The sequence below is a fragment of the Heterodontus francisci genome, chromosome 15 (assembly GCF_036365525.1).
Source record: "Heterodontus francisci isolate sHetFra1 chromosome 15, sHetFra1.hap1, whole genome shotgun sequence".
Lineage (NCBI taxonomy): Eukaryota > Metazoa > Chordata > Chondrichthyes > Heterodontiformes > Heterodontidae > Heterodontus > Heterodontus francisci.
In genome coordinates, this window is record NC_090385.1 from 95,531,347 (window position 1) to 95,603,435 (window position 72,089).

Below are 72,089 nucleotides of genomic sequence, written 5' to 3' on the forward strand. Positions count from 1 at the left end.
CTATTACGTTGCTGAATGTGACAGCTGATTTATATGCAGCAAGGTCCCACAATGTACAATGAGATGAATGACCAGTTAAATTGTGTTTGCGTGAAGGTAACCTCCCTTCCTTTAACTGATGGATCCTTTAGATCTGGGTCCTGAACTATCACAGCTGAGGAGGGGTATCTCCTCTCCCCCTGGAAAGCAGTACTGCCCCTCATCTACCTCCCCAAGTTTCTCCTCACCACTTGTCCTCAGTGCATCATCATGTAGTTTCCCCTGAGTTGACTAAGCTCTACCGAACAGGTGTCTCTCAATGCTCGTATGCACTGATGGTCTTGCTAAAGTGAGGGTTGAAAGAAGCGGAAACAGAGGCCCGGGTTCTTGAGGCTGCTGCTCCTCTGCTGAAGGTCTGAAGAGAATGAGACATTAACAGAGGTACATGAGCTGCAGAATTCCCAGTACACTCTGATTACAAGTGATGAAATTGAGCCATGTTAATATTTTGCAATGACAGGTTGGACTGTCGCAGATGGACCTGAACAGGAGTTTCTTGACCAACCTGGAGATGGCACCTTCCATCCTACTGCTCTGTCTCTCACTGCTTGCTCCGTGTGACTGCCCAGCGATTCCAAAACTTTGTCCTCAGAAAGGGAGAGAGATCAGAGGCTTGTGACTCCTCCCCCGATGACACTTCTTTATCGTTGTTGTGTTATTTTTTCTCCTTTCAGGGGAAAGTAGAGAGTGTGAGTGGAGGCACTTTATTTACTATCAGATAACATACAAGACTGGTATGAGTAATCATCCTTAATCAGAGTGAGAACAGATGCAGGAAGCTGGAAAATACCTAGTGGAGTTTTTTCACATCTTCACTGAGTCAGACTGTGAGGGAAGCAATGGGATGTGAAGACTCTCGTGTTTCCTCCTCAATATTTCAGGGAAGTAGCACCTGATGTGGACACAGAGAGGGCAAGCTGAGTGGAAATGGAAAACATGGAGCCAGATTTTATTGTAAAATTAATGGTGACTGAACAACATACGATGTTATTAATGTACAAATCAGCCAGCAACTTGTAGCGAGATGGAGATACCCCATGAATTGCGAATCATCACAAATTGCTGCTGGTTATCATCACTCCATCATTAGCTTCATGAAAATGGCATCTCGTGCTTCACTTCCCTGTGAGTTTCACAAAGTTGCTGCAATTTGTACATTCATTGTTCATTAATGACATTATAATTGAAAATCAGGAAATGACTGACTTACTAAATATTAACGTTTTACAGATCTTCATGATACAGGATAAAGTACCAAAATTGTCAGGAAAGCAAAAATAAATCAAGGGGAAGAACTTACTCTGTTTAATGTAGAAAAAAAAGATAATGGAGAAAATAATGAGATTTGAAATAGACAAGGCTCCACGACCTAGTGCTTTCCAACTCAGAGGAGTAACTGAAGTCGATGAGGAAATTACAGATGATCTTCCCATCATCTTCCAAATCTCTTTTGATTAAGGAATTCTTCCAATGACTGTAAAATTGCAAATGACACTCCATTATATAAGGAGGATAAAAGAGATAATTATAGGCCCATTAATCCAATATCTGTTGTGGAGAAGTTACTGGAATAATCTGTTATTCGGGACAGAGTGACTTGGATAAACATGAACTGATCAGAGAAAGTCAGTTTGGATTTGTCAAGGATAAGTCAAGTATAATGAATCATTTGATATTTTTGAGGAGGTAACTAATGTGGTAGATAAGGGATAGTCTATGAATATTATTTATATGGACTTCCTGAAGGCAGTTGATAAGGTTCTATAAAAAAGACGACTATCAAAATTGAGAGCACATGGAATTGGAGGCAACCGATTGACATTGATAGGGAATTGGCTAGGAAGTAGGAGACAGAGAGTAGGGATAACGGGTATGAGCTTAATTTGGCAGGATGTTACTAGTGATGTCATAGGAACAGAGTGTTATGACCAGGTGAGAAAGATGTCGAGGGTTCGGTCTCAGCCTTCACCTTGTCTTACCATAATAGGGTTTAATTTTAAAAACACCGTGTTTTTAGCTCCCCCTTGGTGAATCCTCGTTCACTGTTATATAAGGCAAAGAAACCAGTACAAACAGGTTATCTTAAGTTTAAAGAAGAAAGGTTGAAATTTATTAAACTTAAACTTGAACTCTAATTCGGTTAACATCCACGCTCGCACGCATACGCGATACACACATGCAAATAGAAACAGTAAAGAGCAGAAGAAATATAGTGGAAAAGTTTGAGGCAATATCTGAAGAGTTGTTGTTATGGTTCTTTGAGCTCACTGTAGAGTCCTTGATTGTAGGTATATCTTGCAATTCGTTGGGGCCTAGTATTCTTCTTAAACCTTGTTCGATATAGGGGACTTTACTCTCTTGAGGCTCAAGTCTCTTCAGTGGATTTCAAGTGCCATGAGAAAGAGATGGGAGCAGACAGACAAGAGAGGTCTTTTCAGTCCAGGAGCAAACAGACACTCTGAGTTCAAACTGTTTGGCAACCTGTTTTTTCTGAATTGTACAAACAGGCTAGTCATGTGACCAGCTGGTCTGACCGCATCTGTTTGTAGATTTGGCCATCCCAGCAGAATTGCATCCTGAAATTTGAGCTCCCTCACCTTCAATGTCTGGTGCTCAAAGTCCATTGTTGATTAAATTGATTAATAGCCAAGGGCCTGTTGATTTTTTTAAACAAATCCTTTCTTCACTTCAGCAACAGTTTTCAAATCAATGTTCACATGACAAAATCAATATGCCTCATTCTTGGCCGGTGAGGAGGTCTGTTTGACAATAGGAACAGAAGTAGGCCATTCAGTCCATCAAGCCTGCTCTGCTATTCAATACAAACATGGCTGATCATCCACTTCATGGCCTTTTCCCCACACTAGCCCCATATCTCTTTATGTTATTGGTGTTTAGAAATCTGTCAATCTCTGCTTCAAACATACTGAATGACTGAGCTTCCACAGCCCTCTAGGGTAGAGAATTCCAAAGATTCACAACACAGTGGCACAGTGGTTAGCACCGCAGCCTCACAGCTCCAGCGACCCGGGTTCAATTCTGGGTACTGCCTGTGCGGAGTTTGCAAGTTCTCCCTGTGACTGCGTGGGTTTTCGCTGGGTGCTCCGGTTTCCTCCCACAGCCAAAGACTTGCAGGTTGATAGGTAAATTGGCCATTGTAAGTTGCCCCGAGTATAGGTAGGGGAATTGAGGGAAGGCGGGGATGTGGTAGGAATATGGGATTAATGTAGGATTAGTATAAATGGGTGGTTAATGGTCGGCACAGACTTGGTGGGCCGAAGGGCCTGTTTCAGTGCTGTATCAAAAAATAAATAAAAAAATAAATATGTTCAACACTCTGAGTAAAGAAATTTCTCCTCATGTCGGTTCTAAATGGCTTCCCCCTTATTTTGAAATTGTGTCCCCTGGTTCTACACTCCCCAAGCAGAGGACACATCTTACCTGCATCTATCCTCTCTATCCCTTTAAGTATTTTGTAGGTTTCAATGAGATCACCTCTCATTCTTCGAAACTCCAGAGAATACAGGCCTAATTTCCTCAATCTCTCTTCATAGGACAGTCCCGCCACCCCAGGAACAAGTCTGGTGAACCTTCATTGCACACCGTTTATGGAAATAATATTCTTCCCAAGGTAAGGGCACCAAAACTGCACACAGTACTCCAAGTGCGGTCTAACTAAGGTTCTAGACAACTGAAGCAAGACTTCACTACTCCTGTGCTCAAATCTTCTTGCATTAAAGGCTAACATACTGTGACGGAAATCATGCCTGCCAAATGGAAATATATTATTATTGTCCTATGGAACACTCGTGAAACATTTTTTTTTACTGGACAGTGAACATAACTTATTTCAAAAGACCACAAAGTTGAACAGTTGAAAGCATGTTTGCACAGGAGGGCAGAGAAACCATGATGGTTATGCCTCACCTAGTCAAAGAGCTGCAGGGGAGTACAGTAGAATCCGGACAAATACTTGCAAGCAGGAATGTAGAGAACAGGGTGAAGATTAGCAAAGAATTCACCCCCACAGTCAGGAGAAAAGGGAACCAACATTTCTCTGAAGTGAACAGCACTTGCATGAGCACTGAAAGTGAGGTCAGAGTGGATCCAGCCACTGCCCACTCCCATGATCAGAACTCCAAACCTGAGCTAATTAGATCTAACCATTCCCCTGCAGACCCCAACAGGAATAAAGGCACCCGAGACAATCATGGAAATGTGCAAACCCCAAACCTCCCCAGAAATCACATATTTATTGTGATTCCCATTCCTAACCTATTACATACTGATAGTGAAGAAACTTTAAACCCCTTGGGCAACACATAGCTATCTCAGACTCACCTCAATGAAAAAGGGGCAGGTCCAAGCATCACTGCTGCAAAGGAAGGACAGGCTGAAACAATTTTAAGATTTATGAATGAATGAAAATGAATGAGAAATGCATGCGTGCTTTCCTGTATTTTATCTTCCTTCTAATTTATAATGAAATGCTCCCCTAATGTCACATATAATTGACCAAGCGGTGGAGATGTTACAAAAACCACACTTGCCAAATCGAAACATATTAATTTCATCATATGGGACACTACTGAAACATTTTTTTTTAATGGACATTGCACATAACTTGTTTAAAAGAGACCACAGAGTTGAAAAGTTGAAAGCATGTTTGCACATTTGCATTCTGACAGACAGTTGAATAGAGATACAATGGGAGTGCTCACGGATTCAATTAACAAGATTGATCTGGGCAATCATGATAATCAACATTCTTTGTCACTGTAAGAGCCAGAACCCCACACCCCAACGAGTGTCACTGGAGAACTTTGACAATCAGCAACCCTCCCAGAAAATGCTGTTTCAAACAAAGAGATGGTCACATGACTGCCTGCTGGCCAGACTGGGGACTGTTTGAATTGTGACTCACAGAAAGGTTTTTGAGACTGCAACTGAACTCAAAGGAGATCCCAGCAAAATCCCAGGAAAACCATGGTGACAGCACCAGCCTCTAGACAGAGTACCCTTTCGGCCTTCCGGTACCAGACAAGCAAGTCAGAAATTGTGCATTGGGCCCCAATGAGAACTGCAAGACCTGAACTTCAACCAAGGACTTTACAGCAAAAACAAAAGACAGTAACTGAATTCCATTTATTGCCAACCCTACTTCAACACCCACCCCCCTGCAATTCTTTCTCCCCCTCTGTGTCTATTTGTATGTGTGTTTATCTCATAAGCATGCTAGCGTGGTTGCATTGCGTATTTTAGCTATTTTAGCCGTGTTAGAGTGATGAGGCGAATAAACTTACTTCCTTCTTATTTAAACTTAAGAAAACCAATCCGATTGGACCATTTGCAATTACAATTAGAGAGCAGTGGGCAAAGACTCACTGAGGTGGTAAGATAAAAACACAGTGTTTTAAAAAAATAAACCCTGTTACGGCCAAACCAGGATAGGGGCAAGAGGGGAGCCTGCTATCCCTACCTCACCCAGTCGTAACAATGCCATTAGCCTTCCTAATTGCTTGCTGCACCTACATCTTAGCTTTCACTGAGTAATTGATGAGACAACCAGGTCCCATTTGTACACCTACACTTTCTAATCTCTCACCGTTTAGAAATACTCTGCACATCTGCTCCCACTACCAAAGTGGATAACCTCACATTTTTCCACATTATATTCATCTGCCATGAACTTTCCCTCTCACTAACTCTGTCAAAATCCCCATGAAGCCGCTTTGCATCTTCCTCACAGCACACATTCCCACCTAGTTTTGTGGCATCCGCGAACTTGGAAATATTACATTTGATCCCCACATCCATCATTGATATATATTGTGAACAGCTGAGGCCCAAGTACTGATCCCTGCGGTATCCCACTAGTCACAGCCTGCCAACCTGTGAATGACCCATTTATTCCTAATTTCTGTTTCCTGCATATTAACCAATCCTTAATCCATGACAGTATGTTACCTCCTATCCCATGTGCTTTAATTTTGCTAACCAACCTCCTGTTGGGGACTTTATCAAAAGCCTTCTGAAAGTCCACGTATACTATGTCCATCGACTCCCCTTTCTATCAATTCTGTTAGTAACATCCTCAAAAAAACTCCGACAGGTTTTTCAAACATGATTTCCCAGTCACAAATCCATGTTGACTATGCCCTATCAGATCATTATTATCCATGTGTCCATTTATCACATTCATTTGAATAGATTCTAGCATTTTCCCGACTACTAATGTAAGTCTTGCAGGTTTGCGAACAGGTCTGTAGTTCCCTGTTTTCTCTCTCCATCCTTCTTAAATAGTGTTCCATAGGGATCTGTCCTGGGATCTCAGTTTTTAATTATATTTATTTATTTTATTTTATTTTTATAATTTTTATTTTATATATTTTATTTATATTAAATATTTGATTTATAAATAACTTAGATGTAGGGATACGGAGCCATATAGCCAAGTTTGTTGACAACACAAAGTTATGTGGCACAGTAAATTGTGTTAATGGGAGCAAGAATTTGGAAAGGGACATCAATAGGCTTAGTAATTGAGCAAAACTGTTGCAGAGTTCAAAGTGGGAAAAAAGGACCTGATCCACTTCAGACCTAAGCAAGAGAGATCAGCGTATTTTCCAAATGTGGAAGTTAGGAAATGTGGAGGAGCAGAAAGACTCATAGGGCTGCATTTTGTGAAAGAGGTGAGGCTCCAAACGCAGGCCGAGAAGGCTGGGGAGCCTTGCATCAGCCTTTTCTTGCACACTGTCCTCCCCCACTGGAGTGATCTTCCAGTGTTTTGAAGGTTAAGTGTCCTGCACCAGGATCCCCGTCCCTTTAAAGACAAGGATCCCGCCTCCAAGAGCTGCCAACCAATCACAGGTCCAGAAACTCAGCAGTATCGGCAGCACCACCAGGAACAATGGCTACTGTCGGTATTGCAGAGGCCTTGGACCCAGGCCCAGCACTGGAACCCCGGACCTCAGGTAAGTGAGGCGGGGTTGCTGGGGCCATTCTGGAGGATGCCAGTAAGGGGGCTGAGGGGTGGTCGTAAAGCCCGGGGGAGTGAGGTCCTGGGAGGGGTATTGTTTCTCAGCCGGGGCCCTCTGTGGGCCACAGATTGGGGAGAGAACCCCCACAAGCCCGCAGAGAGGGTGCCTCATTTTACAAGGCATCCTCGCTGCAGGGCAGAGGCACCCCTCCCCACCGCTGGTTAGATCCCAGCGATGGCAAAAAGAGGCGTTTAAGTGGCCCCTGGCAAGATTGCTTGGTGACAGGATTGAGACGGACCCTTCAATGCCCAGCACCCATTACAATTCTATGGGACATCCAGGGGGTGCCCAGAAAATCCAGCCCATACAGTTACATGGAGTTTACAGTACAGATACAGGTCTTTTGGCCCAACTGAACTATGCTCTTGTTTATGCTCCGCATGAGCCTCCTCCCCCTATCAGCAGATGTAACTCCTTTATTCAAAGTGGGAGGGAGATAGAAAGCAGGAAACAACAGGCCAGTTAGCTTAACATCTATTGGAGAGAAAAAGTTAGAAGCTATTAGAGACATTATAGCAGGGCACTTAGAAAAATTCAAGGTAATCAGGCAGAGTCAACATGGTTTTGTGAAAGGGAAATCATGTTTCACCAATTTATTGGAGTTCATTGAAGAAGTAACGTGTGCTGTGGATAAAGGGGAACTGGTGGATGTACTGTACTTAGATTTCCAGAAGGTATTTCATAAGGTGCCACATCAAAGGTTACTGCGGAAAATAAAAGCTCATGGTGTAGGGGGTAACATTTTGGCATGGATAGAAGATTGGCTAGCTAACAGGAAACAGAGAGTCGGCATAAATGGGTCATCTTCTGGTGCGCCACTGGTATCAGTGCTTTTTACAATTTATATCAATGACCTAGATGAAGGGACCGAAGGCATGATTGCTAAATTTGATGATGACACGATAGGTAGGAAAGTAGGTTGTGAAGAGGACATAAGGAGGTTACAAAGGGATAATAGATAGGTTAAGTGAGTGGGCAAAGATCTGGCAAATGGAGAATAATGCAGGAAAATGTGAAATTGTCCATTTTGGCAGAAAGAATAAAAAAAAAGCATATTATCTAAATAGTGAGAGATTGCAGAGCGGTGAGATGCAGAGGGATCTGGGTGTCCTGGACATAAATCACAAAATGTTAGTATGCAGGTACACTAAGTAATTAGGAAAGCTAATAGAATGTTATCATTTATTGCGAGGGGAATTGAATACAAAAGTATGGAGATTATGCTTCAGTTATACAGGGCATTGGTGAGACCACACCTGGAGTACTGTGTGCAGTATTGCTCAGCTTACTTAAGGAAGGATGTAAATACGTTGGAAGCAGTTCAGAGAAGGTTTACTAGACTAACACCTAGAATGAGCGGGTTCTCTTATGAGGAAAGATTGGACAGGCTAGGCTTGTATCTGCTGAAGTTTAGAACAGTAAGAGGTGACTTGATTGAAACATATAAGATTCTGAGGGGTCTTGACAGGGTGGATGTGGAAAGGATGTTTCCTTTTGTGAAAGAATCTAGAACTAGGGGTCACTGTTTAAAAATAAGGCGGTCACCCATTTAAGACAGAGATGGGAAGAAATGTTTTCTCTCAGAGGGTCGTGAGTCTTTGGAATTCTCTTCCTCAAAAGGCAGTGGAAGCAGAGTCTTTGAATGTATTAAAGACAGAGGTAGATAGATTCTTGATCAGCAAGGGGATGAAAGGTTATTGGGGTAGGCAAGAAAATGGAGTTGAGGTTACAATCAGATCAGCCATGATCTGATTGAATGACGGAGCAGGCTCGAGGGGCCGAGTGGCCTACACCTGCTCTTAATTCATACACTTGTATGTATATCCTTCTACTCCTTTCTCCCTCAAGTGCTTATCAAGTTTCCACTTAGATGTCCTGATCCAGCAAAATCTGGTCCATGCTTTTCAGTTTGATTCAGTTCATATCATGACTGAACTCTTTTACTTTGGCTCTCCTTGTAAAGTTATTAAATTTCTTCCATCATTCAGTTGCTGACCAAGGGTTTCTGAACAGGGCTTACCCTCACTGCCAAAGCCACGTCTTCAGAGACTGGGCCATATTTTTCACGTGATGCCTAAGCTCAATCTCAAAATGTATTTGTGGAATGATACAACACAAAAGGAGGCTATTCGGCCCTTCCTGCCTGTGCCAGCTCGTTGGTCAAAGGTTGAAAACAGGTGCTAAATAGGTGCTGCGCAAATATGAAATGCCTGTTTGAAGGTCTGGATGTAACACGCAATTTGTACTTGCCTGCAGGTGCTAACCAGAAACTGCAGGTTTTGCGCCGAATTGCTGATTAGACACAATTTTTGTGGAGTGTGTATATAGGGGCTCCTCGCACCCACTTCCACAGAAAGTGTGCAGTGCTCTGACTGGCACACAGCTGCATGTTGCAGGATGACTCAGGGACCAAGGAAGAGGCAAGAACAGATTAGCACATGCGGCACTGGAGATCCTGGTGGAGGAGGTGGAGAGGAGGAGGGATGTTCTGTATCCACAGGGGGTAAGGGCCCTGCAGGGGTAAGGAATCCTCCTGTCCACTGTGTTGCTCTGCCTGGCTTCATCTCATTGCTCATCCAGACCAAGGGGGACCTCTAGCAAGATGCTGATGATCAAACACTCCCTTTCTCCTAGTGACTCATGTAGGTTGGAGTAGGAAAACACTGACACTTTTACAGTGTAATCCTCAGAGACTTCTGGGAGTAAAATTTGCTCAGGTGTTAGAGGTGCGCTGATAGAGGGAATCTTCCGGGTGGCGGCCAATTAACAGATTACGTCCGCCATCCAATTAAGGATGACAGGTGAGTTCCTGAGGCAGGAGGTCCAATAGGAGGGCCCACAGCACCATATAGATCGCAGCTCCACCAGCAGAGGGGGGCACAGTGAAGGCTGGTAGAGAAGCACGAGGGCGCCTCAAAATGGAGGCACCCATTGACACCTGATTATATTTGGAGAAAACAAAAGGCCCACAACTCGTCAGGCCATTCGTATGGAGTGAAAACCCTTGCACAGGAAGGGTTATGGCCGAGGCTGCGGCCTTTGCACTTTTGTGGCTCGTTTATGGGTCCAGTGACAGGAGGCTCTGATGGTCCTCCTACCTGCCACAAAGATATGTGAAGCTGGAGCTGGGACTGTTCTCCTTAGAGTCAAGAAGAATGAAATGAGATTTGATTTGATAAGTCATGAGGGGTCTGTCTGGACAGAGTAGATAGGGAGAAACTATTCCCATTGTCGGAAGGGTTGAGGACCGCGATTTAAAGTAATTGGCAAAAGAACCAGAGATGACATGAGGAAAACTTCCTTCTGCAGCAAGTGGTTAGAATCTGGAATGCACTGCCTGAGAGTGTGAGGGAGAGACAGATTGAATCATGACTTCAAGAGGGAATTGGATAATTATCTACAGAGAAAAGATTTGCAGGTCTACAGGGAAAAGGTGGGGAATTGAGATGAGCTGAGTTGCTCTTCCAGAGACCGAGCTCAGATACAATGGGCCGAATAGCCTCCTTCTCTAATGGAAGCATTCTATGGTTCCAGGCACATCAAGCAATTAGGAAGACAAATGGCATGTTGGCCTTCATTGCAAGAGGATTGGAGTACAAGAATAAGGAAGTTTTACTGCAGTCTTACAGCCTCTGGTGAGATCACACCTGGAGTAATGTGTGCACTTTTGGTCTCCATATCTAAGAAAAGATATATTTGCATTGGAGGCAGGACAGCAAAGGTTCACTGGATCGGTTCCTGGGATGAAAGTGTTGTTCTGTGATGAGAGGCTGAGGAAATTGTACCCATACTCAATGTAGTTTAGAAAAATGAGACATGATCTCATTGAAACAGACAAGATTCTGAAGGAATAAAAACAAGAAATGCTGGAACCACTCAGCAGGTCTGGCAGCATCTGTGAAAAGAGAAGCAGAGTTAACGTTTCGGGTCAGTGACCCTTCATCGGAACAGACAAATATTAGAAAAGTCACAGGTTATAAGCAAGTGAAGTGGGGGTGGGGCAAGAGATAACAAAGGAGGTGTAGATTGGACCAGGCCACATAGCTGACCAAAAGGTCACGGAGCAAAGGCAAACAATATGTTAATGGTGTGTTGAAAGACAAAGCATTAGTACAGATTAGGTGTAAATACATTGAATATTGAACAGCAGCAAGTGCAAACCTGAAAAGAAACAGTGGGTAAGCAAACTGAACAAACTAAGATGAAATGAAATAAATGCAAAAAAATGGATTGTAAAAAATGTAAAAAAGAATGTAAAAAAAAAAGGAAGAAAAAATAACTAAAAATGAAAGTAAAATGGGGGGTTGTCATGCTCTGAAATGATTGAACTCAATGTTCAGTCCGGCAGGCTGTAGTGTGCCTAATCGGTAGATGAGATGCTGTTCCTCGAGCTTGCGTTGATGTTCACTGGAACACTGCAGCAATCCCAGGACAGAGATGTGAGCATGAGAGCAGGGGGGAGTGTTGAAATGGCAAGCAACCGGAAGCTCAGGGTCCTGCTTGCGGACTGAGCAGAGATGTTCCGCAAAGCGGTCACCCAGTCTGCGCTTGGTCTCCCCAATGTAGAGGAGACCACACTGTGAGCAGCGAATACAGTATACTACATTGAAAGAAGTACAAGTAAATCATTGCTTCACCTGAAAGGAGTGTTTGGGGCCTGGGGTAGTGAGGAGAGGAGGTAAATGGGCAGGTATTACACCTCCTGCGATTGCAGGGGAAGGTGCCCTGGGATGGGGACGAGGTAGTGGGGGTAATGGAGGAGTGGACCAGGGTGTCACGGAGGGAACGATCCCTTCGGATTCTGAAGGGACTTGATATGTAGACACTGAGAGGATGTTTCCTCCAGTTCAGGAATCTAGAACATGAGGGCACAGCCTCAGAATAAGAGGTAGATTATTTTAGGACTGAGATGAGGAGAAATTTATTCAGTCAGAGGATTGTGAATCTTTGGAATTGTCTACCCCAGAGAGTTGTGAATGCTCCATCAGAGTATATTCAAGACTGAGATTGATAGATTTTTGATCTCTCAGGAAATCAAGGAAACGAGGAGTGGGCAGGAAGGTGGAATTGAGGTAGAAGATCACCCATGATCATACTGAATGGCAGAGCAGGCTCTAGGGGCCACATGGTCTACTCCTGCTCCTATTACTTATGTTCTTAAGAGAGATCCCCTGTACACAGCTGATGACTCCCCTCTGTCACCCGACCACACCAAGACAACAGGCCTAGAATGAGAGCAATGTTGCCACCAGGAATGTCATACAGAAGATCATCAGTGTTCTGAAGCAACAGTTCCACTGCCTGGAGCACTCGGTGGGAGTCTTACAATACTCACCGGAGCATGTATACAAGTTCATGGTACTCTGTTCCTTCCTCCCAAACATCACTATTTTGAGGATGTAGCCAATGCCACCAGGCAGGTGGAGGCCACCTCAGGAGGAGGAGGAAGAGGATTAGGAGAAGGAGGAAGAGGAGGACAAGGAGAAGGAGTAGGAGGAGGAAGTGGAGATGGCTACAGGAAGCATCCGGAATCCCTCGTTCCAGACGTGCTGTCTGTGAGCATCTACTAAGACTCCGGTTCCATTATGATGTTATCCTTTCACCACCATTGCTCCTATATTTCCCACCTTCCCAACTATCTGTGATCACAGAGTCCTCTTGGCCAAAATCCTACAATAAAAGCCACCAGTAAAAACTTCCTACAATATCCAATGACACATTGAATTGTACAAATAAAATGAACTATTCATCATAGTGCATTCCCTTTTGGTGCCTGTCTTGATGGTACCATTGCCTGTCCTCATGTTCTTCCACAGTGTTCCCCCAATGGCTGTAGCACGGCTGGTGGAAAGCTACTGACTTTCACTGAGGAGACTGTGGATGAACTTTGCAAGATTCCCTCAAGCAACTTCAAGCCTCGAAGGCCTGTGTTCTAACTGCACCACGTCAGCATGGCTGGCTGCCTAAGGAACAACAACAGGAGCACTGGCAGAGTGGCTGTGATGGGGGCATGAATGCTATCATCTTGAGAGTGGACAGCAGGTTCAATCACCACGGAGCCACTGCCACTGTCCGAGGGCAGACCTCAGCAATCTGGTAAATTGTTGGGAGGACAGATTGCTGCACTGCTCGGAAAACGTCCAAGCCCTTTGAGCACTGAAATCCACAGCTATGTTGACAGCAGTCTGAGCCTGCATGGCAGCAAGTATGAATCTCATGACTTCAGTCTGAGCTCCCACTGCAGCACTGAGAGTTTGGATGGTTTCTGCTTGTGCTGCAGTGAAAGCTGAGAGCTCAGCCACCAAACACTGCAGCAAGGATGGGTCAGCAAGTGCTGTGATGGAGCTGGCCACCACTTGCACACTGGAAAGAATGGGCTCCAAGATCTGTGTGAAGACCTGTGACAAGTAGGGCCTGGTCTCCTCCATGCTCATTGGCAGCAACAACAAACGGTCTGCAGACTTGCCAATGCACCAAGCATCTGGGCATGCATGCTCATCAGCTTCTCCTGTAGGGCATCCCATCGAAATCCTCATTTGAGTCCCCTGTAGCAGAGCCCATCTGTGATCTCGCCCTCTGGTAAGCTGGCACACACACTGTCCTTTCTCTCAGCCTTGCTGGAGCTCACTTGTGCCTGGTGATTTACCACATACTGATCGTGTATCTATGCTACCCTCTAAGTTATGCACAGTGCCAGTATCTCAGCTGATGGCTGCGAGTGTCAGATCAAGTGGTGCTGCTTTTTCATCAGAGGTCAGGTGCAGCTCTATCCTTCATGATCAGGCTGCACTGGCTGGCCAGGTGGCAGTTCTTGGGTATCTGAAAGCAAAAATGCAGAAGAGGAGGGTTGGGATGAGGGAGTGAGGATGGGGATGGACGTGGAAAACAAGAGGCTCATGGTCACACCATCTGCAGCTTACACTTCATGCCCGTTTGCAGGATGAGGGTGACGTGCTATTTGAGAAGGAACATAAGGCAGGAACATACTGTCGTCCTGAATATTCTCTGCAGCAAGATGGTATGGCCTCAATCATAGCCGGCCCCATGATGGTCGGCACAGTCGCCTCCAGTGGGCTTAAGTCTTGCAAGCGTGCCTGTCTTCCTTCGGTTCTACTCAGCTCTTTGCAGTTGTCGGCCACCTTGTACTGCAAGAGAGAGGGAAGAATGTCATCAGTTGTGTAGCACTGTATTTGGGTGATGTGTCTGCCATAACTGAATAGCTGAAGGTTTGTAGAGGCTGTGAGAGCCGGGTATGAAGCTGTCATCATTGGAAGGTGTGTGAGGGTGAGGTTGATCATCTGAATGTTAGACCTGAGTCTTGACTGCTAGTGATTGCTAATGGTTAAGTGATGGGGGTGTGATGCACTGAGCAGTGTGAGAGGTTGGGGGTGTGGTGGGAAGAGATATGCTTTGAAGTTGCATTCACCAACCTTGACCATCTGCATGAGATCATTGAACTTCTTGTGGAACTGCTGTCATGTCCTCAGCATTCGACTCTGTGAATTGACCTCTCTGGCCACCTTCTCCCATTCCGTTCTGAGGGTGTTCTTTGAGGGCCTCCTGGCTCCCCATGAAAATAAGGTCTTCTTCTCCTGTCGAGTTCCTGGACTAAGGCCTCCGACACATATCAAAGAACCCTGGGAGCCCTCTCCCTGTCCCTACATTGGGATTGCTTCTTTCTACAGACAGTTCCTGCGGAGACAGTCAGCAGCAGCTTCCTTACAATCAGTGCAATTCCCCTTTAAGAGGGGCATTCTGCCTTTAAAAGATACAGGCTAGCTGGAACCTGCAAGCCACACATGCTGCTGGTCCCCTGTTTGAACTTTAAGCCAGTCAGCAGTTGGGGGGGGGGGGGGGGTCACACCTATCTGAATGTTACATCATGGAAATGAGGAAGTGGCCCAAAGTCTGCATGTTGCCTGTCTCAACGGGACACAGTGTGGGCTAAAAGTGAATCATGACCCCTGGAAAGGAGAGCAAACCAATTTTTAATCCTTAAAACCTGAACCACGTCCTCTGCCTCTACAAGAAGATTTCCTTTTTGATTCCTAATTGGCCCCACCCATCCTTTAATTACTCTTTTACAAATTACATGCTTTTAAAAGACTTCAGGGTTCCCTTTTATGCCAACTACTAATCTATTCCCATATTCTCTCTTTGCCCTTCTTGTTCCCATTTTAGACCTGTTCCGTACTTTCGACATTCAATTTGGTTCTCTGCTGTATTATGAAACTTACAATTGTCACCAACCTCCTTTTTCTATCTCATTTTAATCTCTATATTGTTAGTCATCCAGGGAGCTCTAGCATTGAATGCCCTTTCATTCCCTGTTATAAGAATGTATCTACGCTGTACCTGAATTAACTCCTCTTTAAAGGCTTCCCATTGTTTAATTCCTGCATTGCCTTCCAATTTTTGATTCCAATCCACCTGGACCAGATCTCTTTACAATTCAGTGAGGTTAGTCCTCCTCCAGTTAATTATTTGTATGTTTGATTGTGCCTTGTTCTTTTCCATAACTATTCTAAAACTTATAATATTATGATCACTGTTCCCCAAATGCTCTCCCACTGAAACATGATTCACTGACCCCTCTTCATTCCCCAGAATTGGATCCAGCACTGCTTGCTTCCTCATTGGACTGGAAACCTGCGGATCAAAAATTTGTCTTGTGTACATTTCAGGGATTCATCCCCTCTTTGCCCTTTGCACTGTTACTATCCAAGTCGAGATTCGCATAATTGAAATCCCCCATTATAACCATGCTGCACGATGATACATCTTTCTGTATTTTCCCTGCAGATTTGCTCCTCTATCTCCTTCTGACTATATGGTGGCCCACAGTATATACACAGTAGTGTAATAGCTCCTCTATTGTTCCTTAATTCTAACCAAATGGATTCCGCATTTGGCTCATAAATTACATCAGTACTATTATAGTTTTGTCGATTGTTTGCCATCCCTCTCCTTTTTCCCTTCCTTATCCTTCCTGAATATTTTGTAGCCAGGAATATTAAGTTCCCTATCCTCCTCTTCTTTGAGCCAGGTCTCTGTTATTATCACTATATCATAGTTCCAAGTGACGACTTCAGCCCACAGCAGACTTCATTTACCACACTTGGTGTGTTTATGTACATGTACTCCAAAGCAAATTTATAGTCCTTTAGATTAGATTAGATTAGAGATACAGCACTGAAACAGGCCCTTCGGCCCACCGAGTCTGTGCCGACCATCAACCACCCATTTATACTAATCCTACACTAATCCCATATTCCTACCAAACATCCCCACCTGTCCCTATATTTCCCTACCACCTACCTATACTAGTGACAATTTATAATGGCCAATTTACCTATCAACCTGCAAGTCTTTTGGCTTGTGGGAAGAAACCGGAGCACCCGGAGAAAACCCACGCAGACACAGGGAGAACTTGCAAACTCCACACAGGCAGTACCCAGAATCGAACCCGGGTCCCTGCAGCTGTGAGGCTGCAGTGCTAACCACTGCGCCACTGTGCCGCCCACCGCCACTGTGCCGCCCACATTTACCCTTGTCTGATCCCGCCTATATCTGAACTATTCTTTACTCTTGTGCCAATTACCTCTCCCAATCCCCGGTCGTTTATCCTTTTTAATAATTCACCCTGGTGCTCATCCCCTGCCAACTTAGTTTAACTTCCTCTCAGGCTCCTGAAACTCTGACTGTAAGAATACAACTCTTCTGGCTTTTCCCTTCCTCATGTAAAATATTCTACACTCTTTCAAGTGATGTTCTTTACCGTCACATTAGGGGAGCAACACACCATGCAGGATTCATGTCGGCGGTTGTAGACTCTATACCTCTGAATGTCAAATCTCATTCGATCATTGCATTTCTGCACTTTACTGTGCCCCACTCTGCAGTCATTTGCCACACAGTATCATTGATAAGCTCTCAACTGGACTGCCCTGAGGTGTAGTTACCCTCCGTGGTATTCATTACTGAAAACCAGTTTGAGAGTGCCACACTCCCGGAGGATTCCAGAGAAGAAGTTGAAAAAGAAAATGATGCCACAAAGAACCAGCCTCAAACATGATTTGACGTTTCTGGGTTGCCTCTCAAACACATTGGATATTCCGGCCCCTTTAAGCAGCTACAGCAACACTGGAATTTCCCTCCTCTCCAGAGGCAGGGACAGTAAATATCACTGGGAATACACTCTGAATAGTTAATTAATTTCCACACTTGGAACAGGGTCACGGCAGGGTTGCTCAGTGACTCTCAGCCATGATATTAATAATTAGTGGCGGCACAGTGGCGCAGTGGTTAGCACCGCAGCCTCACAGCTCCAGCGACCCGGGTTTGGTTCCGGGAACTACCTGTGTGGAGTTTGCAATTTCTCCCTGTGACCGCGTGGGTTTGCGTACGGTGCTCCGGTTTCCTCTCACAGCCAAAGACTTGCAGGTTGATCGGTAAATTGGCCATTGTAAATTGACCCCATTGTAGGTAGGTGGTAGGAGAATGGTGGGGATTTGGTAGGGAATATGGGATTAATGTAGGATTAGTATAAATGGGTGGTTGTTGGTCAGCCCAGACTCAGTGGGCCGAAGGGCCTGTTTCAGTGCTGTATCTCTTTGAGTCTATGAGAGAAAGGGAGCGACTATTTGTAAACATATTTAAAATAAGTACCTGTGTGAAAATGACAAGACAGGAATATTATGAATGTGCTAAGTGTTTCTGCAGTAATATAAAACTGTAATTTTTCATTTAAGAGGAACTATTTTCTTGGAATAATTAAACAGACAGGGAAGGAGAGACAAAACATGAGGAGAGTTGCCCTTTTTGTTGCTGATTTTTGAGATGTTTCCATTGAGTTTCCTCTCTGTACTGACAGCAAAGCCACCTCTCCTGAGAGCAATCTGCACATCCCGTTTCTTGTGAGGCACCACTTAACTGTTGTGATAAATGAACAGCCCTCAACATTTAATCAAAAGACATTTGTTCCAGTTTGTCTCCCTTGTAACAGTTTCACGTTCACTCACCCGCCTGTAGAACTTGGAATAAAACTCCTTACTTTGAGAAATTTGTGTTTTGAACACCCAAAGCTTGAAGAGAAAAGGAGACGGAGACAATGAGGGAAATCTATACTCAGGTTGTTCTTTCATTTCTTGGTCCTTACCTGCACTGTTCCTTGAAGGAGGAGAGTGTATCAGTGAAGTTCTCAAATGCAGAGTGACTGGTCCTGCTGTTTCAGTCTCTCACTCACTGGTGACAGTGATAAACTGGTCTAATAACAGAACCTTTTATACTCAGTGGAGAATTCCTGTACACTGTCCAATGAGAATCAAGCACAGTGGAAGCTCACTTGTTGCCAGGTAGATTTTTCATATTCAGTTTCTGATTCTCGGAAATTTGTTTTGGAGTTTTATTTTCACGGAATACTGAATCAGTGAATCTTAACCATTCTGTACAGCTGTATGGAGGACTAGACTGAGAAACTGTACCCAAGAGCAGGCACCTGAGTAACACTCCTTTATAGTGTGTGCTGTATTGGATTTCTATTAGAATCATAGGGCTGGATTTTGTTCCCGACACGTCGCCGGGTTCCATGGCGGGGAGGCTGGAGAATCGGAGAGGCAGTGGCCGCCATGGAACCCAACATCGGGTTTGCCGGACCCGATTCTGTCGGGGGCGGGATAGGCTGATGTTGACCTTCCTGTCCAGAGATTGATGGCCAATTAAGGACGTCTTCCCACCACCACTGGGATCTTACGAGCAATGGTGGGGAGCGGGGGGCCTCTGCCATGTGTGGAGGAAGCCTTGGAAAACAAGCCGCCCTCCCTGCTGGCTTCGGGGTGTGTCCCTCCTTCGTGAACAGTTTGTGGATCACGGAGTAATTCCCTGCGAACCACTGTACCCCCGGGACACCCCTCACCCTCCTCTTGCAGCTAACACGCATCCCCCCAGAACTCCCATGCCCCCTGACCGTCAGCCAGGGCCTTCTGGACCAGCCCCGGTGATCCCAAACTCACTTACCTGCATCCCAGACTCACCTCCATCTACACCACAGCAGACCTCCAGCAGTGCGGGCAGTGACCACCCCTGGTGGCACTGCCAATGCTGTTGACCTGCTGGCCCTGTGATTGGCCAATGGCTCTTGGGGCTCGACCACCATCCCGATGAAGTGTTTAAAAGGAAGGGATCCCACTTCCTTCAACTTTGACCCCAAAAGGCCAGAGGATCGCTCCAGAGGTCAGAAAAAATGCAGAGGCGGGGTTCCCCTTGCCTATCCAACCTTGGGCCTGGAGTCCCACTTTCTGCATAAAATCCAGACCATAAAGTGATACAGCAGAGAAGGAGGCCATTCGGCCCTGTGTTTCTGTGCTTGCTCTACCACTTAGACAGCATTCACTCAGCTCCTTATCTCTCCTTTCCCTTCTTTCTCAGCATTTGGGTGTCAAGGGAATTTACCTCAGCAAGGACAATAAAAACAAAATACGGTGGATGTTGGAAATCTGAAATAAAAACAAGAAATGCTGGAAATACTCAGCATGTCTGGCAGCATCTGTGGAAAGAGAAGCAGAGTTAACATTTCAGGTCAGTGACCCTTCTTCAGAACTTGCACAGATTAGAAATGAGCAGGATGGGCCCCCCATTTTACTTTTATTTTTAGTTATTTTATCTTTTTTCTTTTTTATATATTTATTTATTTTTTTGTGTTTATTTTATTTCATCTTAGTTTGTTCAGTTTGCTTACCCACTGTTTTTTTTTCATGTTTGTACTTGAGGCTGTTCAGTTTTCAGTCCATTAACACCCTATCTGTACTAATGCTTTGTCTTTCAACACACCATTAACATATTGTTTTCCTTTGCTCCATGACCATTCTGGTCAGCTATTCTGTGACCTTGTCCTGTCTACACCTTCTCCTTTGTTATCTCTTGCCCCACCCCCGCTTTACTTGCTTAAAACCTTTCACATTTCTAATATTTGCCAGTTCTGGTGAAGGGCACTGACCTGAAACGTTAACTCCGCTTCTGTCTCCACAGATGCTGCCAGACCTGCTGAGTATTTCCAGCATTTCTTGTTTTTATTATAAAGTAACAAGGAGATTTCATTTAAAACACACACAAAATCTTCACTCAAAACCACAATGGCAACTCACTTTGCCAACCAAAGGGTGACAGCTAGTCCTCAAGGACACTTCATTTAAAGGAACAGCGCATATTCTTTGCACAAACATATTTCACAAACATGACACATGTACACATAAAAGGGGAAATATCCATTGCAGCCATATACCCTTAAAATTACCCCTTCCTTCAAAATGAAAGCTGGACTACAACCAGTGACACTGAAATATACCCGGGACCCGGAGAGGAACAGCAGTGTTAAAAACCTGAAATATACATAAAGAGGAGGCAGAGAGTAGAACCTGTGAGATAGGGAGAGGTAGGAGACAACATGGTGGAAAGTCTCAGCTTGTTGTACTTTCCCTAAGTATTGCAATGCCGTTACACAAAGCTGCTTTTTCGTATTACAGAGTATGTACAGCACAGAAAAAGGCCATTCTTTTTTTATTCGTTCAGGGGATGTGGGTGTCGCTGGCTAGGCCAGCATTTATTAGCCAATCCTAATTGTCCTTGAGAAGGTGGTGGTGAGCTGCCTTGAACCACTGCAGTCCTTGGGGTACAGGTACACCCACAGTGCTGTTAAGGAATTTTGACCCAGATACAGTGAAGGAACAGCGATATAGTTCCAAGTCAGGATGGTGTGTGGTTTGGAGGGAACTTGCAGGAGGTGGCATTCTCATGCCTTTGCTGCCCTTGTCTTTCTAGTTGGTAGAGGTCGCATGTTTGGAAGGTTCTGTCGAAGGAGCCTTTGTGAGTTGCTGCAGTGCATCTTATAGATGGTACACACTGCTGCCACTGTGCTTTGGTGGAGGTGGGAGTGAATGTTTGTGGATGGGGTGCCAATCAAGCGGGCTGCTTTGTCCCGGATGGTGTCGAGTTTCTTGAGTGTTTTGGAGCTGCACCCATCCAGACAAGTGGAGAGTATTCCATCACACTCCTGACTTGTGTCTTGTAGATGGTGGACAAGCATTGGGGAGTCAGGAGGTGAGTTACCCACCATAGAATTCCCAACCTCTGACCAGTTCTTGTAGCCACAGCATTTATGTGGATGGTCCAGTTCAGTTTCTGGTCAATGCTGACCCCCAGGATGTTGATAGTGGGGGATTCAGTGGTGGTAATGGCATTAAATGTCAGGGAGATGGTTAGATTCACTCTGTTTGAGATGGTCATTGCCTGGCACTTGTGTGGCACATTTGTTACTTGCCACTTCTCAGCCCAAGCCTGCATGTTGTCCAGGTCTTGCTGCATCTGGACATGGCTGCTTCAGTATGTGGGGATTTGTGAATGATGCTGAACATTGTGCAATCATCAGCGAACATCCCCACATCTGACCTTATGATGAAGGAAGGTAATTGATGAAGCAGTTGATGCTGATTGGGCCTCGGACACTACCCTGAGGAACTCCTGCAGTAATGCCCTGGGACGGAGATGATTGACCTGCAACAACCCACAACCATCTTCCTTTGTGCTAGGTGTGACTTCAACCAGCGGAGAGTTTTCCCCTGATTCCCACTGACTCCAGTTTTGCTAGGGCTGCTTGATGCCACATTCGGTCAAATGCTGCTTTAATGTCAAGGGCAGTCACTCTCACCTCATCTCTGGAGTTCAGCTCTTTCTCGGAACAACAGTGGTCCCAGTTCGGAAAAAGATACAGAAAGTGCTGGAAATACTCAGTAGTTCTGGCAGCATCTGTAGAGAGAGAAAAAGAGTTAATGTTTCAGGTTAACTTTGTTTCTCTCTCCACAGATGCTGCCAGAACTGCTGAATATTTCCAGCTCTTACTGTTTTTATTTCAGATTTCCAACAGCTGCAGTATTTTGCCCTTTCACCCCTTGCTTATCAAGAATCTACATACTTCTGCCATAAAAAATATTCAAAGACTGTTTCCACCGCCTTTTGAGGAAGAGTGTTCCAAAGACTTATGAAGCTCTGAGAGAAAACATTTCTCCTCATCTCTGTCTTAAATGGGCAACCCCTTATTTTTAAACAGTGACCCCTAGTTCTAGATTCTCCCACAAGAGGAAACATCCTTTCCACATCCACCCTCTCAAGACCCCTCAGGATCTTGCTTCAATCAAGTTGCCTCTTAATCTTCTAAACTCCAGTGGATACAAGCCGAGCCTGTCCAACATTTCCTGATAAGAAAACCGGCCCATTCCGGGTATTAGTCTAGTAAACCTTCTCTGAACTGCTCCCACCGCATTTACAGCCTTCCTTAAATAAGGAGACCGGTACTGTACACAGTACTCCAGATGTGGTCTCACCAATGCCCTATATAACTGAAGCATAACCTCCCTACTTTCGGATTCAATTCCCTTGCAATTCTATTGGCTTTCCTAATTACTTGCTGTACCTGTATACGAACCTTTTGCGATTCATGCACTAGGACACCCAGGTCCCTCTGCATCTCAGAGCTATGCAATCTCTCACCATTTAGATAATATGCTTCTTTTTTATTCTTCCTGCCAAAATGGACAATTTCACATTTTCCCACATTATACTCTATTTGCCAGATCTTTGCCCACTCACTTAACCTGTCTTTATCCCTTTGTAGCCTCCTTACGACTTCTTCACAGCTTACTTTCCAACCTATCTTTGTGTCATCATCAAATTTAGCAACCATACCTTCAGTCCCTTTATCTAAGTCATTTATATAGATTGTAAAATGATAAGGCCCAGCACTGATCCCTGTGGCACACCACTTACCAACCAGAAAATGACCTGCTCTTGCCTTCTCTGTTTCCTGTTAGCTAACCAATCTTCTATCCATGCCAAAATGTTATCTCCCATCCCATGAGCTTTTATTTTATGCAATAACCTTTGATGCGGAACCTTATCAAATGCTTTCTGGAAATCTAAGTACAGTACATACGCCACTTCCCCTTTATCCATAGCACAGGTTACTTCTTCAAAGAACTCCAATAAATTGGTTGAACATGATTTCCCTTTCACAGAACCATTTTGATTCTGCCTGATTTTTCTAAGTTCCCTGCCATAATGTTTTTATGAATAGTTGCTACCATTTTTACTATGACAGATGTTAAGTTAACTGACCTGTAGTTTCCTGCTTTCTGTCTCCCTCCCTTTTGAATAAAGGAGTTGCATTGGCTATTTTCAAATGGAACCTTTCCAGAAACTTTACACCAATGCATCAACTATCTCATTGGCCACTTCTTTTAAGACCCTAGGATGAAGTTCATCAGGACTTGTCAGGACTTGAAAGTTGCAGCTATGAGGAAAGATTGAATAGAACAGAGGAGGCTGAGGGGTGACTTAATTGAGGTGTTGAAAATTATGAGTTACCTAGATAGAGTAGACAGAAAGGACTTGTTTCCCCAAGTGGAGAGATCTATTACCAGGGGGCACAGCTTTAAGGTGATTGGTAGAAGGCTTCGAGGAGACATGAGGAAAAACTTTTTCACCCAGAGGGAAGTGGGTGTCTGGAATTCACTGCCCAGATTGGTGTTGGAAGCAGAAACCCTCAACTTATTTAAAAAGTACCTGGACCTGCACCTGAAGTGCTGTAACCTGCAAGGATGGACCAGGTGCTGGAAGGTGGGATTATACTGGGCGGCGAGTTTTTTTAGCGGGCGTAGACACAATGAGCTGAATGGCCTCTTTCTGTGCCATAACATTTCTATGGTTCCATGGACCCGGGTAATTGTCAGCCCTCAGCTCCAACAATTTACCCAGTACCACTTCCCTGGTGATTGTAATTTTCTTGAGTTCCTCCCTCCCTCCCATTTCCTGATTCTGGGATGTTACTTGTATCTTATATATTGAAGACCAATGCAAAATACCTGTTCAATTCATCGCCATCTCATTTTCCATTTTTAATTCCCCACACTCTCTTTCTGTAGGACCGACACTCACTTTGTCAACTCTTCTCTTTATAAAATAACTACAGAAACTCTTACCATCTGTTTTTATATTTCTAGCTAGCTTTCTCTCATACTCTAATTTTTCCCTCCTTCTTAGTCTTTTAGTCATTCTTTGCTGCTTTTTATATTCTGTCCGATCTTCTGACCTGATCTTTGCACAATTATATGCTTTTCCTTTAAGTTTGATACTATCTATAACTTTTTTAATCTACCACGCATGGTGGATTATCCCCTTGGAATTTTTCTTTCTCGTTGGAATGTAACTGTTCTGTGTATTCTGAAATATCCCCTTAAATGTCTGCCATTGCATCTCTATTGAACTATACCTTAACCTGATTTGCCAGTTCACTTTTTCTAGCTCTGCTTTCATGCCCTCATAATTGCCCTTATTTAAATTTAAAATACTAGTCTTAGACCCATTCTTCTCTCCCTCAAACTGAATGTACAATTCAATCAAATTATGATTGCTGCTGCCCAGGGGCACCTTCACTATGAGGTCATTAATTAATCCTATTTCATTGCACAAAACCAGGTGCAGTATAGCCTGCTCTCTGGGTGGCTCCAGATGTGCTGTTTTAAGAACCGGTCCTGAAAACATTCTGTGAACTCATTATCTAGGCTACCTTTGCCCATCTGACTTATCCAGTCTATATGTAGATTAAAATCCCCCATGATTATCGCTGTACCTTTCTGAAAAGCTCACATTATATTTTCCTTTATATCCCATTCTAACATGTGGTTACTGTTAGGGGGCCTGGACACCACTCCCATGAGTGACTTCATGCCTTTATGATTTCTCATCTCGACCCAAACTGCTTCTACATCCTGCTTTCCTGAACTGAGGTCATCCCTCTCTATTGCGCTAATACCATTATTAATTAACAGAGCCACCCCTCTACCTTTTCCTAGCTTCCTGTCCTTCCTAAATGTCATGCACCCTTCAATATACAGGACCCAGTCTACATCATCATATCTCTGTAATGGCTATCAGACATACGTCATAAGTTCATCTGTTTTGTTTTGAATGCTGTGTGCATTCTGATACAGAGGGTCGGAGGCAAGGGGTCAGGAGTGGAAACACTTTGAGCAGAGTCCTGACTTTAATGTGTCCCTTCTACAGCTTCGCTCTCATGGCCCACCCACAATTCACTGTTAGTCAAGAGCTGGAGAACACTTTGCTGCATTTCAGTGAGGTGCTGAATGGCCAAGGTGATGTTTTCCTCAATCCTCAGTAAGGTGACAGTCTGAGGGCTGCATTTTATTCTGAAGAAGGGGTTCCTGGCAGCAGGCCAGAAGGCAGTGGGAGACCCCACCTCAGCACCCCGTCAGATGCCAAAGGTATTGCGCGGCGGGCAGGCAATTAACTGCCCAATGTTGAGAAGGCCGTTCCTTTAAGCGATGAGCTCCCGCCTCCAGCGCTATCAGCCAATCGGAAGGCTCACAGCTCTGCGGTACTGGCAGAGCCACTCGGAGAAGTGGCTGTGGGACTGCAGGAGGCCGTACAGTACTGAGAACAGAGAAAACCCCAGGAAATGTGAGTGGGGTGGGGATCGCTGGGGCCATTCAGGCAGGTCCCTGCTACAGGGTTGGTGGTTTCGGGGGGGTTTGGTGAGGGCGTTGGGGTGGGTGGGGGTTATCTTACCAGGGTGGGGAGGGGGGTGGGGGTGATGCATCCTGCGTTGCCCACAAACCCGCTATGAGTCCATCAGGCTTTACCGTCTCCCAGGGGCGGCAGCCCCTTCCGCCTTCCATTAAATTAGTGGTGGGAAGAGGCCCTTAAGTGGACGTTAATTGGCCACTTAAGGGCCTCACTTTGCCTGGGTTGGGAAGACGGTCCTTGGACTTCAACGCACTTGACAAAATGGCACAGGGCCCAGGCAACATCGGGAATGGTGCCCCCTGCTAATTCCACCACACTTCCATGCCCGCCTCAAAGGGCACAATAAATGTATTTATTAGTCATTTGGTTTCTTGTCACATCTTTGTTTGTACAGAGACATCAACACGAAGGCCTGAGATATCACAGCACTCATACTAGAGATGGACCCCTCCAATATTTCTCATTGTGTGCAGTGCAGCTGGAAATGCTGACTGAACCTCACCCATTTTCTGCTGCTGCTCCAGGATAATACTCTTCAACAACAATCCTGAGGCACAGCATCGGTATCCAGCTGAGCAGAGCTTGGCGTGTCCTGTACCTTCCAATGGGGACACTCCACTGCTGTGCCTGTCTCCACAACCTGCATCTGCTCACTTGTGATGTCTGCTTCACCAGGTGACAATCCAACAACCTGTCTTTGCTGCCCCACCGGGTGTGTGTATCTGAGCTGGTGTAGGGTGCGCATGAGTCCTGTGACGGCAAATCCTCAGGGTGAGTGACATCCTCTGAGGGGTCTTTGTCCTCCCCCGGCACCAGCTCCTGAGGGACACTTGTAGGACCTGTCAGAGATAAAAGAGATAAATTGAAACTAACAAGGTGAGAAGGGTTGAAGTCATCATTGTGCAGATTTATTAGGGCGGCATAGTGGCGCAGTGGTTAGCACTGCAGCCTCACAGCTCCAGCGACCCGGGTTCAATTCTGGGTACTGCCTGTGTGGAGTTTGCAAGTTCTCCCTGTGTCTGCGTGGGTTTTCTCCGGGTGCTCCGGTTTCCTCCCACAAGCCAAAAGACTTGCAGGTTGGTAGGTAAATTGGCCATTATAAATTGTCACTAGTATAGGTAGGTGGTAGGGAAATATAGGGACAGGTGGGGATGTTTGGTAGGAATATGGGATTAGTGTAGGATTAGTATAAATGGGTGGTTGATGGTCGGCACAGACTCGGTGGGCCGAAGGGCCTGTTTCAGTGCTGTATCTCTAATCTAAAATCTAATCTAATCATTTCAGTGACTACTGACATCAGGTCAACATCATGTCAGTGTGAATGGACTAGATTTAATTCTGTCACCTGGTAGATGTGAAACCCCATCATTCCCTCTTCAATGGCCAGGCACGCTGAGACCCAGCTTATCTCCATCACTTCCTCCTGTGCAGCTGTCAAGGTATCGATGTCTGGAGGGCCACACCCAGTTCCCTACCTTTCCCTGGTGTTCTGTATTCTCTTCTCCTGCAAGGAGAGAAAGAACAATCCTCTGAGTGTGAGCTGTGAAATGTTCTGAGAGGATGGAAGCACAGCACTTGTGGAGGGTCATGGTGAGGGATGGGTGTGACATTGCTCTAAGATGAGGGTGCGTGTCAGTGGTGCCTGGTCAGATGGAGATCTGAGGAGTTACCTCAACAGAGGGGAATTGGTGCCCCTGCAAGGTGTGCTGGTATGAGGGGAATCATGTCGGAGAATGTTGAGGAAGGCAGAGTGAGGGGGAGGGGGTTATACCTGAATGTGCCATGCCATTCACCTTTCCTGCCCAATCATGTCAATAATCCTCTTGCAGCACTGTATCCAGGACTGAGACACCAAACTCCTAATGCTTGTTTTCTGAGGCTGCTTTCTTCCTCCAGTCCGTGAGGAGCAGAATCTCCCCTTGGGGCCTTACAGCCCGCAGCATCATCTCCAGAGACGCCTCACTGAAGCGTCCTGCCTCTTTACTGCATTGATCTTCCATCTTGCAGGTTCTGGCTCTGTGAAAATACATCCACAATTCTTTAATTCTGAGCCACGCGGGGTCTCTTTAAAAATGGGAGCTGAAATAAACTGATGCCACTCACTCGAATTGGTTGGGAAACCTATAAATCAAATACAAAATGCGATGGCTGGGTGAAAAATCCACTGACAAATGCGCTGCTCAAACATCTAAGTTCTTTTAGGAAGACAGATTAATATAGGACAGTCAGCACGGATTTGTTAAGGGACGGTCGTGCCTGACTAACAGGAGTGAATTTTTTGCACAGGTAACAAGGAGGGGCGATGAGGGTAGTCTATTTGATGTAATCTATCAGGATTTTGGAAAGGCTTTTGAGAAGCTCCCATGTGTTCACTGACTTAAAACATTCCAGGGTACCATCTGACAAATAGCAGGGAACTCTGTTTGTGTAGACTTCATCATTGACCAATACCATTATCAAAATAATGACTTGTTCTTTCTGGAATATCATGGGTCTGACACCATCCTCTAGAAATCCATCAATTTCAGTGTTTGTTTACTAAGATTATATTTGTCCCGCCAACTCTTATGTTCCCCCACAACCCTGCTACCACTCCACCCTACACCAGTATATCCCATGAAACCCTACAATCCCTTCCTGCAAAAGTAGGATCCCAACGCGGCAACCCAAGCATGAGATATCTGTTAACTGCTAAATTGAAGAAAAAACTAGATTTTAGATAGAAAATAACCCTTGAAACTCCTTCTCACTAGACTTACCAGACTCAGCAGCTCTCAGTCCAAACAGCTAGCTTATAACCATCCCTACCTCAACAGCTGCCTTTTCTTTTATATGTAATTCTGTTTAAAAGTGCTTCACCCACATCATTTTCAGAAAGATCTTCAGTTTGTTGATAATTGGCTTGTTACATACCTGCAGCGTTTGCTTGAAGGAAGTCTATCAATGAAGTAGGTGTTTCTGTCTGAGACTGAACACCTTGATCCAGGACAATTGGTTCTGCTGCATCAGTGTCTCACCTACAAGGACAAAAACACTGATGGACACCAAAATGCCACACAATTTTTGACATTTTGGAAATTAAGTGTCAGCCATGGCTCAGGAGTAGAACTCTCACATGTGCCTGAGAATGTTTTGCGTTCAAGTTCCAATCCAGAGACTTGAGCACAAAATCTAGGTTGACACTCAATGGGCTGAAGGGCCTGTATCTGTGCTGAATAACTCGATGACTCTATGACACTCCAGTGCAGTACTGAGGGAGTTCTGCACTGTCGGAGGTATGTCTTTCAGCTGAGTTATTAAGCTGAGACCCGCTCTGACTTCTCAGATGGAGATAATAGATTCCATGGCACTATTTCAAAGAAGAGCAGGAATGTAAAGCACTTTGGGATGTCCTCAGGTTGTGAAGTATGAGTGCAAGTCTTTTTATGGGGGCCAGAAATTGGGAAGAAGCTAATTAGATAGGATAAAAGCAGTCAATTCAATAAGATAAATGCAGATAAGGAGAGAATGTAAAAAGATTAGTGGTGTTCTAAGTTGAAAAGTCACCCAGTCTGGATGGGAAGTAAGGGTGGAGGCTGTGGCCACAATTTTGCAATCCTCCTTAGATATGGGCGTGGTGCCAGAGAACTGAAGGATTGCAACATTGACACTCCTTTTCAAAAAATGGGAGAGGGAGAAGTCCGGTAACAAGAGGCGAGTCAGCCTAATGTCTGTGGACGGTTATCTTTTAGAGACAATAATCTTGAGACAAGATTAATGATCACTTGGAAATATATGGGTTAATAAATGACAATCAGCATGGATTTCATAAAGGCAAACAATCTTTGACTAACTTAATTGAATTCTTTGCTGAAGTCGTGAAGAGTGTTATTGAAGATAATGTGATTTGTGTTGGGGCAGTGGCAGTATGGCTATGACATTGGCGAAGGGACAGAAAGCAAGTTGTAGTGGTGAATGGTGTTTTTCAGACTCATGGCAGTATATAGTGGTGCTCCCCATGGGTCAGTATTTCTTTTTTGATTCGTTCATGGCGCATTCTTAATGGTGCTTGAGAAGTTGGTGGTGGTGAGACACCTTCTTGAACCGCTGCAGTCCACATGATGTACAAACAAACGAACATATGAAGTAGGAGCAGGAGTAGACCACTCGGCCCCTCGAGCCTGCTCTGCCATTCAATGAGATCATGGCTGATTTGATTGCAACCTCGACTCCACGTTCCCACCCGACCCCCGAAAACCTTTCACCCCCTTGCTTATCAAGAATTTATCTACCTCTGCCTTAAAAATTTTCAAAGACTCTGCTTCCATCGCCTTTTGAGGAAGAGAGTTCCAAAGACTCATGACCCTCTGAGAGAAAAAAATTCTCCTCGTCTCTGTCTGAAATGGGCGAGCCCTTATTTTTCGGTAGGTATACCTATAGTGCGTTGATCCAACAGCAGTGAAGGACCAGTGATGCAGTTCCCAGTCAGGATAGTGTCAAATGCATCACCTCACATGTCTCAGGATTAAATTTCATTTGCCACTGCTCTGCCCATCTACCAGCCCATCTATATCGTCCTGTAACCTAAGGCTTTCCTCCTCACTATTTATGACACCAATTTTTGTGTCATCTGCAAACTTACTGATCATACCTCCTATATTCACATTTAAATCATTAATGTACACTACAAACAGCAAGGGACTCAGCACTGATCCCTGTGGTACACCACTGGTCACAAACTTCCACTTGCAAAAACAACCCTCGACCATCACCCTCTGTTTTCTGCCACTAAGCCAATTTTGGATCCAATTTGCCAAATTGCATTGGATCCCATGGGTTCGTATCTTCATAACCAATCTCCCATGTGGGACCTTATCTAAGGTCTTACTGAAGTCCATGTAAGCTACATCAACTGCTTTACTCTCATCTACATATCTCGTCACCGCCTTGAAAAATTCAATCAAGTTAGTAAGACACGATCTCCCCCTGACAAAGCCGTGCTGACTATTCCTGATTAATACCTGCCTCTCCAAGTGGAGATTAATCCTGTCCCTCAGAATTTTTTCCAGTTGTTTCCCAACCACTGATGTTAGACTCACCAGCCTACAATCATCTAGTCTATTTAGAGTGGCGCAGTGGTTAGCACCACAGCCTCACAACTCCAGCGACCTGGGTTCAGTTCTGGGTACTGCCTGTGCAGAGTTTACAAGTTCTCCCTGTGACTGTGTGGGTTTCTGCTGGGTGCTCTGGTTTCCTCCCATAACCAATGACTTGCAGGTTGATAGGTAAATTGCCCCTAGTGTAGGTAGATGGTGGGGATGTGGTAGGGAATATGGGGTTAATGTAGAATTAGTATAAAATGGGTGGTTGTTGGTGGGCTGAAGGGCCTGTTTCAGTGCTGTAAGTCCAAATAAAATAAATCCTTGCTCCCCTTCTTGAATAATGGTACCACGGTTGCTGTCCTCCAGTCCTCTGGGCACTTCTCCTGTGGCCAGAGAGGATCTGAAAATTTGTGTCAGAGCCCCTGCTATCTCCTCCCTTGCCTTACATAACAGCCTGGGATACATCTCATCTGGGCCTGGGGATTTATCCACTTTTAAGCCCGTTAAAACATCTAATACTTCCTCCCTTTCAATGCTAATATGTTCAAGTATATCACAATCCCCTCCCTGATCTCTATACCTACATCTTCCTTCTCTGTAGTGAACACAGATGAAAAGTAATCATTTAAAACCTCACCTATGTCCTCCGGCTCCACACACAGATCGCCACTTGAGTCCCTAAAGGGCCCAACTCTTGCCCTGGTTATCGTCTTGCCCTTAATATACTGAGAAAACACCTTAGGATTTTCCTTCATCTTGCCTGCCAGCGTTTTTTCATGTTCCCTCTTCGCTCTCCTAATTACTTTTTTTTAGTAACCACCCCCCCCCCCCACTTTCTATACTCCTCTAGTGCCTCTGCTGTTTTCAGCGCTCTGAATCTGCCATAAGCCTCCTTTTTTTTCCTGATCTAATCCTCTATATCCCTTGACATCCAGTGTTTCCTGGACCTTTTGGTCCTACCCTTCACCTTAACAGCTCTTTGAATGACTCCCACTGGTCTGATGGTAGACTTTCCTACAAGTAGCTGCTCCCAATCCACTTTGGCCAGATTTTGTTTTATCATATTGAAATCGGCCTTCCCCCAATTCAGTACCTCTATTTCCAGTCCTTTTCCATAACAACCTTAAATCTTACAGAGTTATGGTCACTATCCCCGAAATACTCCCACACTGACACTTCTACCACTTGTCCAGCTTCATTCCCTAGGATTAGGTCCAGTACTGCCCCTTCTCTTGTAGGACTTTCTACGTACTGGCTCAAAAAGCTCTCCTGTATGCATTTTAAGAATTCTGCCCCCTTTAAACATTTTGCACTAAGACTATCCAATTGATATTAGGTAAGTTGAAATCCCCTACTATTATTACCCTATTATTTTTGCACCTTTCTGAGATTTGCCTGCATATCTGCTCCTCTATCTCTCCCTGACTATTTGGAGGCCTGTAGTACACTCCCAGCCAAGTGATTGCCCCCGTTTTGTTTTTAAATTCTACCCATATGGCCTCATTTGAGAACCTTCTAAGATATCATCCCTCCTTACTGCAATAGTTGACTCCTTGATCAACAGTGCAATGCCACCTCCTTTTTTACACCCTCCCCTGTCACACCTGAAGATTCTATACCCTGGAATATTGAGTTGCCAGTCCTGCCCCTTCCTCCACCATGTCTCTGTGATAGCAATAATATCATAATCCCATGTGCTAATCAATGCCTTTAATTCATCTGTTTTATCAGAAAGACTCCTTGCATTAAAATAAATGCAATCCAGCCTTGAATTATTCACTTGTGCCTTAACAGGTCTATATTTGCTCAGCCTTCCAGAGTGACTCAGTTTCTCTTCTGTATTTGACTGTGCATCACCCCCTATGTACCTCCACTCTGTATCCCATTCCCCTGCCAAATTAGTTTAAACCGCCCCCCCAACAGCACAAGCAAACCTCCCAGCAAGGATGTTGGTCCCATTCCGGTTCAGGTGCAACCCGTCCAACTTGTACAGGTCGCACCTTTGCCAGAAACAGTCCCAGTGATCCAGGAAACTAAAGCCCTCCCTCCTGCACCATCTCCTCAGCCACGCATTCATCTGCTCTATCCTCCTATTCCTATACTCACTAGCACGTGGCACCGGGAATAATCCAGAGATTACAACCTTTGAGGTCCTGTTTGTAATCTGCTACCTAGCTCCCTAAATTCTTGTTGCAGGATCTCATCCCTCTTTCTACCTATGCCGTTGGTATCAATGTGTACCACGACCTCTGACTGCTCACCCTCCCCTCTCAGAATGTCCTGCAGCCGCTCCGTGACATCTTTGACCCTAGCACCAGGGAGCCAACATACCATCCTGGAGGCATGTTTGTGGCCACACAAATGCCTATCTGTACCCGTTATGATAGCATCCCCTATCACAAGAGCTCTTCTACCCCTTTATCCGCCCTCTGTGCAGCAGAGCCATCCGTGCTGCCGCAAACTTGGCTGTTGCTGCTTTCCCCTAGGAGGCCATCCCCCCAACAGTATCCAAAGCGGTATATCAGTTTGAGAGGGGGATGGCCACAGGGGACTCCTGCACTACCTGCCTGCGCCTACTACTTCGTCTGGTGGTCACCCATCCCTTTTCTGCCTGTGCAGCCATTACCTGCGGTGTGACCACCTCACTAAACGTGCTATCCAAGACGTCCTCAGCATCACGGATGCTCCACAGTGAATCCACCCGCAGCTCCAGCTCCGTAATGTGGGTAGCCAGTAGCTGCAGATGGATACACTTCCTGTACACATGGTTGTCAGGGACACTGGAAGCGTCCCTGATTTCCCACATAGCGCAGGAGGAGCATATCACGGGGCTGAGCTCTCCTGCCATGACTTACCTTTAGATTAATTAGTTACTCCCTTAATTAAAAAATACTAATTACACTAGGCGCCTTGTTCTACTCAACACTACCCACTACAATCTAAATTTAAAAAACACTTTAGTAGTACTCACCTTAATACTTGAGGTTTTTTTTTTAAAAAAAGCTTTCCCTTTTTTTTAAAGCTATTTAAATGCACTATCAGCTGTTACTTACCCAAGCAATCACCTTGCAGATTTCTTGTGATGTCACTGTAAGTCTTTTTTTCTTCTTTTGAGTTTCAACGTCTGATCCAGAAACCAGTGAGGCGTGCTACTGAAGAAAAGAGCTGTCTATTCTCTCTCAGCAGAGATTCTACAAGGAGCTAAAGGCCAAGTTAATTGCCTAACGAAGAAAAAAAAAAGCCCTTTTTTTGAAGAGACCATTTGCATTGCTGAAGGTAGCAAAACTCCTTTGCTTTACTTCCAAGCCAGGAAGCATTTGCTTCAAAATTGAATCTTTCTTGATTGATTGTATTTTCTGGAATTTGCAGTAAAGATTCTACGAAGAGACTGTCGGATTTAAAGTTCAAGTTGACCGATTGCTGTGCTCATGGTTGAAAGAACTGTTTGATGCCTACTGTAGCCGAAGTGTTTTGAATGCCTATCTATTGAGGGACTATTTCATCAAATCTGCGTGAAGACGTCGAGAGGCATTTGATTATTTTCACACTAGGATACCTCACCCATCAGGAAGGTAACCCACAAAGACTTAGTCATTTATTTGTAAGAAACAGATCATTTTTAAAATCATGTTTTTTAAAGAAACCGGTTAACTGTGATTTTTGAGTGTATGTGTGTAAATGGGGGAAAAGAATGTTTAATTTAGCTGTTTTCTGGTTGAGTGGGAAAACTTTAATATTATGCTGCGACCTGTGGAGTGATGGGACTGAACTGAGAGTGCGATGCTCCCGCCTTGGTCTTAACAATATATTAATTGGGGGCTCGTCCGGGATCAAGCTAATTGGGGACTTGTCTTTGGAATCATATTAATTACTCATCTCTGGGATAGCACATAAATTGGGGTCTTGCATCTGGCATAAAATTAATTGTTCTCGATCTGGGATCATATTAATTGGGGTGCTCAATTGTCGTCATCCAAATCCAAGGCCTATTACTGAAAAAATAAAAGGAACCATATTTCTTGTGTAATATGGTACACTCTATACCATTGTAATGGCATTAGCAGTTGAAGTAGTTTTTTTCTGGGAAAGGAGGATGTGTCTTTCAGTGACTTGACAATTTTAACGAAGAATAAACTAAAGAACTGGCAGAAAAATTGTGTTTTGAAATGAAATCAGGTGCCAACAAAGCAATGATTTTTGATGTAATAGACCAAAATTTAAAATTAGAAGAGGAAGAAGAAGATAGTAAGTCAGAGAGTGATGCGGCGGAATTAGCTAGAATTCAGTTGGAAACAAAAAAACTTGAGCAGGAACAAGAAATGAAAAAACTTTGGCTTCAACAGGAAACAGAAAAAGAAGTAGCAATAAGAAAACTTGAACTTCAGAAAGAAAGTGAAAGAGAAGAGAGGGAATTTAGGTTAGAAGAGATGGAACTAAGACAAAGGGGTGGCCTTGACTCCAGAGAAAATTCTATCTGGAAGCATCTGAATTCAGCCCAGGGCCCAGCAAAAAGCTGTTTAAATTTATTCAAGTTCTTCCTAAGTTTGAGCAAAGAGACTTAGAAGCATTTTCCATATCTTTTGAAAATATTGCCAAACAGATGAAATGGCTGAAGGAAAGCTGGACACTGATTATGCAAAGCAGGTTAGTAGGTAGAGCTCATGAAATTTATGCCATGCTTTCTGAAGAGGCTTCTGCAGATTATGAGATGCCAAAAAAGGCTATTCTTGCTGCATATGAATTAATCCCTGAAGTTTACTGTCAGAAGTTTTGGAACTGACGGAGATTGGCCAGGCAGACCTATGTAGAATTTGAGAGGGTGAAGCAAATTAATTTCGACCATTGGTTATGGCATTAAAGATGGAAACCAGATATGAGAACCCTTGAGAGTTGATTCTCTTGGAAGAATTAAAAAATTCTATTCCTTCAGTAGTGAGAACTCATGTAGATAACGTGAAAGTTTTGAAAGCAAGGCAAACAGTGGAAATTGCTGATGGTTTTGAGCTTGTGTTGTTGTCCATCACCCCCATATATTGGAGAAGGATAGAAAGTGGGAGAGTGAAAGGAAAGCAAGTAGCCGGGGACAAGAAGGAACAGATGGAATGCCCCAGGATCACCTCTTCAGGCCAGAAGAAAGGTGCTGAGGGTAGAGTGAGGTTTGCAAGCCAAAGTGTTATCATTGCCACAAAACAGGTCATCTTTGTTCAGAATGCTGGAAATTGTGAGGTAAACCCATAGGACTTGTTGGGGTATGCAAAGCTAATATGGAGGAAAAAACTCTGACTGAGAGTATATCAGACCAGGCTATACCTTTAATGGCAGCTGTAAAACTAGATAAAAAAAACTAAAGTGAGCGTCGAGGTTAAGAATAAGATACTCGAAAGTTATAATGAATTTGTTGTTGTCTAAAGATACATTTTATTTTGGGGGTGGGAGGGAGGTTACTAGAGTGTTCAATTAGGCTGTAGTCCAGTTGGGTGGGAAAACTTTAATAATATGCTGTGACCTGCAGAGTGATGGGACTGAATTGACGGTGTGTTGCTCCCGCCTTGGTTATAACAATTGCCATTGCCTGATAGTTCTGTGGCAAAATGTTGCCTGCCACTTATCAGCCCAAGATAGAATGTTGTCCAGGTCTTGCTGAATGCGGCATGGACTGCTTCAGTATCTGAAGTGTCACAAAAGATACTGAACAGTGTGCAATCATCAGCGAATATCCCCACTTCTGACCTTATGTTTGAAGAGAAGTTCTTCATGAAGCAGCTGAAGATGGTAGGACCTACGAGACCATCTTGAAGAATTCCTGCAGCAAAGGCCTGGGACTCAGATGATTGGCCTTCAGCAACCACAACCATCTTCCTTTGTGCTAGATATGACTCCAACCAGTGCAGACTTTTCCCTCAAACTCCTATTGACTTCAATTTTGTTAGGACTCCTTGATGCCACACTCCGTCAAATGTTCCCCTGAAGTCACTTGCACTTCTGGAATTCAGCTCTTTTGTCCATGTTGTGATGACCAGGTGAGAAGGGGGTTAGGGGTTCCCTCTCAGCCTTTGCCTGGTTTAACCTTAACAGGGTTTAATTTTAGAAATTCTGTGTTTTTAGCTCCCCACTCAGTGAATCCTTCTTCACTGCTGCAATTATAAGGCAAAGAAATCAGACAGGTTTCCTTAGATTTAAACAAGAAAGATAGAAGTTTGTTAATCTTAAACTTTAATCTGGTGAACGACTACAAATATGCAACGCAATCACGCTAGCATTCATATCACTGATTTTGCAGTACACAAGGTTCCAGTGAGTTGATGTAACACACTCCCACACCTCTCCTCCCACAGAAACTGATCATTTTCTGCTGCTTCTGACAGATCATTTTCTTCTCCCTCTTCCCAGCCAGCTGGAACTGATGTGTCGGCCATCATTCTGACACTGAGCTTCAGTCAGTTTCCTGACCAATCATAATGATGGACATCGGTGACACTGCCATTGAGTGTCTGCAAGGTACTGGCTGCTTTTGTTACTCTCCCTTCTACTGGAAAGGTGGTTGTCATTGGCGACTGCCCCTGGAGGACACAGGAGAGCGCAGACCCAAGTCACAGTGTCTATGGCCAGTCAGAACATCATAAGGCATCGCTCCTCAATGGATTTGAAATGGCTTTGTGTTGTTGTCCATCATTTTTCTTTTCACAAAGTACTGACAGAAACAGTGCAATTCATTGTCTTTCTCAGCAATACTCAAAGTACTTTACATCTCTCAGTTAAATGTCTACAGTCCACAGATTTCCCACATTCCCATCTCCGGAGCTCTACATGACTCTCAGCTCTTTGATTCTTCTGAATATATGTTAATTAAGTTCAATTGATCTATCAGAATCACAGTAAAGCACAGTATAGAATAAAAATACAATATATCACATCAGTAACATCAATCTGTTGTTCATATCACTGATTTTGCAGTACACAATGTTCCAATGAGTTGATGTAACACATTCCCACACCTCTCCCTGTGAGGAAGACAGGGAATAACAAAAGTAACAGGTTTTCAGGAGCATTTCCTCAACACCCTGAGTTCTACAGCAGCATTGGAAAACTTTCCCACCCCAGGAAAGATCTGCTCCCGAAGCACTGACTGTCAAACTCACTGGGATAGAGGGACTGAGATATATTTCCACATACTGCTGAGTCAGATGTCTCAAAACCCTTTATAGCCAATTAAAGAACTTGGAAATGTAATCACCGTTGTAACGTAGAAGGAAAAAGGAAGAGGGAGGGCATATATGAATGTGGTCTAAATGAGTGGGTCTGTATGAGGGGCATTCTGTATGAGTGGCCATTTATATCTGTGTCAGTCTCCATGAGGGGTGGTCTTTGTTCTTCTGACAACATTAATCTGAAACATTAACTCTGTTTCCCTCTCCACAGATACTGCCTGATCTGCTGAGTATTTCCAGCATTTTCTATTTTTATTTCAGATTTCCAGCATCTGCAGTATTTTGCTTTTGTATTAGCCTGATCCTGACCCCTCTTCTCTGCTGTCTCATTACCTGAAGCTACTGCTTCTCAGGCAAAATAAGATTGAATAGAACTGTAGAGAATTCAAAAGCTGCAGAGAATTAATCCCTTCTCAGAAAGATAGTGCTTGATGCAGCATTGGGTCTAAAGCCAAGACTTAGAGGGATTTCCGGGGAGGTGTCGGAAGATTTTAATAGCATTGGAAAATGGACTTGCCTCTTAATAAGTGTCTGTATTGTTTCTCGAGTTCACTGGCAATAAATTGCAAAGTTGACGTAATCACCTATTGTGAATATAACAGTGAGAAAAAGGAACCAATATGAAAATTACTGACAATCAGAGAATCAAGCATACTGTATCAGTGGGTTTATCTCCACTGTAAACTGATGATTGTCCATTTCAGTAATAACATTCTTGCTGTGCATCAAACAGGAACATCACAGAGAAGGGGCTGGACATGGGAATTAAATCCATCACAATCACTTGAAGAATACAGACATTTCTGGCTGCAGGCATGATGGGCCGAATGGTCACATACTGTGCTGTGTGATTCGATGATTCTCGGAACAGGATAGATTGTTTTTTTATTCTGTTTAATGAAGGGAAATGCCTGGGTGCAGTGTGTGTGTGAAATTGACTGGAATCTTTTTAAATTCTCACGCCTTGATTTCTCTCCTCATTTTACCATCTAGGCAAGACTTTCACCAAACACTGTACCATGAAAACCTTTCCCTGACATGAGTGAGGAATATTTCCAGGAATGAGTTTAGTAAAAAGGAAATATTGTAGAATAGAATTCCTGCAAGGATCAGTGTTAGACCCCTTTAATATATCAGCTCCAGTATTGACTCACTGGATTGGTGTTTGGTGTCGATCATTTTCATCAGTCCCAAATGCAGCCTCCACCACTCTCTGTGCATTCTCTGTAAGATCATCCAGTGCACCACTCAGCAGCTTGTAGGTCATAAGAAATGATGATCCTGCTCCAAAGATGGAACCAATGACTGGTATAATATCGAGGGCGAGCTCTAGTGCTGAAATGACGACAGCAGCGGCTCCCCACTGTAGTCTGTTAATTACATCAGGAGTTATTTCACCCAGCAGGGGGGTTTTCACCACTGCTTTCAGATCTTCTACAGGTTTCCCTGCCCTGTTGGCCAGTCTTTGAAGAGAGGCATCATCCAGACCCAGACATTTACGGAAATATATTATTCCTCCAATCAGTATCGCAATGTCACAAGCAAGGGAGACACCAGGAACTGGCACTGCTCCCACTGCTCCGGAAAGTGTTGCAAACATCCAGACTCGTTTCTTTAGCTCTTTCTTTTTCTTCTCTACAATCTCCGAGTTTAGGTTTGGAAGGGCCAGAATGAATATACTTTTCTTTATATTCGGAAGATTATCTTCAAGAGCTTTCTTTAACAGATTAAAATCATACAGATTCAGATCAAAGCTCGATATCAGGAAAACAGTGGGTGATGGGATCCCTGCTTTCTCTAACTTGCTGACACAGTCATTCCTGATCTTTTCCAATTCTTTTTCTTCATTAACTTCCTTGCGTTGCTTTTTCATTGAATTGAGATCATTATCAATTTTAGATCGAACAAAGTAGAAATTCTTCCCCAACCGTTTAATCTCTGAGGCCAGTTTTACATCATTTTCTGTGAATCGACAGTGTGAGATAATGATGAAGAAATCATATCTTTTAAAATTCATTTCCCTCAGGTATTTATTTGCTGGGAAGTTTTTCGTTCCAATTCCTGGCAGGTCCCAGAAACAAACATTAGGCAGGTTTGGATGTTTGTATCCGGTTGGTTCCATTGTAGTTTCTGTGTTCCCAACTTCAGCTGCTCCCTCATCATCGCTCTGAAGCTCTCTCATAGCATTGATGAAGGTGGATTTCCCTGCTCCTGTTTCTCCTGTCACTGCAATGTTAAGCTCGGTACTGTCCAGTTCATTGACCTTCTTCTTTATCAGTGGTGTTACCTTTTCCACCCCACCTGTTTCATAATCAGATTTCAGTTTGTTGAGCTCTTCCTGAGTGAAGAATGAAGGGTTGCAAGGCTGATCCATCTGCTCTCTGAAAGGAAACATTTCACATGATGTTTTGCAATAGATTAAAAGATGTTGCACATGCTCAGCACCTTGCCCACAAACTTCACAACTAATTAATTACTTTCGAAATATAAATGTGACAGCTAAAGTGTGCTTATGGCAGATGTCAGGTTGATAATAGAATCGAGAGCCAGGCCGAATATAGAAAGTTCAGAGGGGAAATGAAAAAGAAAATTAAAGATGCAAAGTGAAAGTATGAAAAAAGACTGGCAGATCACAGAAGAGAAAATCCAAAAGACCTCTACAGGCATATAAATACTAAAAGGGTGATAAAAGGAGTGGGACCAATTAGGGACCAGAAAAGGGATGGAGGCAGAGGGCCTAGCTGAGGTATTAAATGAATACTTTGCATCTGTCTTTACGAAGGAGGAAGGTGCTGCCCAGGTCATGGGAAAAGAGAAGGTAATTCAGGCACTAGAAGCATTTAAAATTGATGAAGAGGTATTGGATAGGCATTATATACTTAAAGTTGTTAAGTCACCAGGACAGCGTGAGATGCATCCAAGGATACTGAGGGAATTGAGAGTGAAAATTACAGAGTCATTGGCCATAATTTTCCAGTCTTCCTTTGAATCAGGGGTGGTGCCAGAGGACGGGAGAATTGCAAATGTTACATGCTTGTTCAAAAAAGTGTGTAAAGATAAGCCCAACAACTACAGACCAGTCAGTTCAACTTCGATGGTGGGAAAGCTTCCTGAAGCAATAATTCAGAACCTGAGTGAATGCGGGTTAATTAAGGAAAGCCAGCATGGATTTGTTAAGGGCAAATCATGTTTAACTAATTTGCTGGAGTTTTTTGATGAGGTAAAAGAGAGGGTTGATGATGGTAATGCTGTTGATGTGATGTACATGGACTTCCAAAAGACATTTGATAAAATGCCACACAACAGACTTGTGAGCAAAGTTGTAGCTCATGGAATAAAAGAGACAGTGGCAACATGGATACAAAATTGACTGAGTGACAGGAAACAAAGAGTAGTGGTTAATGGATGTTTTTTGGGCTGGAGGAAGGTTTGTAGTGGAGTTCCCCAGGGATCAGTGTTCGTACTCTTGATCTTTCTGATATATATTAATGATCTAGACTTTGGTGTACATTTGAACTGTGAGGAGGATAGTGTAGAACTTCAAAAGGTGGAATGGACAGACAAGTGACAGATCAAATTTAATGTGGATAATTGTGAAGTGATTCATTTTGGTAGGAAGAATGTGAAAAACAATATAACACAAGGGTACAATTCTAAAGGGGGTGCAGGAGCAGAGGGACCTGGTTGGATATTTACATAAGTCATTAAAGGTGGCAGGACAGATTGAGAGAGCAGTTAATAAAGCATACACCATCCTAGACTTTATTAATAGGGCATAGAGTACAAAAGTAAAGAAGTATAGAACACTGGTTCGGCCTCAACTGGAGTATTGTGCCCAGTTCTGTGTGCCGCACTTTACGAAAGTCGTGAAGGCATTAGAGAGTGCAGAAAGGATTCACAAGAATAGTTTCAGGGATGAGGAACTTCAGTTATGTGGATAAATTAGAAAAATTGGGACTGTTTTCCTTAAAGAACAGAAGCTTGAGAGTAGATTTGATAGAGGTATTCAAAATCATAATGGGTCTTCTCACACATACAAGAAGCACTATGATGAAAAACTTCAAACTAAAATGAAGCATTATAAAAATTGAATTTGTCTTTTAGAAAAAATGGATCTTTCTTTTAAAAGATGAGCAATGTGCCCCAAAAGGCTGCCGAAGGTAGAAGACTTGGCCTTAGTATAGTCAAACTGTCTGGCAGGCACAAAAGAATACCTTCAAAGCTAAGAAATGTCAATTGCACTCATCCTACACCCATTCTGAAACATTTCTGGATTGAATGGGTTCTTCTGAAACAAAGAAGGTGTGAAGTACCACATTCTGTGTCATCGTCGGTCATTACAGGGAAGAGGCAGTGGTTAGCACCGCAGCCTCACAGCTCCAGCGACCCGGATTCGGTTCTGGGTACTGCCTGTGTGGAGTTTGCAAGTTCTCCCTGTGACCACGTGGGTTTCCTCCGGTTTCTTCCTGCATTGCAAAAACTTGTGGGTTAATAGGTAAATTGGCCATTGTAAAAATTGCCCCTAGTGTAGGTAGGTAGTAGGAGAATTGAGGGAAGGTGGAGATGTGAGAGGGAAAATGGGATTAATGTAGGATTAGTATAAATGGGTGGTTGATGGTCGGCCCAGACTCGTTGGGTTGAAGGGTCTGTTTCAGTGCTGTATCTCTCTATGACTCTATTACTCTATGACTAAATCCGTGTCTCCCAGCAGAGGTAAGATGCAACAAATTTTACCTGAAACGCCAGCCCTAGAGAGACAGAGAGGGAAACAGCAAGAAAGAATCTTGTTTCCAGCTAAGGAGCTGAGAGAAATCCAGCAAGAAGGGTAGTGCCTTACATCTATACTTATACAACAGTGGATTAGCAGTGATCCACTTTCTTCAACTGAACTTTCAACTGCAAACACGTCAGGCATGCAACCAATGAGAACTTGACTTCCAAGAGAATTCAACAGATTTAACATGATCCCCGAAACCTCCCCCCCCCCCCCCCCCCCACCCCCGTAAACCCATTTAACCTTTTCCTTGTTATCTGTCTCTTCTTTTGCTGTGTGCAAGTGAATGAGTGAGTGTTGTGACAATTTCAGGATCAGGCGTATTGATCAATAAATAATTGATTTTCTGTTTTAAACCTATAAAAAGAAAACTGTCACTGTCTGCTTATTTGACAAAAAAAAAACCCACAAAGGGGTTAAACCCTAATCACAAAAAATGCTAGCTGTGGTCAGGTGGGAGTTGAACAGTGGGAACCACCCAAACCCCTCACCATGTAGCTGTAACAGGCCTGAACAGAGTAGAAAGGGAAAAACCGTTCCACTGGTGGAAGGATCGAGAACAGGAGGGCACAGATTTAGGGTAATTGGAAAAAGAAGCAATGGAGACATATGCAGAAAAGCTTTTTCACACAGTGAGTGGTTAGGATCTGGAATGCACTGCTTGAGAATGTAGTGGAGGCAGGTTCAATACAGGCATTCAAGAGGGAACTGGAATTTTGTCTGAAAAGGAAGAATATGCAGGGCTACGGAGAAAAAGCGGGGAAAGTGGCACAAGGTGAACAGCTCCATCGGAGAGCCAGTGTAGACATGGCTGGCTGAATGGCCTCCTTCTGTGCTGTAAGATTCTGTGATTCTGTGTTAATTTCAGCAAGGTCTCACAATGAGCAATGAGATGAATGACCAGTTAATTAGTGTTTGCTTGAAGGTAACCGTCCTTCCTTTAACTGATGGATCCTTTAGATCTGGGTCCAGAGATATCACAGCTAAGGGCAATCATCTCCCATCCCTCCAGATAGTACTGACTGCCCCTCACCTACCACCCAAGGTTTCTCCTCACCACTTGCCCTCTGTGAATCACCATATAGTCTCCCCTCAGTCTGACTGAGCCCTCTTAAAAAGGTGTCTCTCAACTGGTGTTTGCGAGGCTCCGATGCAGTGATGGGATTGATGAAGTGAGGGTTGGGTGGATCTCAAACTGAGGCCCTAGTTCTTGAGCCTGCTCCTCCACTGATGAATGGCTGAAGAAGAGAGTTTTACAGAGGTAAGTAAGCTACAGAATTGACAAAATTGAGCAATGTTAATATATTGCAATGACAGGCTGTACGGTAGCCGAAGGAACTGAACAGACACAATACGAGAAGTCTCTTGACCAACCTGGAACTGGCACCTCCCATCCTACTTCTCTGTCTCTCGCTGTTTGCTCCGTGTGACTGCTCAGCGAATCCAATGCTTCGTCCTCAGATACAGGGAGTATTTGAGACTTGTGGCTCCTTGCCCAATGCCACTTCTTTGTCTTTGGTTGTGGTTGATTTTCTCCTTTCAGAGGAAAGTAGAGAGTGTGAGTGGCAGCATTTTACTTACCATCAGATAAAATACAAAACTGGTGTGAGTAATCATCCTTAATCAGGGTGGGAACAGGTGCAAGAAGCTAGAAAATATGTCCCGGAGCTTTTTACACGTTCACTAAGTCAAGACTGTGAGGGAAGCAATGGGATGTGAAGACTCTTGTGTTTCCTCAATATTTCAGGGAAGTAACACCTGATGTGGAACTTGGAGAGGGCAAGCTGAGTGGAAACTTAAAGGCATCTGAATGGCACTCACCAAAAAGCGTGTACGGATAGTAGTCTCTGGACTATTCCCAGTCATCTCCAGATCACTGTAGATGAACAGCTGAATTACAGGATTCAGCATCTGGCTTTGGGATCTTCGTGAAAAGAAGCCCCACTTCATTGATAATTGGGATGTGTTCAATGGACAAGGTTAGCTATTTAGGAGGGCTGGTCCCCATCTATACCTACTGAGAGCACAAAGGCTAGCAGAGGGTATTGAACCTGCTTTCAGAAAACATTTTAACCAGTTCAGTGTGGGGTTAGTGCAGATATCTTTACTGACTTTGATTATTACATAGATTCTAAATGTACAGTTAAACCAGGCTGGAAGCATACAAGAATAAATAACAAATGCAGATGAGACCTTGAGATTGTTATATAAGTGTGAAGAGTGTTAGAAACAAATTGTTAGCACTGCAATCCTGTGCTGTGTTGAAAAAAAAAGACCTATTCTGCATTTGAAACATGGCTAGATGAAAGTGATAGGACAGTAATTCACCTGAAAGGTTTCAAGGGAATTAGGAAGGATAAAGCAGGTGAAAGTGCAATTGGGGGCAGTATTACTGGAGGTGGGGGGGGTGGATGTGGTGAGGTGAGGTGGTGGTGGTTGGGGAATCTTTTTATCATTGAGAATCTAACAGCTGGGGAGAGGAATGATTTTCTCCTCATTCGTACAGTTGAGGCCATCAAAATTCAAGTGGACCAAACTCATGGGTAGGGACAATTATTGGCAAGTGTTAGAAACCCCAGATCATCCACATGAATGTAAGATATTGTGGAAACATATTGCCATACTTTTAATAAAATGTCACTTTTGGATGATTTTAATTTTCCTGGAATTAAAAGGGCATGGTGGCTTACCCTATGATGGGAAATGCATCTGAAAACATTCTTGAAAATATACAAGACTATTTCCTGACTCAACATGTTGACGAAGTAACTAGGCATAATAGATCCAACATTTAGTAATGAGCCTCCATGTGGAGGCACATCTGGGCAACTGTGACCAACATTATACAGTTTCAACTGGCTGAAAGAATCAAAGGTACCAAGAATCTGCAACTCATACCAGAGTTCAGAGGAACAAACTTCATTGGAATTGTAGATGATTTGGAATGGGTAAAATGGTTAACTCTACTGGGTGGTGAGACTACTGTAGAATACAAATGGACAGTTATTAAAAACAAGGTAAAATGGGGAAGAAAAATCGACCAACGTCAAAAGGAAGTGTGATAAGTGAAAACAAATGTGGCTGGCTGGTTACGTATGGGGTGTAAACAAATGCTTCTATAAATTGAAGGCATCTAATACATGACTGAAGGGAAGAAATGAAGGCTGCTATTAGGTCAGCTAAATAAAAAAAAAATCATAGACAGTTGTGGAATAGGAAATACTTTTTTTGGTTACGTGAAGAGTCAGAACTGTCGGACTGTAATGGGCCATTGAAGGATGTACAAAGCCAGGTAACAAAGGACTCACTGGGTATGGCAGAAATATTAAGTGAGTACTTTGCATTGGTCTTCACTCTTGAAGGTGATCAACTACGAGAATTGATTGGTAAAAATGACATTAAAATAGATCTATTTTTAAAAATGGAATTAAGAACTTGAAAATAGAGCAGCTGGGCCGGATGATGTCCACCTGAGAGTCCTTGGATAGGTTCTGTGAGTCCCTCACCTGTATTGCTAATAGCTCACTGTACTCTGGAATAGTACCTGTAAAATAGAAGGCAGCTAATGTGGTCGTCATTCTTAAAGGTAACTATAGGCCCATTAGCCTGACATGAACACTGGGAAAGGTGCTTAAGGGTATCATTCAGGTTGCAATATATGATCTCTTGGATAGAGGTACATATTGGGAACACTCAATATAGCTTCATTAAAAGTCATGTTTTACAAATCCAGTTGTATTTTTTGAAGTTGGGAAGATGGGTGAATGAAGAAAGCCCAATAGATGTTGTCCACTTAGACTTCAAGAGCTTTTGATAAAAGATTAAAGCCTCTGGTATTATTGATTAAAATGTTGAGCTGTAGTGAGAACTGGCTGGCATGATGTCAGCAAAAAGTAGTTAGATGGATTTAGATTTGTTTGGGGACTGGTCACCATTGGTATCCTACAGGGATCAGTGTTGGGAAAAACGACACTTTACTATTTTTATTAATGATCTGGACGGAGGTGTTGGAGTGCAATCTGCAAATAAGATTGCTAAATGTTAGGACTGTATATGCTCAACTGCTTCAGGTGGATCATCCGAACGTGGAACAGACTATTTGGCCTGAACTCCATTTTCCTGTCTGCCCCCCCCGCAACCCTTGACTCCCTTGTAGATCAAACTCAGCCTTGAACATAGTTAATGACCCAGCCTGCACTGCTCTCTGGGGTAGTGAATGCCAAAGATTAACGACCTCTCAGCATCTACTCTATCAAGCCCCCTTAGAACCTTGAGTTTCAAGAAGATCACTTCTCATTCTTTTAAATTCTAATGAAGAAAGTTGAGCCTATATTCACAAGACAACCCCTTCATCCCAGGAATTGACCAGGGAACCTTCTCTGAACTGCTCCCACTCCAGTATATCTCTCCTTAAATGAGACCAAAACTGCACACAGTACACTTGGTGTGGTCTCAAAGCCCCTGTACTGTTGTGGCAAGACTTCCCTGCTTTTATCCTCCATCCCCCTTGCAATAAAGGCCAACATTCCATTTGCCTTCTTAATAGCTTGCATGCTAACTTTGTGATTCATGTAGGAGGCCACCCTGATCACTCTGTCCCACCACATTCATAGTTACAGTACAGAAGGAGGCCATTCAGCCCATCATGTCTATGCTGGCTCTCAACAGAGTAATTCAGTCAATCCCAGTGCCACTCCCTCACTTGGTCCCCATAGCCCTGCAAGGTTATTTCCTTCAAATGCCCATCCAATTTCCTTTCGAAATCATTGATGGTTTCCACTTCCACCACACGTGTGGGCAGCGAGTTCTAGGTCATTACCATTCGCTGCATTAAAAAGTGCTTCCTCATGTTCATCTTGCATTTCTTAGCTAAAACCATCAATGTGTCCCCAGTCCTTATATCATCAGTGAATGGCAACAGTTTTCCCTTGTCGTACTTACTCAAGCCAGTTATAAGTTTGTGTACCCTTATCAAATCCCCCCTCAATCTCCTTTGCTCCAAGGAAAACAACCCAGCCTTTCCAACCTAAGCTTGTAACTAAAATCCTCCATCCCAGATCATTCTGGTAAATCTCATTTGCACCCTCTCAAATGTTAAACAGGCAGATGTCCAGCCACCTAAATGAGGAAGCCGATAACAATCTCTGATCCACAACTGTTTGATTGGCAATTCATATTCCAGTCCAAACATCAGTTCCCACTCTTTTCTTCTAGACTAACTCTCTGTCCAGAGGCAACTCCCCAACTGGGAGAAACAAAAACCCAGCCCTTAAATACAAAACAATAATGAGCATCACCTGCTCTCTCTTAACACTGAAATGACTCCTGTTTAATTAAAGGGACCAGCATTTTCAATATTGTCATCAAGGACCCTTACATCCTTCCTAAAGTGCGGTGACCAAAACTGGATGCAATATTCCAGTTGGGGCTAACCAGAGCTTTATAAAGGTTCAGCATAACTTCCCTGCTTTTGTACTCAATGCCTCTATTTATGAAGCCCAAGATCCCATATGCTTCACTAACCACTCTCTCAATATGTCCTGCCACCTTCAAAGATCACTGCACAAAATCCCTCTGTTCCTGCACACTTAGAACTGTGTCATTAAGTCTATATTGCCTCATCCAATCCCTTCTATCAAAATGCATCACCTCACACTTGTTTATATTGAATTCCATCTGCCACTTGTCTGTCCACTCTGCTAGCCTATGTCCTGTTGCAAGCAATTCATATCCACTCCTCCAAATTTGGTATCAAAGCAAAGTTTGAAATTCTACTCTGTATTCCAAGAACCAAGTCATATTCAGCAGTCTCTCCAGTTGAACAATTCTGTTTTTCTATTCTTTCCACCAAAGATGGTAACTTCACATTTTCCCACAATATACACCATATGCCAAATTTTTGCTCACTCACTTAACCTATCTATATCCCTTTGCAGACACTGTGTCCTCCTCACAATTTGCTTTCCTACCTATCTTTGTACTTTGGCTACAATACACTCGGTCCCTTCATCCTAGTTATTAACATAGATTTTAAATAGTTGAGGCCCCTTCACTGATCCCTGTGGCACCCCACAAGTTACAGTTTACCAACCTGAAAATGATCCATTTATCCCAACTGTTTGCAGTTTGTTTGCAATCCTCTATCTATGCTAATATATTACCTACAACACCATAAGCTTTTATCTTGTGTAGTAACCTGTATGATCTTAATGTGTTGGGAGATGGGGCTCATGACTGGCAAATGATGTTTAATTTGGATAAGTGCAGTGTTGTGCATGTGGGCAGGGCCAATGCTGAACATTCATCCACCCTTTAGGGAAAAGCATTAAAAAGTGGAGGAAGAGGCTTTTAATGATAGATCTTTAAAAGTACATGAGCTATGCTGTGAATTGACAAGCCTAGAGCCAATAGTGCTGGGGAGCGTTCATAGAACAATTGTAAACATACTATTTTGTCTTTGTACAAGACCTTGATCAGGTCTCACTTGGCATACTGTGCCCAATTTTCTTCAACTCACATGGTGGGTGATATGAGGCTTTGGAAAAGATGCAGAGGAGGGCCATTAGACTAATGCTCAGTATGAAACATCTTGGTTATCAGGATAACCTAAGAATTGGAGTTCTACACTTGAAAAGCATGGAAGTCGAGGTGATCTGAGGTAGAAGATGAAGGGAATGGATTATGTTCCAGCTGAGTTTGTTCCAATTAATAGGCTAAGGAGAACTGGGGGTGCCTTTTTTTAAATAGTGCAAGGCCACGTGTTGGAAGCCAGGCCATGTTTTTTTTTTCTGTGGACCTCTGGAACAGACAACTAACTCATGGTGGACACTGATTTTCTGAATTGCTTCAAGCAGAGCTGTTTCTGGTTGGGGTGGACACCCCTCTTACAAAAGGTTGATCCTTCAGGGCCAGAGTGATCTTCTGGATTAGTTTCAATTATTTAGATGGTTCAGAGAGGAACTTCCCAGATTTTCACCCTGAATTGGTCTTGGAGAGATGTAAAACAGATACAACCCAGGAGATGACATGATTGTGGAGAGTGTAAATATTGTGATCTACAAGATATCTCAATTGTGTGGGAAGGCTGATGGATCAGACCATCTTTACCTCTTTATATGTAAGAAGGTGAGGAAAATATAAATTCATTAGTCATGATGTTCCAAAACTCATGACACGGAATTATCCACTTTAGACTGTAAGATTGACATTGTCACTGCATTCCTAAAGAAGGAAACTATTGGACTATTAATCTAACAAGTGTGTATAAATTATTAGAATCTATTGGGTACAGTCTCTGAGCACTTGGACAAACATGAAGTGATCAGACAGCCAGCACTGATCTGTAAAATCAAGTCATGCCTAATGAAACTAGTTGAATTTGAGGTAACTGATGTTAGATAAGGGTGTGTCATTGATACAGACTTCCAGAAGGCATTCTATAAGCTTCCACAGAAGAGACTGCTTAAAAGAAATGAGCACAGGGAACTGACGTGAGTAGAGAAGATATTGAGGTAGGAGACAGCAGAGGAAAAAGGTACATTCGCCATTTCAGTATGTGACTAGTGATATCCCATATGGATCAGTACTGGGGTCTCGGCTTTGCGCAACATTAAGTAATTTAGATGAAGAAAGAGCCATATATCCAAATTTGTTGACGTCAGTAAGTTACGTGGCACAGTAAATTGTGTAGATGGGAACAGATTTGTTATCCAATGGTATTGAGGGATATGGGACAAAGGCAGATATATGGAATTAGGATGCAGATCAGCCATGATCTCACTGAATGGCTGAACAGGGACAAGAGGCTAAATGGGGTTCCTGATGTGATGTCATCTACTTTGGATGTAAGGAAGATGGATCTGAATATTTTCTAAATGGTTAGAAGCTAGGGGACTAGAGAAGCAGAGATTTCCATAATCTACAGTGCAGAAACAGGCCTTTTAGTGCAGTTAGTCTATACTGTCATTTATGCTCCATATGAGCCTCCTCTTCTAACCCATCCTTCTATTGTTTTTTTTTCCCTTAGCTGCATCTGTGCTATTTTCCATACTACTCATTATGGTAGCACATTACCCAAAGAGTGGTAAGAATGCAAAAATAAATTTGTCTCCAATTCCATATTGGATTATTATCTTGTATTTATAGCTCCTGGTTCTGGTCTCCCCTGCATATGGAAACACTTTTGCTACATTACCCTAAGAACTGATTGCAGAGATGGTGGATGCATTGGTTGTTATCTTCCAAAATTCCCTACATTCTGGAGCTCACAGTGGACTGGAAGGTAGCAAATGTAAGTTATTCAAGAAAGCAAGGAGAGCAAACAAAACCACAGGGCAGTATGTGTCAGTCATTGGGGAAAGTGCTGGAATCCATTATTAATGAAGTCGTCATATGATTAATCAGAGTCAACACGGTCTTAAAGAAAAGTTGTTTGCCAAATGTATTAGTTTTTTTATTTGTTCATGGGGTGTGGGCATCAGTGACAAAGTCACAATTTATTGTCCATAGCTAATTGCCTTTGGGAAGGTGGTGTTGATCTGCCTTCTTGAAATGCTGCAGTCTGTGTGGTGTAGGTACACCCACAGTACTGTTGGGAGGGAATTCCAGGATTTTGACTCAGTGACATTGAAGTAACAGCGATATAGTTCCAAGTCAAGATGGTCAGTGACTTGGAGGGGAACTTGTAAGTGGTGTTCCTTTGTGCTTGCTGCCCTTGTCCTTCTAGGCAGTAGAGGTCACTAGCTTGGAAGCTGCTGCTGAAGCCTTGGCTAGCTGCTATAGTACATCTTGTATATGGTACACACCGCAGCCACTATGTGCTGGTGGTGGTGGTGGTGGTGGTTGTGGGGGGGGGGGTGGGGGGGAAGTGAACAGTTAAGGTGGTGGATGGGATACCAATCAAATGGGCTGCTTCGTCTTGGATGGTGTTGAACTTCTTGAGTGTTGTTCAAACTGCATTGATCTAGGAAAGTGGACAGTATTCCATCACACTCCTGACTTGTGCCTTTTAGATGGTGGGCAGGCTTTGGGGAGTTGGGAGGTGAGTTACTTGCTGCAGAATTCCCAGCCTCTGACCTGCACTTGTAGTCACTTGTGTCTGGTCCAATCAAATTTATGGTCATTGATGACTCTTAGGATGTTGTTGGTGGCATTCAGTGATGGTAGTGCTTTTGAATGCCAAGGGGAGGTCATTAGATTCTCTAGTTGGAGATATCATTGCCTGGTACTTGTCATTTGCCACTTATCAACCTAAGTCTGAAGGTTGACTGTGTAAATAACAGTAGATAAGGAGTGTTTGGATTTTCAAAAGGCGATTGATAAGGTGCCATATGAAAGGTGGTTACAAGATATCGGCTCATGGGTTGGATAATAGCATGGATAGAGGGCTGGATAAAGGGCAGTAGAGAATAGGTCATTTTCAGGTAAGCAGCCTGCTAAGTGCTGCACTGATCAGGCCTGGGGCCTCCGCTATTTACAATCTACATTAATGACTGCATGAAGGCAGAATGTAATGTATTCATGTTTGACAATACAAAGTTAGGTGGGAAAGTAAGCTGTGAAGTGGGACAGTCTACAAAGATTTACAGTTTAAATGGGCAATAATGTGGCAGAGGAGTGTAAGGTAGGGAAATGTGAGGTGATTCAGTTTGGTTGGAATAACAGACAAGCGGAATTTTTTTGAATGGCGCAACTATATTAAATGTTGGTATTCAGAGGGATTTGGGTATCTGTTTTGTGTATAATGTTAACATGCAGATTTAGCAAGCAATTAGGAAGGCAAATGGTATGTTGGCCTTTATTGCAGAGGTGTTGGAGTAAAAGAGTAAGGAAGTCTTGCTCCAATTGTACAGGATTTTGTTGAGACCACACCTGAAGTACTCCGTACAGTTTTGATCTCCATATCCAAAGAAGGATATACTTGCAACAAAGGATCACTTATTGATTTGATTCCTGGGATAAGAAGGCTGTCCTACAAGGAGAGACTGAGTAGAATGAGCCTGTATTCTTGGGAATGTAGAAGAATGAGAGGTGATTTATTTGAAACATGCAAGATTCTGTGACTGTTTCCCCTAACTGGACCTACTTTCAGAATAAGTGGTTTACCATTTAGGATTGAGATGAAGAGAAATTTCTTTGCTCAAAGGGTTGTGAATATTTGGAATTCTCTATCCCAGAGGGCTGTGGATGCTCAGTTGTTAAGTATATTCGAGGCAGAAACTAATAGACTTTTGGACTCTTGAAGGAATCGAGGGATAGGATAAGAAAGAAGAATTGAAGTCAAAGATCAGCCATAATATTGAATAGCAGAGCAGGCTTGAGGAGCCATATGACCTACTCCTATTTCATGTGTTATGTTCGAAGAAACTTACTGGGTCACCCCTCAGCCTTCATTAACAGAAAAGAGATTCCAGCCTGTACAACCTTTCCTGATAAGTATTTCCTCCATTCTGGTGTCAACTTTGTAGATTTTTTTTTGAACATTCTCCAGTGCCTCTATCCTTTTTATTTGTAACATGGATACCAAAACTCCGTCCTGTACTTGCAGTGTGGTCTAATCAAGCTTCTACACAAGTTCTCGGATTCTAAATTCTATCCCTCTAGAAATAAATTCATGCTTCATTTGTTTTTTTTGGCCTTATTAACCTGTGACTACTTCTAGTCATTTGTGTGTCTGTATCCCTTGATTCATTTTGCTTCTCTAGCCCAGTTATTATCCACTGAGTATGCGATTTCCCTATTCTTCTGCCAAATGCACCACCTTAAACTTATCTATATTAAATTAATTTGTCAATCACACATCCATTAATGTCTTGTATTTTGTCACATTCTTCCTCAATATTAACCATTCCTCCAATCATCTGGTGGTGATTGCAAATTGGTGAGTAAATGGGTTCAAGTACAAAAATCACTAAAGCTAGTGACTAGTTACAAAAAAAGTTAATGGATTAAAAAAAAAGCATTGACGTTTATTTCTAGAGGGATGGAATTGAAGAGCTAAGCGGTTACGTTAATCTTGTGTAGTCATAGAGAGATACAGCACTGAAACAGGCCCTTCGGCCCACCGAGTCCGTGCCGGCCATCAACCACCCATTTATACTAAACCTACATTAATCCCATATTTCCTAACGCATCCCCACCTTCCCTCCATTCTCCTACCTACACTCGGGGCAATTTACAATGGCCAATTTACCTATCAACCTGCAAGTCTTTGGCTGTGGGAGGAAACCGGAGCACCCGGCGGAAACCCACGCGGTCACAGGGAAAACTTGCAAACTCCGTACAGGCAGTACCCAGAACTAAACCCGGGTTGCTGGAGATGTGAGGCTGCGGTGCTAACAACTACGCCACTGTGCTGCCCACTTACAGAACCTTGTTGAGGCAACACTGGGAGTACTTGGCAGTTTTGGTCTCCATATTACAAAAATGATATAGAGATACTGGAGAACGGATTAGATTGTTTAGCATTTATCTCCAGATCTGGAATACAAAAGAGTGGAAGTTCTAACTTACAGAGCTCTAGTTGGACCCCCATCTGGAGTAGTATGAAGTTCTGGACACTGCAATAAAGGAAGGATATTTTGTTCTTGCAGGGGGTGCAGCACAGATTCATTGATCCTGTGGCTAAAAGGATTAAATTGAGGACATTGTATTGACTAGGTTTGTATTGCTTGGAGAAGTTTAAGGGTCTATCTAATTGAGGTGTTACAGGTGATTGAAGGATTTGATAGGGTAAACGGAGAAACCGTTTCCTCATGGAGGACAGTCCAGAACAAGGAGGTGTAACCTTGAAATTAGAGCCAGGCCATTGAAGGGTGATGTCAGGCAGCACTTCACAAAAGCTAGAATCTGGAACTTTCCCTAAAATGCTGAGGCTAGCCCAATTGAAAATTTCAAAATTGAGCTTGACAGATTTTTGTCAGGTAAGGGTTATAGACCCGAGGCAAGTAGGTGGAATTAAAATACAGATCAGGCATAATGTGATTGAATGGCAGAACAGGCCTGGGATTGAATGTGCGTTAACATGGGTGCACGTGACAGCCAATGTGATTACTAATGGCGACTGCTAATCAACCTCTTGCCCTGAGGGTAAACAATTGTGCAGAGTCTCATTCTGTCAGGTTGTGAATTCCAGGATTTAAATGGCAATTTCTAAAAAATTATTTTTCCTTTCACTCTCTTGATCCACTATTTCCCTTTTCTTTCCGTCCCTGATTTAACACTGAATTTATCTCCTTCTCCAGCCATCCTCTTTATTTTTCAATCCTTAAACTTCATTGGTTAAGGATTGCACTGCCCTGTTATCAGCTTGCACCTCCAGCAACATTGTGGACAAAAATGTTTGCAAGTCTAAATGTGCATGAACAAGTGTAACTAATGGGGCATTCAGCAAAACCTGGCCCATGGTATTCAGTTTGTAATGTTTCAACTCTCTTTATTTGGCTCCCCTTATGAAGTCGTTAAATTTCTTCTGTCATTGAGTTGCTGAACAGGGGCCTCCTCACTGCCAAGGGCACATCCAGTGACTGGACCATGCTTTTCATGTGACTCCTTACCTCCAGCTCAATGTTTTGCCGCCTTTGCTGTATTTCCACCAATTAAACTTCAAATGAGTCTGAAATGTTTGTACCATGAGGAACCAGCCTCAAAGCAGCTAAATTACTGCACAAACATAATTGATAATCTGGCTGCTTGAAGCTTCTATGGCAGCACTGGAATGAATTTCCCTCCTCTCCAGAAACAACCTCCCAACACAGGGAGTAAATATCACAGGAAACACACCTGTAATAGTTTAGCTCTATTTATGAAAATAGGGCAGGGTCCCACTGGTGAACGTACATTCAATGTTGTCCATTCCAGTGTAACTATGCCACAGAGGAAAAGCTAGAGCTTGCCTTCAGTCCAATAAGTGTGTGTTTATTCTGCTATCAATTTAATGTAGAGTCAACAACTTTCTATATAGTGTATTAACATAATAAAATATTCCAAGGTACTTCACAGGAGTGATATCAAACAAAATTTGACAGTCACATAAGGAAATATTAGTCTCATCATGCAGGCCCCACCTGCCAAGAATGAGGCACATTAATTTCACCACATGGAAATTAAATTTCAAATTGTTGCTGGGAAGAAAGAACTTGTTTAAAAAATTGCCAGACTTTGGCTGGAAAGACATTTTTGCATATTAACAGACAGTGCTTAGAAAGGACAAAGGACTTTTCCCTGACACATTCAAACCACAAAGGACTTTTGATTCCCAGACGTTGAAGGTGGGGGAGCTTGCATTCCAGGTTGACCGCTAAGATAGCCAAATACAGAAAACAGATGTGGTCACATGAGCTAGTCACATGACTAACCTGCTGGGCCACCTGAGTTTTTTGCATTTGAACTTGCCACGGAGTTTTTGAACTGGCAAAAAGCTGAATGCTCCTGGACTGAAGCAGACCTCCTCTCCTGTCTGTCTGCTTCCATCTCTTTCTCATGGAACTCTTAAACTCACTGAAGGCAGGTGAACCTCAAAGAGAGAAAAGTCTCCGACAGCGAACAAGGTTTAAGAAGAATACTGGGCCCCAACGAAAAGCAAGAGCTACCTACAATCAAGGACTCTACAGTGAGCTCGAAGCACAGTAACAAAAGAACCCTCTTCAGAGATTGCCTCAAACTTTGCCACTTTATTTTTCTTCTGCACCTTTCGGTCCCTATTTGCATGTGTGTCATGTATGCTAGCGTGGGCATGTCATGTATCCGTTGGCGCTAAACGAATTAGAGTTTAAGTTTAATAAATTTCAACCTTTCTTCTTTAAACCTAAAAATGCCTGTTTGTGCTGGTTTCTTTGCCTTATAAGTGGAAAGCTGTAAACAAGGATTCACAAAGGGGGAGCCAAAAATACAGTGTGTTTAAAATTAAACCCTGTTACAGTAAGACCAGGTGAAGGCTGAAAGGGAATCCCTAGACCTCTTTCTCACCTGATCGTAACAGTGTGAATAACCAAAACTTAGTCAGAGTTAGATTTTGAGTCAGGGGAAGAAGTTTAAGGAGAGAGTTCCAGAGCTTAGGGCCTTGGCAGCTGAAGGCTCAGCCAACAGTGACTATTAAGATTGGGGATGCTCAAAAGACCAGAATTTTTTTTTTATTATTCATTCATGGGATGTGGGCGTCGCTGGCTAGGCCAGCATTTATTGCCCGTCCCTAATTGCCCTTGAGACGGTGTTGGTGAGCTGCCTTCTTGAACCACTGCAGTCCATGTGGGGTAGGTATATCCAAAGTGCTGTTAGGAAGGAAGTTCCTGGATTTTGAGGAACACATATCTTATGGTTATGGGGTGAAGATGATTAGGGAGCAGAAGGCCTTGGAGGGATTTGAAAACCAGGATGGGAATTTTAAAAAATCGAGGCATTTCTTAATTGGGAACCAATGTAGGTCAGTGAGCACAGGTGATGGGTGAATGGGACTTGGTATGAATAAGGGCACAGGCAGCAGAGTTTGGGTAACCAAGTTATGGTGGGTAGAATGTGGGAAGTTGGTCAAAGTCCAATGGAACAGTCGAATTTAGAGGTAACAAAGGCATAGCATTTCAGCATAGATGAGCTGAAGTGGGACGGAGATGGAAATAGGCTGTCTTAGTGATGTGGACATGTGATCAGAATCTCATCTCAGGGTGAAATGACACCAAGGTTGTGAACAATCTGCTTTGGCCTCAGTTGCCGGGGAGAGGGATGGAATTGGTAGCTAGGGAATACAGTTTGTGGTGGGAACTGAAGACAATGGCTTTGGTCATCCCAATATTTAGTTGGAGGAAATTTCTGCTCATCAGTGTTGGATGTCCATCAAGAAATCTGACAATTTCAAGACAGTAGAGGTGGTGGTGAGGTAGAGATGATGCGTCATCAGAATAGATGTGGAGCTTGACTTTGTGGTTTGGATGATGTTACAAGGGGCAGCATGTAGAAGAAAAATAGGAAGTGATGGGGGAGGGGGCAAGTTTGGATTCTTAGGGACACTGGATGTAACTGTGTGGGAGTGGGACCAGAAGCCATTGCAGGTAATTCTCTGCTTACAATTCTGTAAAAATAGAAATAGGCAAGTAGAGATGATGATGTGGTCAATATCACAAAGGCTGAAACCAGGTCGAAGGATGAAGAGGGACAGTTTACCTTTCTCAGTCACATAGGATGTCATTTGTGACTGAGCCATTTCAGTATTGTGGCAGAGGCAGAAACCTGATTGGAGGGATTCACACATGGAGTTTCAGGAAACATGGGCACAGATTTAGGAGGCGATAATGCATTCCAGGACTTGTGGGGGTCCGGGGGTGGGTGTTGGAGATGGACAGTAATTTGCAAGGATGCAGTGGTCAAGGCTTGGGTTGTTGAGGAGACAGAACCTAAGTATCAGCAAGATTTGGCTCTGACGAGTACAAGTGGTCTGACATTCATTCTTGAAACAATTGGGCTGAGTTTTCTGACTCAGATCATCCAAGTTAGCCTGGAGTCAATCATTTTGAGTGACTGCTGTACATAAGACTGGTGATATTGGGCAGGGTCAGTGATTGGCTGTGTCTTTCTGACAAACAAGTCTGGCCACAACCAGCAGATGATCTGGTGTTCAGTAACTGTTTAGCCCCGAAAGAAAGTGAGTGACCATTTTTAATCATTTAAAAATTGATGCCTTTAAAAAAAAAATATTTTGCTAACCATTCAGGCATTAATATCAAACAGTAATTTCTCAATTTATTCCAAGCTTTTATCAGACAGGCAGAGAAAGAAAGACACATGACATGATTTACACTTATTGCAAAAACCTTAGAAAAATCAAGAGTTATTCCGTTTCCTCTTTTGACTGACACCACTTCTACTGAGTGCAATCTCTCTACATCCTTCCACTCCCCATCCTGATAAACACATATGACTTCTTATTTCCTGTAAGTTTCATTTTCACTCGCCCTTCCGTTGAACCCTGAATGCTTTAAGTATATCCAGGACTTGATGTGGAAAAGGAGATTGATATAATTTTCTTTTTCACGGCTAAACAGTTACTGAATAACAGACCCTCTGCTGGTTGTGGCCATCTTTTTCTGGTCAAAAAGATAACTCAAAAATCTGTAAAGTTGAGCTGTAATTCTGAATTGAATAGAAATCTATGCTGAACCCATTGAATAGAAATCACCTCATAACTGCTTCGATTCTTGGTCCTTACCTGTACTGCTTCTTTGAAGGAAATTCGATCAGTGAAGTTCTCGCATTGTCAACACTTTAATCTAGCGTGACAATTCCAGCTGTTTTCGTCTCTTGTCTCACCGAAAGTGATACTGACGAACTAGTTGAATAACAACTTTTCATACTCATTGGGCAGATTTCTGTATGCTACCCAATGATAATTAAACGTTCTGCAAGATCACTTGTTGCTGGGGAGATTTTGATTTTACATTTCAAAAAAATGAAAGGAAACTAAAGGCGCTTCATTGGTAGGAAATTGAGTGGTATGAACCTCAACTTCAGAGGCTCTCGCTGGGTGAGGCTCCCTACAGATGCACAGGTTAAAACAATACCCACTTTTACTTTACACTCATTTTCTTCAGGTCCTCAAGTTCCACTTTCCTGGATTCTAATCATTTGAATATTATTTGGAATCCTAAAGCCCATAATGCATAACTGGTTTCCAGTGAATGCTCACCAATAACAAAAACAAGAAGTTTCAAAAGCAAAAAGACTGTGGATGCTAGAAATCTGTTTGCTGAGTAGCCTAGGCCTGGTTTTAGGAGGTGCAGGACTTGCACAGCATCTGCAGCCCCCCTCTTGACTTCGTAGGCTGGTGTCCAGAGGAAAGATGAAAGCTGAAGTAAAAGCAAAATTCTGCGGATGCTGGAAATCTGAAATAAAAACAAGAAATGCTGGAACCACTCAGCAGGTCTGGCAGCATCTGTGGAAAGAGAAGCAGAGTTAACGTTTCGGGTCAGTGACCCTTCTTCGGAACTGACAAATGTTAAAAATGTCACAGGTTATAAGCAAGTGAGGTGGGGGTGGGGCAAGAGATAACAAAGGAGAAGGTGCAGATAGGACAAGGCCAAATTTGAAGCATATCAGAGGAAATGGTTACTTGGCTTGCCCTTTCACTGCTCCCCCCCACCCCCTCACTTGCCTGGTACCCTCCCCGAAGGCCGTCCTGCTCTTTGTTTCCACTTCAATGGAGATAATGGGGAATAATTACCCCGACCCATCCTTCATAGCCCTCTTTTTATCTTTCATCTTCATTTTGACAGACTTCTTCTAGTTCACCCCAATTAACCACCCCATACCCTTGTTTGTGATGTGGACAAGGAAAATGACTTAAGCCACACTATTACTGGCAGTCACCTGTTATTTCAGATGATTACTTCCTGCTTGACAGACTCTGTGGTCTGGTCCTCCTTCCCCTAACTGGACATCTTGTCTCAACAGTCCCATTATTACTTTACTTGTAGCCTGAAGTTCATTATTACTCTGTTCTATTTCTTCAGTCTTCCCTTCTAGCTGTGTGTTTCTATTTATGTCATTCTCATTTTTGTTCATTAATGAGACTATCTTTTGTTTCAAATAAATAAAAAAACCTTTGACAGTCTGCGAATTTTCCTTTATGTTCAAGGTTTGTTTTTAATTCGTCATTGACTTGTTTTACTTTAAGTTTGTTCCCCATTTTCTCTCTCTACTACTTTCCAGTCATTGGTCTTGTGTTTCTTCTCTTTCATCAATGCTCTAAATAACTCATCTGTCTGTTCTATGTTGTTGTTTTTTTCAGTGAATAAGGCTTGTTGGGACATTCATGCCAATCCCACATCTCATAAATCATGAGTCAACCTCTTAATCAAGAGCAGTTCTGAAGAAGGGTCACTGACCTGAAACGTTAACTCTGCTTCTCTCTCCACAGATGCTGCCAGACCTGCTGAGTATTTCCAGCATTTCTTGTTTCTATTTCAGATTTCCAGCATCTGCAGTATTTTGCTTTTATCTGAATCAAGAGATTCGATATAAAAATCAGTTTTCAAACATAAACCAATATAAGTTGACAGTTGGTTTCCAAATCTCATTAGCAACTTATTTACTGTGTTACAGGCCAGAGCCCATGACAAAACTATCTTAATGTGTTTGAAAATGTTTTACAAAAAACATTGTAAAAATTCTACCTTTTTAACCGATGTGTTTTGATATGTATAAATGACTTGGATATTGTAATACAGCATAAAATTTCAAAATTTGCCAATGAAAGCAAACTTGGAGGTGTGGCAAACAGTGAGGATGATATCAATCGACTGCAACAGGAGACAGATAGGCCAGCAGAATGGGCAGACAAGTGGCAGATGGAATTTAAGACAGGGAAGCGTGAGGTGACCCATTTTGGCTGAAGGGATAAAGGCAAAATACACTTAATGGCACAGTTCTAAAGTGAGTGCAGGGTCAAAGGAACCTTGGGGTTCATGCACATAGATCTTTGAAGGTGACAGTATTGAGAGAGTAGTTAGCAAAGCATATGGGATCTTGGGCTTCATAAATCGAGGCATTGAGTACAAAAGCAGGGAAGTTATGCTGAACCTTTATAAAGCTCTTGTTTGGACACAACTAGAGTATTGCATCCAGTTTGGATCACCACACTTTAAGAAGGATGTGAGGGTCCTTGAGAGGGTGCAGAGGAGATTTACCAGAATAGTTCCAGGGATGGGGGATTTTAGTTACAAGGTTAGGTTGGAAAAGCTGGGTTTGTTCTTCTTGGAGCAAAGGAGATTGAGGGGCGATTTGATAGAGGTGTAAAAGATTATGACAGGCTTAGATAAGGTAGACAAAGGAAAATTGTTCCCATTAGCCGATGGTACAAGGACTAGGGGACACAGATTTAAGGCTTTGGTCAAAGAGATGCAGGGGGCATGTGAGGAAGAATGTTTTTACTCAGTGGTCGTGACCTGGAACTTACTGACAACGAGTGTGGTGGAAGCAGAGATGATGAATGATTTCAAAAGGAAATTGGATGGGCACTTGGAGGAAATAAACCTGCAGGGCTACAGGGACCAGGCAGGGCAAGCAGACTAACAGGATTGCTCTACAGAGAGCTGGTATGGACCTGAGGGCTGAATGGCCTCCTCTGTGCTGTAACGACTCTCTGAGAGTCATCACAGAATCATGGAATAGTTACAGCGCAGAAGTAGGCCATTCGGCCCATTGTGCCTGCACGTGTTATCTGGGTGTGACCATGGTCCCACAAGAGACGACGGAGTCTAATGCCGCATTCTCTTCTCAGAGAACAATGAGCCTGCAGCAAAAGGCACTGGAATGAGAATTCTGGTATCTCAGCTGTTCGACAGTGTTGGAGAGGACAGTGTTGATCACTAAATGAACACAATTATATGGAACAGTCTGTTAGTTAAATCAATGTATCTCTTTTACGTTGAAATGAAGTGGGCTACAATTATTAATCTTTAATGTCCCTGTAAGCATGGTGTAGTTAGCAAGGTACTTATCTCCATGTTATTTATAAACGTATTTGTGTATAATCTGTTTCAATTTATAAGTATTTATTTTTACCTGTGTGTTATTTATCAGTATATTTGTGTATCTCTGTCTGTTGTTCCCTGGTTATCAATGTATTTGTCTGGATCTATTATTTCTGAAACTATTTGTGTGTATCTCTGCCATGTTTTTGAAGTTTGTTTTGTCATTTAAATCCTCACCAGATCCCACTGGCTGTGAGTTGAGAACAGCACCAATTGCAGAAACTTGTACTCATAACCTCAGCCATCAGAAGCAGTGTTCACCTGGCAACAGCAGCTGTATTGTGCTCACTTTCACCCCTGGCTGCCAGTAGATTGCAGCACCAGGGAGGTGGCGAAGGTGGGTACAACGAAAGCCCCACAACAGCTACAGGTTCCACCCATGTGCAGAATGACTGATATGATATGGACATAATCCTCGTCAAAAATCCCAAGATTTCAAAGCCCTATCACAAGTGAGGCTGCTCAGTTTTACTTTGAAATCACGTCTCTTGTGATAAATTCATGAGAGTTGACATGTCTGTTCAAAAGTCAATTTATGCTTAATATACTCCCTTGCCTGTCTAATAGAGACTTTTCCTCTGCCAGTGTACCAATAACTTCATGCCATTAACTTTTTAATTGTATGCTCCCAACACCACCAATACTCATGAGTCTTTGCTGTCCAATTTGGTCTATTTTCCCAAAGTATGCTGGATAAAGGTACGGGATTCCTGTTCTCGCAGGTCATTCTGTAGAAGATAACACATGGGATGGTGGACTATGACGAGCTGAATGGTTTGGCATAATGGGATAATTAGCATAGAATGTGAAAAAGCAAAGGGATGGCATGCATGGTATGGAGAATTATAATGTGGGAAGTTAAGATAAAACATAACATAGACAGCTAGTCTAAGCATAGGGGAGGTGGTGGCCTTGTCACTAAAAGAGTAACCCCAAGCTAAAGCTCTGGAGACATGGGTATGAATCCCACCATGGCAGCTGGTAGCATTTACATTTAATTAACAAATCTGCATTTAGAAGCTAATCTAGTGGTGACTGTGAAACCATTGTGAATTGTTTTAAAAACCCATCTGGTTCACTAATGTCCTTTAGGGATGGAAATCTGCTGTCCTTACCTTGTGGTGGAATATAGGCTTATTAGGTAGCATTTAGATATAGTTAATATATTATACCTTTTAGAATTAAAGATTGAATAAATGGTCAGTTTGCAAGACTCAATGACATTCCCCTCTAAGAAGGTAGAGTTAAAAATGTCAAGGTCCCTGTTATGAACCAGAAACAAGTTGGGAAATCCATTTGTATCTCTGTTGTCAGAGACTTGAAAGATAAATACACACATTGAAATATCCTGTGTGACATCAGGAAGAGGTAGCAATAAACTTAATTAGTTTATGGGATTGTTGATGCAGACAGATAAACTCAAAATGTTGCTCTAAAGTACCATAAAAAGGCAATTATTGATAATAAAACATTAAATGGAATGGACTTACAGGAACAAGAGGTCAAGTAAACACAATTATAAACATTTTGACCAGATAAATGATCACAACCTCAAGAACAGGGGATTTCCAATAAAACATGAAGTGAAGAGTTAGTTAATGATACTACCAAATATGGATTTTGAAAGCAAGAAAAACACAAAAAGAAAGGTAAAACCCATATGCTAAAAAGCCAGATGATACCTAAGCAACAGAATAAACATGAGAGTTTTTGAAGCAAAGATTAGAAGTGTTGATTTCCTCAAACAATACTTCTCACTCTATGCCTTCCTCGGGGAATTTAAGATAAATGTTTACTGTAAATTTTGTTGGCTATTCTAAGATATTTTGCTGTAACATTAGTAAGGTTCAACTTTTGTATTCTATGTTAGAAATAAGATTATGTGTTACATCTCTTAGTAATATTTGATATTGTGATATATTTATCCACTGAGAAGCGTATCGCATGTTAAATTCTTTAATAAATATATAGAAGTTAATAAGTTATCTCATGTAGTATTCTGTATATAACTACTACTATTAAAGAGAGATTCCCAGACCCATATAATAGCTGAGAAATTTATGACTTAATCATAATTACTAAAAATAGGCTATCCAAAAGTTGATAATATTCTGTTAGTTTTCTTTCTATGAGGGAAAGCTAGTTCAATTCTTAGGACACAAATAAGTGTCTATAAGAATTTGTCTGGTTTGAATTAAAGGAGATTCATAGGGATTCATAGAGATGTACTCATGACTTGTTTTAGTCCCTATAAGGGGTTAAAGTCGTAAATTACTTCAGCTGGAGCCCAAAAACGTGTCTTGTTGTTAACAGAATCAGAAGGAATGTTTACTGTCAGTGGTATTAAGACCCTGATTTAAGAATCCAGAGACGGCAAACTCTTGATCACAGTTTGTGGATGTTAAATCAGAACTCCCTCATTCTACTTTTGAGGTTTGTAAATTTCCTTTAAAGTTCACTTTAAATCCTAATTCAGATTAGGTCCTAACATACCTTAAGTATGCTCAAGCTGCAGCATTACCGTATGCTTTAGAAAAGGCAGACCCTATTAAGCCCACATTAATTTGTACAGATTGTGACTATTGTAAACAGGCTTACAACCAAGACCTTGTTCTGGGAGCAAACAGGCTTTACCAATCATAAAGGTAAACCCATAAAACACAAATTGTTGTGGGAAGATATTCTCCATTTGCGAAAGGAGAAACGTAACTGTCAGGTAATTCATGTCCCCGGGCATACCACTGGTTCAGTACATTCAAAGGGCAACAGTTTTGCAGCTGAACAGGCAAGACATTCAGTTTGCATCACAACCTCTCGAGAGGGGCCTGCCATAATTAATGTAATCACTAGGGCAGAATGGGCAGCTTATCAGGATGAGGAACTGATTCAACTATTAGACCTGATGAAAGAGAATCATAAAGAATATCCATCAAAGTACTTCTATTCAGAGACCCCGACTAGTATTGTACTGGTTAAGTTGCCCAAGGGTGTCCGGGAGGTACCCCCGAGTCACAAACAAAAACAGCTTGTAAAAGAAGCTCACGAGGGTATAGGTCAGGCACATAGTGGTGCACAAACAACATTCTGCAAATTGACTCCTTTATATTGGTGGCCAGGTATGCTTAAAGCCTGTAAAACATATGTGGCAAATTGTGAGCCATGTAATTTAACCAACAAAGCATCACTTATTAAACTGCCAACATTGGCTCCTGTCAATCCTAATAAATCAATGGACAAATTGTTTGTTGATTTCATTGGACCACTACCCCCATCAATGGGGTATAAACATGTTCTTGTTTGTGTTGATGGCTGTACTTCTTTCTGCCGGCTGCTCCCCACAAAAATTGTTTTGGAAACCGCACTTGTCAATGCTATTACTGACATTGTTACTGTAGCTGGTACACCCAAAACCCTACTGTCTGATCAAGGCAGAGCCTTTGTTTCCAAGATTTTCAAAGATTATTGTGTGCAAAGGGGGATTGGGTTAGAGCACAGCACACCACGTCATTTGCAGTCAGTGGGACTGGTGGAACGTAAAAACCAGGAAGTAAAAAAGCTATTGATCAAACTGTTGAGAATCAGAGGAAATAAGTAGGCTGCCATCATTCCGGAAGTACAGTTATCCCTAAATTAGAATTAGAATTAGAAAATTACAGCGCAGTACAGGCCCTTCGGCCCTCGATGTTGCGCCGACCTGTGAAACCATCTGACCTACACTATTCCATTTTCATCCATATGTCTATCCAATGACCACTTAAATGCCCTTAAAGTTGGCGAATCTACTACTACTGCAGGCAGGGCGTTCCACGCCCCTACTACTCTCTGAGTAAAGAAACTACCTCTAACATCTGTCCTATATCTATCACCCCTCAACTTAAAGCTATGTCCCCTCGTGTTTGCCATCACCATCCGAGGAAAAAGACTCGCACTACCCACCCTATCTCACCCTCTGATTATCTTATATGTCTCTATTAAGTCACCTCTCCTCCTCCTTCTCTCCAACGAAAACAACCTCAAGTCCCTCAGCCTTTCCTCGTAAGACCTTCCCTCCATACCAGGCAACATCCTAGTAAATCTCCTCTGCACCCTTTCCAAAGCTTCCACATCCTTCCTATAATGCGGTGACCAGAACTGCATGCAATACTCCAGGTGCGGTCTCACCAGAGTTTTGTACAGCTGCAGCATGACCTCGTGGCTCCGAAACTCGATCCCCCTACTAATAAAAACTAACACACCATATTCCTTCTTAACAGCCCTATTAACCTGGGTAGCAACTTTCAGGGATTTATGTACCTGGACACCAAGATCTCTCTGTTTATCTACACGACCAAGAATCTTCCCATTAGCCCAGTACTCTGCATTCCTGTTACTCCTTCCAAAGTGAATCACCTCACACTTTTCCGCATTAAACTCCATTTGCCATCTCTCAGCCCAGCTCTGCAGCCTATCTATGTCCCTCTGTACCCGACAACATCCTTCGGCATTATCCACAACTCCACCGACTTACGTGTCATCCGCAAATTTACTAACCCACCCTTCTACACCCTCTTCCAGGTCATTTATAAAAATGACAAACAGCAGTGGCCCCAAAACAGATCCTTGCGGTCCACCACTAGTAACTAAACTCCAGGATGAACATTTGCCATCAACCACCACCCTCTGTCTTCTTTCAGCTAGCCAATTTCTGATCCAAAGCTCTAAATCACCTTCAACCCCATACTTCCGTATTTTCTGCAATAGCCTACCGTGAGGAACCTTATCAAACGCCTTACTAAAATCCATATACACCACATCCACTGCTTTACCCTTATCCACCTGTTTGGTCACCTTCTCGAAAAACTCAATAAGGTTTGTGAGGCACGACCTACCCTTCACAAAACCGTGCTGACTATCGCTAATTAACTTATTCTTTTCAAGATGATTATAAATCCTGTCTCTTATAACCTTTTCCAACATTTTACCCACAACCGAAGTAAGGCTCACAGGTCTATAATTACCAGGGCTGTCTCTACTCCCCTTCTTGAACAAGGGGACAACATTTGCTATCCTCCAGTCTTCTGGCACTATTCCTGTCGACAATGACGACATAAAGATCAAGGACAACTCGAACTATAGTATTTCCAGTCAATATTTGGAAAGTTAAAGTCCCCCATAACCACTACCCTGTTACTCTCGCCCCTGTCGAGAATCATCTTCGCTATCCTTTCCTCTACATCTCTGGAACTATTCGGAGGTCTATAGAAGACTCCCAACAGGGTGACCTCTCCTCTCCTGTTTCTAACCTCGGCCCATACTACCTTAGTAGACGAGTCCTCAAATGTCCTTTCTGCCGCTGTAATACTCTCCTTGATTAACAATGTCACACCCCCTCCTCTTTTACCATCTTCTCTGTTCTTACTGAAACATCTAAATCCCGGAACCTGCAACATCCATTCCTGCCCCTGCTCTACCCATGTCTCCGAAATGGCCACTACATCGAGATCCCAGGTACCAACCCATGCTGCAAGCTCACCCACCTTATTCCGGATGCTCCTGGCGTTGAAGTAGACACACTTTAAACCAAGTTCTTGCTTGCCAGTGCCCTCTTGCGTCCTTGTAACCTTATCCCTGACCTCACTACTCTCAACATCCTGTACACTGGAACTACAATTTAGGTTCCCATTCCCCTGCTGAATTAGTTTAAACCCCTCCGAAGAGCACTAGCAAATCTCCCCCCCAGGATATTGGTACCCCTCTGGTTCAGGTGAAGACCATCCTGTTTGTAGAGGTCCCACCTACCCCAGAAAGAGCCCCAATTATCCAGGAAACCAAAACCCTCCCTCCTACACCATCCCTGCAGCCACGTGTTCAACTCCTCTCTCTCCCTATTCCTCGCTTCGCTATCACGTGGCACGGGCAACAACCCAGAGATAACAACTCTGTTTGTTCTCGCTCTAAGCTTCCACCCTGGCTCCCTGAATTTCTGCCTTAAATCCCCATCTCTCTTTCTACCTATGTGCCGATGTGTGCATCAGGGACAGTGTTCCCTAGAACACTATTATTTAATCCTTGGTGTTGAAATGCATACAGCACTTACTCACGGTTCTTTAATTGCCTCTACACTTTCTGACTCCTTGACCCGACTGCAACAATTAGATCTGAAACAAGAAATAACAGATCAATTCATGAAATTGATCAGAGCATCAGAGAGAAAAATAGACAAAAACAGGTAACTAACAAAGCTTGGCAACCTGGAACCGGGGAGTGGGTTCAGGAGTTTGAATGGAAACCTGGTTTGAGACCTAAGGGGAAGAAACCTGTTCAAGTACATTCTGTTATTAATGAAAGAGCTGTCAAAATATTTGCTAACCAGCTGAATGGCAAGCAATCTCTTAAAATTGTCTCTGTAGACAACCTGAAGAGGTATCCTGAAAGGTACAGGGATGTAGGAACAGTACAAGGTGCAGTTGTGCACTGTCTTTCAGGACCCAGCCTGGAGGATGGCATCGGGAATGAAGTTATTCAAACTGCAACCAACTGCGTCCATAACTGTTCCTCCCCCACGCAGGACCTCGTAGCATCTCAAAGGTTGGTTTCACAGGGAACCACACTCGGTGCCACGAGCGATAGTCAAGTCGCAACAACAGAAGAAGGAAACACTGTGGGAAAGGAACAAAACACTGCAGACTCTCAGTGATGGGACTTTCTCTTGCATAAAGCAAGGATTAAAGTAGTGGAGAATTCTTTGTTAGGTCTTCCGGCTGCAAGCAGTACATGTGACACACCAGGGATGTCTTACTGCTTGAACACCTCACACTAAGGAATTTCTTGCAGAGAAGAAGAAATAAAACATTTTACTGCATTTGCTCTGAGTGACATTTGGAGGGGAGGTAATGCATATGATGTTCTTATTCATCAGAACATTGGAAGAGTGCGATGGTACGAAGGAAAACATGGTGGAATGGCTCTTCTTTGTTTCACCACATTAGTTTCTGATGGAAAGTACACCTGTTATAAAGATAATCAGATTCTGAATAACACTTCTATCCAGGTGACCTCAGAATTCCCTGATGTTAAGCTTTTTTCATTTTATTCCTGGTATGAGGACATTGGGTGGAATGTGACTGATAACAGAATAAAGCACATTTTAGTTTATCTCAACAGGACTTTATTGGTTCAAGATCAAGCTGCAGCTACGGAACCTTCCTTCTTTACCTCATCACATGATTTGATCATTGATGTTCGACATGTCGAGATACAGTCACCTTATTGAACATTTTGTGACCTCAGATCACCGACGCTTGCATAGTTTTATTTTGAACTTTGTAACAGGATTGTTGTCAATGAAGCCTTTTGTATTATTGCACTGTTTTACTTGATAGGTTAAGACACTTTATTGAATGTTTACATTTTAGGCATTGTTCAGTTTAAACAACTTATTTTTGTTGTTTACCTTTGTATGGGTCAAGGGCGGGGGTGTGATGGAATATAGGTATAATAGGCTTAATTAGGTAGCATTTAGAGATAGTTAATATATTATACCTTTTAGAATTCTTTCTTTTTTTTTCATTTAGAGATAGTTAATATATTATACCTTTTAGAATTAATGATTGAATAAATGGTCAGTTTTCAAGACTCATTGATATTCCCCTTTAAGAAGGTAGAGTTAAAAATTTCAAGGTTTTTCAAGGTCCCTGTTATGAACCAGAAACAAATTTATCTTGGAAGATAAACACACACATTGAAATATCCTGTGTGACATCAGTAAGAGGTAGCAATAAACCTAATTAGCTTCTGGGATTGTTGATGAAGACAAGTCAGCTCAAAAGGTTGCTTTAAGGTACCATAAAAAAGGCAATTATTGATAATAAAACAATAAATGGAATGGACTTACAGGAACAAGAGGTCAACTAAACACAATTATAAACACTTTGACCAGATAAATGATCACAACCTCAAGAACAGGGGATTTCCAGTAAAACATGAAGTGGAGAGTTAGTTAATGATACTCCTAAAGATGGATTTTGAAAGCAAGAAAAACACACACAGAAACGTAACACCTGTGTGCTAAAAGGTCAGATGATACCTTCGCAACAGAATAAACATGAGAGTTTTTGAAGTAAAGATTAGAAGTGTTGAATTCTTCAAACAATACTTCTCACCCTCTGCCTTACTCAGGGAATTTAAGGTAAAAGTTTACTTTAAATTTTGATGGATATTCTGGATATTCTAAGATCTTGACTGTAACATTAGCAAGGTTAAACTTTTGTATTCTATGTTAGAAATAAAATTATGTGTTACATCTCTTAGTAATATTTGATATTGTGATATATTTATCCACTTAGAAGTGTATTGCATGTTAAATTCTTTAATAAATATATAAAGGTTAATAAATCGTCTCATGTAGTATGTTGTAAACAACTACAAGAACCCCCTCTCTGTGTTTCTTTAAGTGGAGAGATACATATTGAACAGAGTTTCCCAGACCCTTACAATATCTGGGATATTTATGACTTAGCCATAATTATTAAAAATAGACTATCCGAAAGTTGGTAATATTCTCTGTTAGTTTTCTTTCTTTGAGGGAAAGCTAGTTCAATTGTTTGGACCCAAATAAGTGTCTATGAGAATTTGTCTGGTTTGAACTCAATTAAAGATGATTCACAGGGATGTACTCCTGATTTGGTTTAGTCCCTATAAGGGGTTAAAGTCATAAATCACTTCAACCTGGTCTGGCCTACAAGTGACTCCAGACTCACAGCAATGTGGTTGACTCTTAAATGCCCTCTGAAATGGCCTAGCAAGCCACTCAGTTGCATCAAACCACTAAAAAGTGCAAGAAAATGAATGGAACTGGATAGATCACCCGGCATCGACCTAGGTACCGGAAATGATTATGACAAACTCAGTCCTGTCGACCCTGCAAATCCTCCTGACTAAGATCTGGGGGCTTGTGTCAAAACTGGGAGTGCTGTCCCACAAACTAGTCAAGCAACAGCCTGACATAGTCATAATCACAGAATCATGTCTTGCAGACAATGTCCCAGACACCACCATCACTATCCTTGGGTATGTCCTGTCCCACCAGCAGGACAGACCCACCAGAGGTGGCTCCACTGTGGTATACAGTTGGGAGGGCGTTGCCCTGGAGTCCTCAACATTGACTCCGGACCCCATGAAGTCTCAAGGCATCAGGTCAATCATGGGCAAGGAACCTCCGCGACACCCTGGTCCACTCCTCCATTACCCCCACTACCTCGTCCCCATCCCATGGCACCTTCCCCTGCAATCGCAGGAGGTGTAACACCTGCCCATTTACCTCCTCTCTCCTCACTATCCCAGGCCCCAAACATTCCTTTCAGGTGAAGCAGCAATTTACTTGTACTTCTTTCAATGTAGTATACTGTATTCGCTGCTCACAGTGTGGTCTCCTCTACATTGGGGAGACCAAGCGCAGACTGGGTGACCGTTTTGCGGAACACCTCCGCTTGGTCCGCAAGCAGGACCCCGAGCTTCCGGTTGCTTGCCATTTCAACACTTCCCCCTGCTCTCACGCTCACATCTCTGTCCTGGGATTATTGCAGTGTTCCAGTGAACATCAACGCAAGCTCGAGGAACAGCATCTCATCTACCGATTAGGCACACTACAGCCTGTCCGGACTGAACATTGAGTTCAATAATTTCAGAGCATGACAGCCCCCCCATTTTACTTTCATTGTTCGTTGTTTTTTCTTTTTTCTTCTTTTTTTCTTTTTTACATTTTTTACAACCTTTTTTTTGCATTTATTTCATTTCATCTTGGTTTGTTCAGTTTGCTTACCCACTGTTTTTTTTTCATGTTTGCACTTGCTGCTGTTCAA

At 43.0% G+C, this 72,089-nt stretch overlaps 2 protein-coding genes across 8 annotated transcripts in view; both read right to left on the minus strand.

Moving 5' to 3' along the window:
• Positions 1 to 18,350, minus strand: part of LOC137377804 (interferon-inducible GTPase 5-like) — a 21,895-nt gene extending 3,545 nt beyond the window's left edge. The window contains exons 1-4 of one of the 7 annotated variants that reach the window (XM_068047877.1): positions 18,238 to 18,350; positions 830 to 931; positions 545 to 706; positions 228 to 394 (exon numbers count right to left, since the gene is read on the minus strand). Coding sequence is in view for 5 of the 7 variants with exons in the window: in XM_068047876.1 (XP_067903977.1) it covers positions 545 to 564 (20 nt within the window). In the remaining 2 variants the exon portion in view is untranslated. Of the gene's footprint in view, positions 1 to 227; positions 395 to 544; positions 707 to 829; positions 957 to 1,339; positions 1,514 to 4,380; positions 4,433 to 18,237 lie in introns of all 7 variants that reach the window. The other 6 variants (XM_068047876.1, XM_068047874.1, XM_068047872.1 and 3 more) reach the window with 6 other exon arrangements.
• Positions 18,351 to 36,956: 18,606 nt separating this feature from the next.
• Positions 36,957 to 59,035, minus strand: LOC137377806 (interferon-inducible GTPase 5-like). The gene is made up of 3 exons (XM_068047879.1): positions 58,929 to 59,035; positions 44,108 to 44,269; positions 36,957 to 40,340 (listed from the first exon to the last, which is right to left on the minus strand). Exons 2-3 carry the CDS (start codon positions 44,125 to 44,127, stop codon positions 39,110 to 39,112), a joined length of 1,251 nt encoding a protein of 416 aa, XP_067903980.1. The 5' UTR covers positions 44,128 to 44,269; positions 58,929 to 59,035; the 3' UTR covers positions 36,957 to 39,109.
• Positions 59,036 to 72,089: the final 13,054 nt, after the last annotated feature.

Bases quoted from the DNA above. Each gene is read 5' to 3' on its own strand.
- LOC137377806 (XM_068047879.1), bottom strand. From the start codon at position 44,127: ATGGGAGGTGCCAGTTCCAG. The intron at 40,341-44,107 runs GTTGGTCAAGAG...GTTTCCTTTCAG, and splicing joins ATGGGAGGTGCCAGTTCCAG to AGAGCAGATGGATCAGCCTT.